Here is a 70,372-nt window from a genome sequence, read left to right as displayed (position 1 = left end):
AGAAGGGAAGAAGGGCAACAGGTCAGGGCTGAGCTGAACAAAAGAGCTATGGTAAAGATTACCCGCGATGCACTGGGACCATGTAAGCTCCTACTTACTGATGTTAATTTGTAATTTTCATGAGCGCCATGATCAAATAAACTTACAAAAACATAATCCAGATTGCTGAGGCAGAGAAACACTGCACACAGGGCTGCTCTAACATCCTGTGTATTATTGGCACAGAGCCACTGCCAGCTGCAACATTTTTCTGTTAGAGAGATGAAAATGCTGCTCCTGAATGCACACAAATATTTAAGCAACCAACAGAATATGAAGCAATGGATATAAGGACATAAGAAATAAAACAGCCTTTTGGCAATAAATCTTGTTGAGAGAGCAATAGCCTAGTAAATCCTATCTAACATTTAGCAGAACCTTAGACCTAACACTGACCTTTGCCAATACATTTGTGTGCAGATTCGATAGGAATCCCGACAGTTTGGGGTCTTGGTTTTCCTTTCACCCCTGTTACTAACACAGCGCATGTAGACATGACTGTTCCACTTCATCTGAGACTTGCTGAATAAATATTCTATTTTATTTACATGAGTAATAGCTACTAATAATTTGCATTTACAGCACACTGCACCTCCTCTTGAAAACTCAAAGCACTTCATAAATATGAGGAACAGAGCTTTTTAATACTTCTGAGAGGTGGTGTATTATTTTCCCTATTCAAAACTACAGAAGCTATAGCAGAGAAAGTGTCACATTCAGTGTTATGGATGAAAGAGAAAGGCAGAGCCTTGAGGAGAGTGCGAGCCCCTTGAGTGCTTTTGCCACAAAACCACCCAGCAGTAAATGAGAAAACTGCATGCACCATAAAAAGGCTAGTCACACTGAATGAAGTCAGGAGCGGTACCTATGAAATACTAAGCCATTTTAGAGTCAAAGAATTTTTATGAAACCTGTTCATTTGAAGTGTTTCCCGTGGGGCATTTTGAGTTGGAGTCAACCTGCTAAATAGAGGGAGAAAGTGCTGCCTTGCAGTAAGGGAAAGGTCAAAGCTACACTGATTAGCAAACGTGGGAAATAACCAGGCTGCCTGTGGTTCAACCCGAGGGATGCTGATAACTGGAGATCTCAGTCCTCCCACCCCGTGCACCTCAGCAAACTCCTGCTGACTTGATGTTCCTCATGGTGGCAAAGATCATCTTACACAAAGGCACTTCATGACACTGAAGTGCTCCCTCTTCTGCACCGTGAGGGTGGAGGAAGCTCAGCCAATATGAAGCTGGGTCTGTACCGTCTCAGCACCTTCTGATGGGAACTACAGCAATATGTTGCCTAGTAATGATCTTTCTAGGGACTCAAAAGACTTAATAAATTTTTAATGCTCCAAATTCATTTTCTGATAGCCTTAATACAGGGTTACGATTTCAGTCTGTGAAACAATAGCTGGTGCAAGTTCCCAGTTATTAAGGTCCTACTATATTTTTTTTTGTTTAATTTTTAGTATTATCCCAGTTTTGTTTGCGATCACTTGTTAACAACAGCCATGGCAACAGCTTTATCAATCTCAGCTCACTATTCTGGGTTGGGCACAAGATGGGGTCATGCAGGTCCTGTGCAAATCCATTCTAGAGTGGGTTTACCTCCCTGAGCGCCCTGTGGAGCTGCTCCCCCTTTACACCAGGGTAAGTGCAGGATCAGGGTCAGGCTACTGGCATTTGGAACTTGTCTTCCCAAGGATTCACGCAGCAGAGTCTGCCTCAGCGATATGGGTAGTGAATATATGCATTCTGCTCCACTTTCAGGCATTCATTTCCTATAACATAATTTTTAAGGAGTCTCTGGCAGTCCAGTGGAAAAAGATGACTTTTTTTCTTTTTAATCTCTCTTAAAGCCCTGTTACCGCTTTTAACTACAGCTGTTTAATTTTTAAAGACGAAAAATCCAGCAGACTTGTTGAGCTGCTTAAGTCTCTCACTAATCGCTCCTCGTTAGCATGGCCACTGTGTCAGCTGCAAGCCAAATGAAGGAGAGGGCAGCAGAGGCAGGGACTGTGCATCTACCCACTTGTGTCCATTCATGGAATGTTTATACCTGTGCTTCCCTGCTTTTTTGTCTTTTTAGTCCTCCAATTGCATCATGGACACATTGGCACCGTAAAGCCTGCAGGACCAAGACAGTCCTTGCCTCTGCTAGTGGCACGCTGATGCTGAGACCCCCAGCCCCCACCATGGCCATCTGTGGTGCCCCTTGCTACTTGTGATCCTTACACCGCCACAGTCACCAGCACAGCTCAGAGCCACACTTGCTGCCCTCCTGGGTGGTCAAGGACCCAGCATGTCTCCTCTCCCACCTCCAAGAGGTGCTGGTGCTGCTGGGGATGCCCAGCCTGGGCACTAGGGCTGACCCAGTCCAGGCTACAGATATCCCAGCCATCTCATGTCTCCAGTGGATGGTGACATCAAGTGAGCAAAGTTAAACATGGTGCAAGAGGAGACAGAAGGGAAAAGAGGTCTTGTTTTCACACCGCCCAGCTGCAGCAAGCTGTGAAGCAGGTAAGAACATTGGGAGATCATGTGCTCAGTGCTGCATGTCTGCAATACAGCAGGTTTGCTCCTGCCTCCTACACAAATCATATGTGATGACAGTTCACCTGCTGTCACCAACAGACAGCCTATGGTCACCATGGATATAAATAACCTCCTTTCATTCCCCAAGATAGGGCAGGATGAATATCCTGACACGGGCAGCAAAGTGCTCGTGGAGACAGTTGGTGCATGGTGAATTCTGCTCTCTGAAGGGCACGGCTTGGGGTCCTCTGTCTGCAGCTTTCCTCATCGTTTACGCTTCTTCCTCTCTCCTCTTAAGAAAACTTCATGGAGGGAAATTTCTGTTTCAGGCAATAGCTTACTTCTATCAGTGCTTCTTGAAGAGCTCATGATTCCTGGTTATTTATCAGATGTGCATAAATAAGAATTTGTCAATTGGGTTGTGTTCAAATGGAGAGAACAAAATAAGTAATGGCACAATAAGTTAGGCAGCTTTTCCCCTTGAAGACATAATGAGGCTGTTTACTGCTGGATCATTGACTTCTGCAAAATCTCTTGTAAAATCTCCTACTGCCACCATCAGGACATCAAAATCTAAAATACTTTTTTATACAGAACCCAGCATCAAAGCCAAATAAGTCAGTACATCCAATAAAAACGTGGCTAGGATAAAAATCTTTTGGATGTACACAACGATGTGTAGTGAATTGGAAATTATAATAGTATGTTGCTCCAGAGAGACCTCCATAAGGATGAGTACGGGGTGGAGGGGGTGCAGTTCTGTAACTTGTGCAATAGTCATGCAGTAAATAAAAAAGCTAAATAAAATAACTTGCATTGCCCGTATTCCTGAACATGAATTAAATGGGCATCTATGAAGAGATTAAGAATATTTTTGCTTCAGTAAAAGATGTATGGCTTCAGTAAAAGATGTATGGCTTATTGAAGACTGTCTTCTTCCCACACAGATGCTGACTGTATTTCTGAATTCTCAGTCAGCTTTTGCGTGTAACCTGGAAACCTAAATTCTTAAAAAGTTCTTTCTGATACTTTACAAATGCAGTCACAATTTTCTATGAAACATTTGACTATCTAACACCAAAAATAGCCAGAAAGCACCACATCTACCTGGTATCACTCAGCTGTCATCAGCAAGTCTTGGTTGAGGTTGGACTGGACAGGGTGTCAGCAGATGGAAAAGATCTTCTTCTAACATGATTTATATTAACAGAGAATTTGGTCTTCTCTGTATAGTTTTGTGTAGTAGCTTTGTGTAGTCCAAATAAAGGATCACTGATAAACAATAAATAATAAAGACATTTCTGAGTACATTGTGATGCAATACACCAGATTGCTTTTACGACCAAGCATGCCAGGAAAGCATGTGCTCTACTGCCTCAGCTGCATTGTTATTGTTTACTTTTATTCACTAATAAATAATGTCCTATTCCAGGTGAATGTTTTGTATATTTTAGATTAAAATTATAACAGCCTTAAATCGAATTCTTTTCCTTGAAGAAGGTAAGCTACCCTCCTTTAGTATTAGTAACTCTCTACCTACTGTGCAGTTGCTCCAACCCACTGCTTTGTTGTCGCTGCCGTGGCTAAGCACCCCAGGACCCCTGGTGGGTGTGTGGGCAAACCAAATAAGTACATCTTTTTAAGGCACGCTAACAGTAAGCAGATATTTACTGTCAGCAATTATGTGCATATCTGGGTCCTCATTGTCTGATGACATCATATATGATCTAAGGAAAGCACCTGTGACTTTACCGTTTGAACCCAAGTTTCCGTGTAACCAAGCACTGAAAAATTTCTAGGAAGAACCATCGCTGCCCCAAATAAAGAGGGCCTGGTCTTTGACAGCAAGTTGTTTTGGGACATGTTTGTCCTTTGCTGGTTGTATGAAAAAGAACTTTCCATAATTCCCAGTAATTAATTGAAAAGGAGAGCTTCATTACAGTGGAAAGCAACGGGAGTGTTTGTGCCAGGGGACAGGGTAGCCATTACTTATGGTCATTTATGGGAACAGTTTTCAGAATAGGTGGGGGTTTCTCCACAGCTCAGTAAAGGGAAGCATTTGGCCCCACTGGGGTTACAGAAAAAAATCACAGGGAAGTCTGTGGAGGAAGAGGCCATGGGAAACGAAAAGAGGTGCGGAGTGACAGCAAGCAGCCTGCAGTTCTGCGCCGCACAGACGGCAGTCTGTTGTAGGAAGGATGGGGATTTCTTCTGGACTACCTTTCTTGAAGTGCTGGGGAAATACCCGGGTTCAGCAAGGAAGGTTCTCAGGAGGGGAACTCCCTGTAATCAAATTTCAACTTTGGAAGAGCTTTAGACCAAAGGATGAAAAAGCACAGCAGCAGCTTCCCAGCCTGCTTAGGGCAGCTGATTCAGATGGGGAATCAAGGCATGGTATCAGCTATGTAAGTATTACCGCAGACCAGTAAGGCCCAGCAGGCTGCTGGGAGGAGGGTGCTGCACAGCTGAGGTCCTTCTGCTGAAAATATCTCATGTCCTGGGCACACATTTACAGGCTTTCAGGAAAAATGCTGCCAATTATCTAAGTGTCCATGGAGGTCCACGGAGGGAGATGTGGTCCTTCAGGACCAGCCTCTAAACCATTTACCATCCAGTTTTACATAGCACTAACAGCTCAGATTACATCCAGATGGGAAAATGTTGTGGCTGTGTCATTCCTTCAGCCAGCTCTCCCCACTGTGGAAACAGCCTGCCCATGCTCTGCTAGCTGGAACAGACGACTGGCTTAATTGCATTGCCGTATTGCCGTTTGCACTTGCAATAGCCACGGTCGGTTAAGTAACTATAAGCAGGAGGAGTAGTTTTGTGTGAGGTGGAACTAGGAAGGCCTGGTAGTGTCTCATGTTTGAACTATCTGGCATCTAAGGAGGTGTGAACTCTAGCAGATTATTTTCCTTTTGTTGAGAAGAAATATTTCATAATGGCTCTCCTCCATGATGCTTGAAGAGGGTGAAATGTCACATCCTTCCCCTCAACACAGGCACTAGTAGGATTTTTCTTCCCTTCCCTGTTACTTATTTTCATTTGATTTTCAGGAGCATGAATGGCTCCCTCTGCTCTCTTTCCACATTTCAGCTACGTTTGCATATTGTATTACAATTATCTACAAACAGGTTTCATAGGGACAGATTCCAATCCTGAACATTTAAATAGTCAGACTGGATTGCTGTATCTCACTGTATGGAGACAAGATTCTCTTAATTTCCATACAAAGGCGTGGGAGGGCGGTGGGGGGAGGCAAAGGGGCATGTGGGGAAGGTGTGGAAAGATGAGGAAAAGCCACCTGGAAAGGGCAAAGGGAAATGGCGAGCGCTCCACGCACAAGCCTACTTTGGCTCATGAATTTAACATGTGTGTAATGTTTCTTACGAGAAGTCATGTGAGCAATTTAAACTAGCCCCTAGGCAAGTCTAATCTGAACAAGCTGCTCTGGGACAAGCTACAAATTGCAGGGTTTAATAAAAATGGTTGGCCAGAGTCAACAGAGCAGAGGATAATAACACAGGAGTGAGAAAGGGCTAGTATAATATCAGAACTTGAAATGAAGTCTCCATGAGCAGAACTTAATAACACATTACATTGAGATAGCGAAGTCTGAAAAGGAGACATTGCATTAAAATTCTGCACAGTTGGGGGGATAAGTCCTATAAGATATCCTGACAGTTACTTTGTATCCATGAAGAATTACATAGTTCTATTAGCTCATTTGCACCCTCCTGTATCCCTGTCTTGCATTGTGTCCCTACCGTTAGGTGTCACCACTCCACAGCAGCAGATATCTGAGGAGATAAGTCTAGGAAGTTTGGTCGAATGTTGCAAATGCAGTCTTTCTTTCCTAAGGGTTCCCAGGCTACTCCTGCAAAAGGATTTTCCTGGGTAACAAGCTAAGCTACTGCAGCAGACAGCAACAGTGCCACTGGATGAGACTGAGCAGATCCCAAAATCCCTTGGCATTATTGGTACAGTTTGGTTTCAGGCTCTTAATATTGAAGTTCAACTTGTGGGTATGTTCAGCCTCAACACTGCAAAGCAAGGCTTCAGCCTGGCCTTCAGAGTGCCTCACTTGCCTTGCTCCTTGGCTTATCCTCCACTCGTGGCTGGGTCTGAGCCTTTGCCACCGCCCCCGATGGGCGATCAGCCTGCATGTGGTGCAACTTGGCTTTGCATCATCTGCGCTTGTCCAACAGACCACTAGTCTAACTGTGGATTCATGGGGCCCAAAGTGACAGTGGGGTTAGCAGGGCTAGTTTTGTTCTGTGAGGAAGACGCAGCTCGAAATGCATTCTCTCTTCTCTGTCTCATGTACCATAATGCTCTACAGCTTCCCCATGAGAAGAGACTGTACTACAGGGAGTTAAACACTGCCGGTACAAAACTACTCTTGGGAAGAGCAAGTGTCATCTGCTTGGCAAAACAAATTTTGGAAATCGCAGCAATATTTATTAACCGGTCACCATTACAAGGATGGCCAGCAATCCTCACTGCAATTTTCATGGAGTTAAATAACTCTTTGCACATAAGTTTTCATCATACACTGGAAACAATGGCCGAAACATTTAGATCAACCCTATTAGGTCTGCGCAAGCTTGGCTTCCTAACAAAACCTCAAGCAAACCCACTAAATTGTTGGCTCCTCGTGCCGCTGACTGACCCCACTCCCTGAAGACTGGGAAAGCTCCAGCCCCCTGCGCGCAGTGGCCAGGGCAGAGGCATGAATTGCCAGACTGCAATCAGCAACGTCTTTCCAATTAACCCAATGCCTTAAAAAAACAAGAATTCTTTGGAAATTCAAGGTAAAAATTTCCTCTTGTAACCGGTATTCACTTAGCAACGTAAACAAGTGACTGAAGGACAGAACGTGAGTCACAATGTGGAATTAAAAATATTTGTAAACTTTGCTGATGGGTGAGTCTGTCACACTAACTGTTGCCAACGAGCTCATTTTGGCCTGAAACTGAGAAGACTCGTTTCTCTGATGTGGCAATATCTTCTGTACTGTTGGAAAAGAAACGACATAACCAAGTGTTAGGACCCGGTGGTAACACTCTTCCCACCTTCCACTATCCTCCCAACAGGGGAGGAAGCTAGAGTGATTTCTTTCCTTTCAGTGTTCTCTTCCTTCTTAAATTAGTTGTATCCAAAGAGGCTGCAGAGGCCCCACAATGCAAGGTTCTGCATATAGTTCATACACCTTCCCCACAAAGCTCTGCGGTCAAAATCACAAGACAGACAAAGGGGAAATTACTCTCATTTAGCAAAAATTTTGAAATGAGCCACACAAGGAGTTTGTGGGAGAGCCTGGACGTGCACAATATTCTCCAGAATCCCAGTCAATGTCTGACAAGGCCCACACTGAGCAGCCCTGCATCCTTCTAGCTAGACACTACACTTCTGAGTCTGAGAGAGCACTTCGTAGGATGAGTGGCCTGAAGGGACGAAACTAGTATACCTAATTAAGAACTTAATTGATTAAGAGCCTCCAGAAGCAGACCAAACCAAGGCCCCACCTCCCTCAGTATCTTTGCCCTGTTTAAGGAGAACAGCATAAGAAAGATGAAGTATGGAGTGATTTTTTTCCCCTGGTAAAATCTCCCAGGTTATAGAAATCTGCTCTTTATAGATTTCACAAGTTGGAAGCTGCATCCACTCAGAAGTGTTTTAAAGGCACTGTTAGGTCTAGGCTTCACAACTCTTTAACTCTTTTGAACCTGTTTTATCTCCCAGTGTCCTCGACACCCTGTTGCAATGAGTTCCATAGTTTACATGGCTGCATTTAACTCATTTAACTGCATGAAAAAGTGCTGTCTTTTGCTTGCCTGCTGTCATGGTTTTAGCTGGGATAGAGTTAATTTTCCTTCACTGTAGCTGGTACAGTGCTGTGTTTTGGACTTAGTATGAAAACAATGTTGAGATAACACGCTGATGTTTTAGTTGTTGCTGGGTAGTGCTTGTGCTAGTCAAGGACTTTTCCAGCCTCCCATGCTCTGCCAGCTGCACAAGAAGCCGGGAGGGGAGGGGGCACAGCCCAGAGAGCAGATCCAAACTGGCCAAAGGGATATTCCATATCATATGATGCCATGCTCAGTATATCAATTGGGGGCAGCTGGCTGCGGGAAGCAGCGATTGCAGCTCAGGGATGGGCAACATCGGTTGGCGGGTGGTGAGTGGTTGCATCGCTTGTGGTTTTTTTCTTTTTTTCCCAAGCTTCATTTCTTTTTCTTGTTATTTTCCTTTTTATTATATTATCATTATCAATATAATAATCATTATTATTATCATTACCATTATTACTATTTCTATTTTATTTTAATTATTAAACTGTTCTTATCTCAATCCACAAGTTTTCTTGCTTTTGCTCTTCTGATTCTCTCCCCTATCCCACAGGGGTGGGGGGAGTGAGCGAGCGGCTGTGTGGAGTTGTTCTCTTTTCATGAGGAACAATAAATAACCATTCCCAGATCATCTTCTCCAGACCACTTGTGATTTTATAGACATCTATTTTTAAAAATATTTTAAAATACATTCCCTGAGCTTTTATCAATGTCTTCACATAAACATGCAACCTGTTTCATATTACTTGGGTTGAAGCCTGCCATGGCTATTGTCCAGCTACATATTTTAGCAAAAAAAAAAAAAGTAAATATGTCCAGCTGAGCCTCTTGCATTGTTTTATTTGTCTGGCAATATTTGTTCCTACTTTTTAGGGTTTGGTAGGAAGTATTTATTTAAAAGAAAATCTGGATGAATACTTCCCTCACTGAACTGTCTTAGACACTCAGTGTGCCCCAGAGCTTAACTGGAGGAAAATTTGGGGGGGCAGGATCCTGATGAATATTAACAGCATAAGATGGGCAAGCACTGCATGCCCCATGAGGTGGACTGATGGCTGGAAAACCTCACCTGCTGGTGGGCACAAGTCCCAGAAAGACAATTTAACTTCCAGCACCTCTGTGTGTGCATGGGGATTTGTCTCATGATTTGAGGTTTGTTGCCAGCTGGGAGTAGGCGTGGGGTGCAATTGTACATTAAATGCAAGCTGAAGTCAAAACTGGGTGTAGCTGCTTGCTTCTAAGAAATTTTGGGAGTGACCTGAACAGTGTGAAAGGTCATACACAGGATTTCCTTTTGATAAGACATATCTTTTTGCCCCAGAGGAAGCGAATTGCCCAGCATGTCTGTGCCTGCTTGTTTGGTAGGCTATTAGCCTCCCTCTGGCAGCCTATACATTGGTGTAAAATCTATCCTGCCAGGAGGTGCTGGTAAGCTAATGAGGGGAATCAGCCAGAAAAAAAAAAAAAAAAAAAAAGGAAAAGAAAATAAAAACCACTGAAAAGAGAAATCAAAGAGAAATCTATTGACTCTCAGTAGAAATATTCATTTTTATATGTAATGACATTGAGAAGGCTTTGTGCTGTGCTTTGTAAAAAGCAGGTGGGGAGGGATGCTGGGGAGGCTTTAAGGGTTATACCTGGTTTTGGTACAAGACCACCCATGGTCTGCCTGCACTGCTCTTGAGACCCACCTCAGTGGGGATGGCCAATGCTCAGCAGGGCTGTGGCCTCTTTGGAGGGTGGCTGGGGTAACCCCTGCCAGCCCTGCATGGTGGTCCCTGCAGTCCAGCCCTGGCTAACAGGGGGCAGGTGGGTAAAAAGTGCTGGTCTGGGGGGCTAGGGCACACGTACCATATTCCTCACAAAAGCCCAAATCCTTCATTGCTGACTGTTTGCTTTCCTGGCTCACAGAGGGCATGGGTGAAGGAAGGTCTCGCCACTTGTCCTGACACATCCCAAGTCCCATGGCCCTCCCAAAGCTACTGAAAGGATGCAGCCCCCGCAGCCACCCTGGAGTGCCTGAAACCAGATCCCACACAGTCAGACAGGCTGCCCAGGACTTCGGCCAGAGACCTGTAAGTGCCAGTCAGGCACTTACAAAATAAATGTATTTGAGTATGTCTTCTGAAGAAGTCTCTCAAACTTATTATTTCCCCTTAGTGAGATCATATGATCCAAAATGACACCACCCTCTGCTAAAGAGAGCCATTTATGCTATTTCTTCAGTCCAGGCTGTGCGGTGTCTGCCCAGGCATCTTGGTGAGTGCCCAGGATGAGAGGATCCCACTATGCAGAGAAGGCCCACCAGTTACAAGCAGTATTTCTTAACACACCTGAGGGCCTGCCTGTACCTCAATGCTATGCTCTGGTCTCTTGGGCTTTCTTGAACCTTTTTCTCTGCTGAAGGTATTACCAGACAACTCAGCAAAGACCTTCCTTCAGGTCGTATGCTGAGTACAATATAGAAACAGCTCAGTTAACCCTCGGTCATCTGAACTCAACCAGTGTCAGGCAATAAGGATGTAGCCCCAAGGTTTTCCCTTGGCCTGGGGATGTGTCTAACTATTTCAGCAGGGGAGCTGAGGGAGAGAGGAGGAAAGGCCTGCAGATTATGGCCAGAATGGCACTGCACAAACCTGAAGATGACCCCTTCCTCTGCATGCATGACCTTGCCCCAAGAATGTCCTGCTTCACAGTTTTGGAGCTATCCCTGCACAGAAAGGGCAGGGCTTCAGGCATCCTGATATAGCGACATCTCTTGGCTGAGGTTATGCATGGGGGGCAAGAGAAGATCAATCCCTCTGCTGAGAGCACCAGAGGTGTGGAGACTTGGATGGATGGGGTGGTCCATAGGTTTTTTAGTGAAGAGGGTGCCACCTGAATAGCAGACTTAATGAGTTTGCATGTTATGTTGCATGTTATGCAAGAAGCGGGGCGGGTGGGGGAGAGGCAGGAAGGCACTTCTGCCTTATGAAATAGCCATGATGGAAAACAACTTTGACAGAAACATGAAAGTTACTGCCTGTGTTGTGAAAAGCTGACTATGCCTGTGGTAATCATCCCCAGTTGTTCTCAGATTTGGGACAAAGGGAGTTCCCTAGTACATCCATTTAGGAAGTCTTCCCTTTATGGCAATCACACTGTGTAGGCTTTGTGGTTATTCCTGCAAAGCAGCTGAGATCTCTGGGGCAAAGGAATAGCAAACAAAGATGACTAATGAAGAGGACTTCTGGGAGCAGCTCATCACTGCAGAGTAAATGGTCAGACTTGTTAACCAGTAGCCTAAATGATGGTAACTGAAGATACACCTGCGTTTAAGAAATAAAGAGGACAACAAAATGTGAACAAGCAGTTGCTCTTCACACCCTCACAGCCCTTCACTAAGAAGTGATGAAGACTCACATTATCATCCAGTGACTTTGGAGAAAGCATTTGTCTTTGGCTCTTTAGATAATACTTTTGCTTCCTTCCTCTTTTCTTGCTCCTTGATAACCAAATATTATTTGATTAAACTTCTTTCATCGCTTATTGTGAAAAAGCAGAGTTTGTTAAGTACTGGCATGGAATAACTCCATTTTCCCAGCTCGACCTCTACAAGTTGAAGCCAATGCTGCTGCCAGGCAAAGTCTAGCAGAAGGGTCACAGAGGAAAATTCCAATTTAAAAATATGAGATTCTTCTGTGCCAGACACAAAGCCTTTGAAATTTGGAGGGACTGGCAACACCACGTAAGCATGTGCAGTCATATAAACATTGCTCTAATGCCAAGTCTTCGGATCACACTCCAAGTCTACACATAAGAGGGGGCAGAAGTATAAAGTCAAATGGTGTGTGAAAATTTCCATTTGTTGGTGCTGCATTAACAGCAGAATGCTACAGATGATGTGAATGCAGATGTAGCAAACCAGGCAGAAGAAATAAGCAAGCCCTCTTCAACCTCAAAAATGGTAGAGAGATACTATCGAAGTGACTGAAAAGAGGAAAGCACGTGGCTATTTTTTTCTTCCAAAAGTGTCATAGAAGCTTTTGCTGTTTAGTAAATATTTCTTCACTGCTCCCATTCTTGAGTAAAGACATCTGTAGATGAGATGTATGAGATTTCTGGTTTTTGCTGAAGCCTTTGGGTAGTATGGCATTTTCCTGCACAATTGGTTTCTACTTTTGTTCTTGCCTTGGTTTGCATTCCTGCTCTGCACTTGGATATGAGGGACAAATATCCAGATAATTACATGCAAAAGTTCTGCACCATCTCCCTGAAGAATCAAAAAAAGGCTCAAAGAAGCAAATCTAACTAAAAAAAAAATATCAAGCCTAGCTAAGGGAAATCCAACCTACTGATCTACAGATGTAGACTCTTGGCCCAACAATGAGCTCAAAAGCAGCCTAATTACTGCATGTTACACTGACCGGAAGCCATTGCCTTGTGTGGAAGCGGAAGGAGATGGGTGTATTTTCTGTGCATCTGTTGGTGAAAGACAGCATCAGATCTAGGTGCAATTCGAGAGCACCCCTACCCCTAAAAAAATAACCCAAGTTCATCCAGTCTGTACCGATCTCTGGGAAAAAGGTCACTTAAAGATGAACCCTATGAAAACAAACATGAAACCTGATCTTGGAAATCTTTAGATATTAAACAACAAAGACAAAAATCCCTTTTGTGATCATAGAGCTTGTTCTGCAAGAAAATGAGCACCCGTGTCCTATTCAAGAAAAGTGCTTATGAACATGCTTTGTGTGAAACATATATACCATCCCTTTTGTTTCAATGCTGATTCTTGGATGCTTAAAATTTAGTATGAGCTTGTTTGGTACCTCATGGGACAGAAAGGACCCAATCATCCAGAAGCAGATGTTTTTAAAATCGGTAACTGAGAAGATCATGAAGGTAAAAATAGCTACAGATACATAGAAAACATAGGTGATTTCTTCATATACTGCAGTTCTGCCTGTATAATAAAGTTTTGTGTGCTAAGGTTCTCCGATGAAGAAGGATGCTGCAATCCACTGTTGGTAAATGTTAATAACATGAACAGAAAGAGGAAGTGTTGCCATCAAGGAGATTTCAAAAGCTTTAACAAAGAAAATATCTAAGAAAACCCAAAATGCTGAGCAGGCTAAGTGGTGTAATAGATGTTTAACATAAAATTAAAAGAAGCGTTAACTGTGCATCATCTGGATTTTTGTTTTTGAGTCAGGAATTGTCCTTACCTGAGCCTGTTGTGGTGACACCCTGAGGCTGCCAGATCTCGGTGTACAGTTAAATAACATTCTCTGGAGAAGAAAACACACTGCACACCTTGAAGTGGCAAAAAGGAATCGTGTCATAACTGTGCAGAAATGCAAATATGGGCAGTTCAAGTGGCAATTTTAAAGTTAGTTACTTAATAGTGTATCCCAAAGTTGTAGGTTAACATTTTCAAATGTATAATGTGATCTTTGGGTTCTTTACTTTTGAAATCATGTGAGTGACTCTGAATGTCAGGTCTCTATGGTACCTTCAACACAGCTCCTAAAAGCTGAGGCTAACCATTCTGGTGGTGTAAGCTGCATGTATGTCTAGCAACATGGAAGTTAAAAAAAAAAACTAAAGAAGGCTGCTCATGCAAAAGTATTTTAAAAATCAGAAGAAAGGAGGAACTGAAAAAATTACAAAACAGACACCATCCAAATGAAAAGGATGATTATGGAAACTGTATTTAACAGATCATCTGACATGTAGAAATACAGCTGTATGAAATAGTTGTTGGCTTCTGCAGGGCAAACAGGACTGAGAAACTGTCTTTCTCAGAAAAATGGAAATAGAATAGGTGCTCTAAAGCTGCTCAAAAATAAATGCAGAGTAAACTACTAATACTATATTGCTTTAAAATATTTTCCACCCTATCTGTCCCAGGAAACTGGATCCGTTACTGGTCATTCATGTACAAAACCAAACAGTTCCCAGTAAATCATTATGCTCAAGTATTAGGTGCTCAATATGTTAAGAGTTACTGGAAAAAAATTGGACATCTAATTTACCCTTATTATAAGCTAGTGTGGAAATATGATGGGCAAGTCTGGAGTCATAAAACCACAGCATGCATTGGGATCGAATGCCTGATGATGGCCTGGGTGTTTTTTAATTGGTGGGTAGGTCAGTGTCCCATCTGGCTCAGATTAGTGTTGCTCCACTGATCCAAGTGGGGCTGCAGCAACGTGCAGCACCTGAAGACCCAGACCTGTGTAAAGACATGGGAAATTTTCAATAAAAGGACTCATTTGCTGTGCCAGGGAGCCAGGGGAGCAGGCTGCTCCTCAGGGGCTGGCAGGGCCATGCTGCCATGGACAAGGGCACAGCCCCGCAGCACCCACACAAGGCGAGCAGGACAAGGACAGTGGCAGTGACAGGGTCAGTCTGGCTGTCGTCCTCACATGCAGCCCTTTTCCCAGGAGCTGGTACCATCACAGGGCTGGTCGGGGGCACCAGCAGCCAGACTCCTCAGTGCAGTGAGAAGACTGCAGAGCTTGCTGGGGTCCTTGGGGCCACCAGTTAGCGGACACTAATGATGACCAGCTAAAACCTCTCGAATTAAGACTAAATTCTTCCAGGATGCTTTTTGTAATTTATATGATCAGCTGGTTCACCATGTGTGGGGATCAGAAGCCTATAGCAGCTATTGATGCAAATTGTTTCGGCACCTTCTGAGGGGCAACCATGCTCCCTTCTCCTCTAACCAGTCAAAAGGTTTAGTGCCAGGAGTCTCTGTGGGAGATCAAGGTGGAGTAGAGGGCTTGTATCCTCCTAAACGGTCAGTTCATCATGCTTACATTGGATGTCCTGACCTGCAAGAAGGTTTGTGAACAATTTGCCATCGTCTGTTCCTGCTGTTAGACCTTGCTGAGCACTTACAGCGACATTTTTTACTGTGCTCTACCTGATCGCCCTATTTATTGATTAGTTTCCTTCTAAGTGAGAACACCATTAGCATATTTGCAGTAGCTGGTTCTGTTTAAGTTTCCCCACTGGAACTGCCTAGAACAACTGCTGAGAATTTATTTTTAACTAGGCATAAAACATTACTTTATTGCTATAGCTGTTAAGTTTAAGGGGATCCTCTCTTCTTTTCCTTGCCCTTAGAGTAACCAGCAACATAAAAGCTCCAAGATTCACAGTGCTCATAACTTTGTGTTTCATCATTACTAATGACATAAAGCAGTTTCCAACGTTTGCAAGCAATCTTTTTGCCTTCCAAAAATCTTCTTGACAAAGGTTAATTAAAACATTTGGCAGAGTTCAGCATACGTAAAACACACTTAGTTAAATACACATATGGATATGACACAGAGACCAGAATACATAGTTACACAGTATGCAGGGCTTGAACGTGCTTAAACAAGGTGCTTTAACAAGATGCTGTTAACACGCTCAGGCTGAACCTCCAGCCTGGATCTCCACTAGGTGCTGCTTTGCTACCACGCTGTGTGACCAGCAAGGCTGCTAGTGGTAGTTTATTTTCCAGCCCACTCCTGTCTTGCTGGTTTGGCCACAGCCTTCTCTCCCAGCCATCAGGCTGATGCCAGCTCTCCCTGAGATTTTGATAAGGTGAGGATAATAAGACGCACACCTGGTGGCAAGCCGAGTGGAGTGACTAGAAACATCAAAAAAGATGTGGACATACAGGACAACCAGAGGACCAGGCTGAGTCAGCATGGGTTTATGAGAGGCAGGTCCTGCTTGACTAACTTGATCTCCTTCTATGACCAGGTGACCTGCTTAGTGGATGAGGAAAAGGCTGTGGATGTTGCTTACCAGGACTTCAGTAAAGCCTTTGACACTGTTACCCACAGTATCCTCATAAAGAGACTGGCTGCTCATGGCTTGGACAGGTGTACTCTTCACTAGGTAAAAAACTGGCTGAATGGCCAGACCCATAGGGTTGTGGTGAATGGAATTAAATCCAGGTGGCAGCTGGTCATAAGTATGGTTCCTCAGGGCTCAGTACTGGAGCCAGTTCTTACCATACCTTTATCAGTGACCTGGATGAGGGGATTGAGTGCACCCTCAGTAAGTTTGCAGACAACACCAAGTTGGGCGGGAGTGTTGATCCGCTTGAGATTAGGAAGGCTGTGCAGAGGGACCTGGACAGGCTGGATCGATGGGCCGAGGCCAACTGTAAAAGGTTTAACAAGGCTAAGTGCCGGGTCCTGCACTTTGGTCACAACAACCCCATGCAATGGTACAGGCTTGGAGAAGAGTGGCTGGAAAGCTGCCTGGCAAAGAAAGACCTGGGTGTGTTGGTTGACAGCCGGCTGAACATGAGCCAGCAGCATGCCCAGATGGCCAAGAAGGCCAATAGCATTCTGGCCTGTATCAAGAATAGCGTGACCAGCAGGAGTAGGGAAGTGATTGTGTCCCTGTACTCAGCACTGGTGAGGCCACACCTTGAATGCTGTGTTCAGTTGTGGGCCCCTCACTGCAAGAAAGACATTCAGGTTCTGGAGTGCATCCAAAGGAGAACAATGAAGCTGGTGAAGGGTCTGGAGAGCAAGTCTTATGAGGAGCAGCTGAAGGAACCGGGGTTGTGTTAGCCTGGAGAAAGGAGGCTGAGGGTAGACCTTATTGTTCCCTACACCTACCTGAAAGGAGGTTGTGGTGAGGGGGGTGTTGATCTCTTCTCCCAAGTAACAAGTAGTAGGATGAGAGGAAACATCTTCAGCTGGCACCAGGGGAGGTTTAGATAGAATATTGGGAAAATATTCTTCACCAAAAGCATTGGAACAGGCTGCCCAGGGAAGTGGTTGAGTCACCATCTCTGGAGGTATTTAAAATATGTGTAGATGTGGCACTTATGGACAGTTGTGGACTTGGCAGTGTTAGGTTAATGGTTGGATTCCGTGATCTTAAGGGTCTTTTCCAAAATTATTCTATGATTCTATGAAAGCTGTATGTGGATAATGTGACAGACATTTGAAAAACAGATCAGGGCAAGATTTCTGCTAGCAAAAATGGCAGTATTTGCTCCTCCAGATTTCATTAGTAAGGGCCCTTATTCAAACTGTCCTTCTGCAAACACTGCAGAAGGCTTCCTGCCAGGGCTCCCTCTCCTTGTGGACTTTGCCCACAGGGAAGCCAGCCTGGCTGCACCAGAATTCTTGCAGTGGTCCGAGGCGGTGCAGGCAGCCTGGGCTTGCCAGCATTGCCGCTGGCGTTCCAGCAGTGCTGGCTCCACGCTGCCAGGTGGGGTGCCACACCACTGTGGGGGTGCGTGGGAAAGATTTGGTACTGCAGGCGAGGGGAAAAGAGGCGAGAACAAAGCACCCTGCAGGGGCAGAAGGGTTAGCCCTCTAAAACCCTGCTCAACACCCTGAGCTCCTTGCTCCTCTTCCTTTTACCTTTGCCCACACACAAATGAGAATGACTTCCTGGGATTCTAGAAGCTGCACGTGTATAGCAAAACTTTGCCTCTAGGGTAGTTTGCTTGTGCAATGTGAAAGCTTAATCTGAAAACAGAAACCACGACTAAGCAGGTATGGAGTTGCTTGCAAGACTCTTTTTTTATACCTGCAAAGCACTGTCAGCCTATTTCTGCTTTGAATTAATTGCTTTTCTAATCTTTTATTCTTTTATGACAGCTGAAATTGCCTGACTGGATGCCAACACAAATGAACTACTAAATGGTTCTTACATCTTATTTTATGGTCCATCTTCTGTTTTGAGATAAACTGGCTACTAAACAAAATCAGTTTCCATGTGTTTCTGATGACATATGTGGATTTTGAGAAAGGGAAGTGGGCATGGGAGGAAATTCTGAAATTGCAAAAGGAAAAATGTTGGGGCTGTTTTTTCTTCTTTCTGTAACACACACAGCAATAGACCAACTGATATTCCCTTCCTCTCCTCTCTGGGTTTATCTGGGCTTGTCTGAATGTGGCTCTAGTCCAGCTAGCTGGCTTATACAAAGCTCCAGGGTGTCACTGTGAACAATGCTCCATGTCCCATTCCCTCTTCTTCCTGTGCTTCTCACATTCCCATCTCAGGGTCACATCCAGATGGGACATCTGGGGCAGTGAGATGCTCCCAGGAGGCCCATGGGCTTTGCCACCAGCTGGTGAGCCAATGGAAAACACCTGTACCTCAAGCCTTGCACCCCTTCTGTGCCTGCAGCTCCCCGCAGCTCCTGGTGCACTGCTCCTGTGGCTATGTGCACACAGGCTGAAGACATGTTGTTTTGGGAACTGATTTCTAAGGTGAAAAGGTTAGGTTCTGCATTCAGCATTACATGTGCACGGCTTCCAGGAATGTTTTGTCAAGAGCAATCGCCCTTTGTTGCCAAATTTTGCTGTCAAATTGGATCTTGGCTCTTTTTTTTTGTGTATGTCTCATTTGAGTGCATGCTGCTGTGCTTGTCTGGTTGACATGTACCATGAAGTCACTCATGGTACAGAATAATTTGCTTTCAATGCTCAGGTGAGGGCATCAAATTAATCTTATCCGAACTGCCCGAGTGCACAAAGCCAGGGCCAGAGCAAGGCCCTCCAGGCCTCCCACACCAAACACCAGGCACACTCAGCCCGCACCCCTCGTAGCTGGGTGCCTTGGCCTCTTGTCTCGGGGTCCTAATACCTTACCCCTTCTACGTGTGATCGGCCATGGTGTGCTTTCCTGACTTGGAGAAAGAGAAATTTGGGTGATCGCTTTTATTGCTCGGTATCTGCTGACCTCCCACAGAAGGGAGGAGATCTCTTTCAGTATCCTTGTGCTGACATACTAATAAATAAACATATAAATAAATACAGCCTTTTGGCAGGAGGGGTAACAAAAAAGGGGTGAGTGCCTAAAAAAGCGTTTTGGACTATACTAAGTGCAGGCAGGGATGCTGGAGATTGACAGTTGTTTTGCAGTGTCCTGTTAGCTAGTGCAGCAGGCGGCAGTGACCTGCTGGCTGGAAGCACAGGCTCAGGCGGGATTGGGCACAGCCTTAAGGCTTCCCACTCTCCAAAGATCTTGCTTTGAGGATTAAAACGAGGGGCTGTATTACTGCACTCCAGAAGATGGCCTTCGGCTTTCCACCTTCCCTCTTCGGCCATGACCTCTCTCTCTTCCCATCCCTTCTACCTCACAGGTCTTGGTGAGGTTGGGGTTTTTTTCCCCTCTTGGTTTAAGAAAAGAAGTCAATTTTTTTGGAAGGCTTACTTAACTGCTCTGTTCAGCTGCTTGAGCCATTTAAACATGAAAATACTTTCCACACACATTCTTTCAGTTAAGCAGCTGAGCTGGTACCACCCTGCCACTTCCCGACGCCCCAAGCAGGTAGGTGGATGGGCCCTGCCGTGTTCTTATTCTCCGCTTTCTGTTTTAAAGCCGCGGTACTCTTCCAGCGCCTGTCTGGCAGCAGCTTTGATTTCACAAAGAATAACTTCGTCTGTCGGAAAAAAGGGTACATCGTGGATTGAGGAGGAAAAAGTATTTGTACCTCCCCGTCGGGGAATCGAACCCCGGTCTCCCGCGTGACAGGCGGGGATACTTACCACTATACTAACGAGGAACTGTACAAATACCGTTCCCCCGACAGCCGGCAGATGCTTCCGGCACGCTCGCGCCCCAACGCCGCCCCGCCCCTCGCCCCCGGCGGCCAATCAGGTTTCCCGGCGCGCCCCGCGCGGTGGGCGGGGCGCGGGCGATACCTTGGCCGCGGGCGCGCGGTGGAGGGCAGAAGCCGCGTGAGTCATGGCGGACGTGAGCTCCTTCGCCTCCCCAGCGTGCTGCCTCACGCGGCACCTCTACCTGCGCTGCCGCGCCGACTTCGGCGCGCAGGCGCTGCGGGGCACGGCGGCCCTCACCGCGCGCGCCGAGCGCGAGGCGCTGCGTTGCCTGGTAACGGCAGGGCGCGCGGGCGGGAGGGGTCGAGAGGGGTCTGTGTTTGTGTGTGCAGGCGCGATCCCCCGCGGCTGTGAGGGGCGGCCCACGCCGCCCACCCGGTTCTCCCTTCCCTTCTGCCGCCCGCGGTGCTCGAGCGCCTCGCCGCCCCTGGGCCGCCCAGCTGTCCCGCCTGCTGCGGTTTGGGCGAGGGAAGGGGAGAAACATGTCTTTTTCCCGTTAAAATGGCGAAGAGCGTGTTGCTGAAGAGATGGGAATAAACTACGGGTAGACTATTCTTGTGGCTTTTCAGCGTGTGTGTGCTTTGTTACGCCAGCTCCTTTCTCGGTTAGCTATGCGAATAAACGTATAAACCTCGTTAGCTTTGCTTTACATGCAAATTGGGGTTTGTGGGCTTTTTTTTCATTCTGGCTCCATAAAATCCTTTTGTGATTGGTGCTCACTTTTTTTAGAAAATCCATAGTGTTGAAAAGTAAAACTTCACTCGTGTAGCATTGCTTAACTCATCTTCTGTTGTATGAAAGTCTTGATTTATAGCAGCTATTTCCACCGTGGAAACCTTGGCAGGGTCTTTTCTATCGTTCTCATGTCATAGCAGCACTGTGAAGTTTTTTAGAGTTTACTTGGTAAACTCCTGTTTCAACTTCCATGGACAGAAGATGGCTTTCTTCCTCTCGTGCTTAAAATTTGTTGAGTGCTATGTCACTTATTTGTTATCTAATAAGTATGTGATATTTGCTTCATTACAGGTGTTGGATACAAAAGACCTACAGGTATTTAAAGTGACTGTAAATGGCCAGGATGCAAAATTTGCTTTTGGAGAAAAGCACAGTTTCAAGGGGACCCCCTTGGAAATCACGCTTCCCTTTGAACTGAGAAGGTACACACTCTTGCTTGTTCCTTTAGGTTGTTTCCAGAATGCACTGTATAAGCTGCTTGTCCGCCTGTAGGGTGGTTGGGTAAAGCTTGCAAAGGGACCTATACATTAGGGTGTTGCATTTATTTGGCGTTATCTTAAGATTTAAATTAATAGTTGGTCTTCATTAGGCTGCCAAAACTTTGGCAGCCTTTATACCCATCCCCAGGTCTTATATCGCGTACAAAATGACTTTCTAATGTAACTAGTGAAGTGATGGGTAATGTATCATGATTTTTCCAGTGATTCTCATCAATAATATTCATTCTGCTTCAACTACCTGAATTTTGTCATGTTGAGAATTGCCACGGTATGGCACATATGGAGTTACAGACCCTGTTTGCCTTTTTTTTTTATACAAGGGCTCATCCTGCATTTCTGTAAGAACTGCAGGTTGTCACTACAGTTAGACAAAACTTTTATTACTTGAAAGCATAGTTCTAGTGTATTGAGTACACTATGCCCAAGTTCCTAAAAACTGGCACCTGAGTTTTGGCAGCATGACAGAGAATGAACCTAACTATAATCTACCTCTTAAGTTGAATTAAATGAATTCAACTTAATGAACGAATTGAAAAGTTGCTGATAAATTACAATACTACTTTGACTGTTTGCTTTGTATGTTGTAACTCCATGGTGTCTCACGTGCCAAAGCTGAAAGTTATGATTGTATAAGGAGGCTCCCTTGTTTGAATAAAACTCTATACTATGTTGCTTCATATTGTTTTGTTTTCAAAACTAATTACTACCTTTACAAACCCAAATTTTTATTTGTTTGGTTTTTGTTTGTTCTCTGAATTAGTGAAACTTAGAAACACATAATGTGGAAGAGAAAGGAATGTTATACAATAGCTGTCCCTTCTGGGGAAACACCTATGACCTGAAATAAAACGGAACAAAGTACTTGAACATGCCACAGCAGAAACATAGGCCTGTTTGTTTTGTTTGCCTTTTAGCTCTTTTTTAATTGCAGTCTCCTATGTAAATATCAGTAAAACAGTGATAGGAAAGGATAGGAGTTAGACCTGAAAGTCTGACTGTTCAGTAAGCAATGTACTTATGGTGATACAAATTATTTTCTCTTTTCTCATCAAATATGTACTTTGGAATACTGGTTATAAACCAGATATGTATCCCCAGTCAGCTTATCTAGTGTCCAACTCCTCTGATTAGCTGAAGTTTTTTCTGATTTATGGTTGGAGTGTTAATTCCAGAGAGTTGCACGTATAACGTGGGACTTTCTGATAACAGCAGCAAGTACTTCTGTGTGTTTTTGGTGTCAGTGATGGTTATGATGTGTTTTTAAAGAATAAGAGTATAAATGTGTCAGGTTTGCGTGTGTTCTCTTGTTAGCAAGCTAGTACCTGTCTTGCACAGGTTAGTTTTTACTTTACATCAGTTCTGAAACCCTGAATAGAACTTGAACATCTTTTATTTTTCTTGCTAAGCCCACTGTTAATAGGGTTTTCCAGTAATTACTGCTTTCGGGGAGGGGTAATGGGGTGGGTGTGGTAGTGGTTCTACTTAAGGATGATACTTATAGAACATAACATCAGCTGTAAAATCTACTTCTTTTATTACAAAATAAACAAATCCTATGTTATTAATGTACGTATGTTCTCATCTAGGCTTTATACCCTTTTTGTTTGCTTACTGCAGTGGGGTTTTTACACTTACATGTACAATGTTAAATAGTTGTGACAAAACTGTATGTAGCTGGTCCAAATGGTTTAAAGAAGTTTGTCTTCTCCTTGAAGAGGGGAGAGGAAAAGTTTCTGGTCAGTAAAAACAGTAATAAAAGTGCCTTGGGGCATTAAAATTGAAATAAACCAGCTAATTTTTACTATCATAATTGAAAGGGAGAAGTTGTTTGATATGCTACTTGTTCTTATTTCTAATGCTTTTGAGACAGTGCCGCAGACCTATTTGCTAGAAGGCTTTGTAGAGGAAGTTAAGTAGTGATTGGGAGTTGTGTCAAAACAGTCTGACTATATTCTTTATTGCACAGGGGACAAGAAGCAATTGTCGAAATTGCTTTTGAAAGTTCTCCAAAGTCTTCAGCTCTCCAGTGGTTTACTCCGGAGCAAACTTCTGGGAAGAAATACCCATTTCTCTTCAGCCAGTGTCAGGTTGAGTGGATTAGTGGTTTTGGTTTTGTTTGGTTTTTGCTTGTTTTATTTTTTTAAAACTTGTTGTTTACATAGAACATGTAATTCCCCCTGGTTTCTTAAGAGTCAGAAAGGAAGGCTAGTAGTACAGTAGCCCATAATTTCTAATTGTGTTTATCAAAGGTCCCAAATAACACTTAGCAATGTCCTGACTTACTGAGATTTTGTTGTATGTTTACAATTGAATAAATCCAGAACTGCTTTACCCTCTCCAGTGTTCTCGTTGAAGAATGTGCAGTCCTTTGCAGTCAATATATGTGGCTATTGATCTGTCTTACCTACCATTATTTCATTTAGAAAACCCTTACTATGAAAACTACTATAAGCCATAAGTGATAGGAAGTATTGGTTTGTAGATAACAAATTGTCTGGAGGAGCTCTATAGATTTCCAATAAAATATATTAGTTTTATTTATATATAGTCCTCTGCATTAGAAAGATTGTTATGTTTTAGCTTGGTTTTTTTTCCCCTCACCCCACCCCTCTCCAGGCTACCCACTGCAGAGCCATCTTTCCATGCCAAGACACGCCTGCTGTGAAACTAACCTACTATGCGGAGGTACATAAATATAAGTCATGAGTGTCCAACTAAAGACAACTACTACAATGGGGACTTTTTTTTTTGTAGCTGCCAGCATATGGTCTAAAATAAAAACAGAGATAAGAGCCAAAAACTACTTATCTTCCCTGTGGCACTTCTCTAGCTTTACCTTTTCTTTATATTTATCTCTTATCCCTTTTCATTCATGTATCTTTAATTCCAGAAGAAAAAAAAGTGCTGTAGTAGGAAAGAAATATGTTCTTAAATCAGGAAAAGCTGACAGTAAGACAATGAAGAGTGCTGTAAAGTAAAAATACTTGAAATGACTCTCATATATGCCCTGAGTAATATATTCTGGTACATAGGGGATCTTTGCAATCCTAACATAAATAGTCCGGTTGTTTTAGGGAAGCAAAAAGCAAGACGTACAATGTGACATTACAATTCAGTAGTGTGAAGAACATGAACCTTTTAACTTCTGTCAGAGGTAATCCATCTGGTTAATTAAATATTGCCAGCTTTTAAGACAATTTTCTATGTGCCTTATATTCTACCTCATAGAGAGGACTTAAAACCAGAACAAATCTGGGCTAGTCTTTTTGCTGTTGCTTCTTCTAGTATGTTGTATAATCCTGTATGCCAATTGAGTTCCTCACAGTCGGGTAACCTTTCAGATATCCGTTCCGAAAGAGTTGGTGGCTCTTATGAGTGCTAATCGTGATGGGGAGATGCCTGACCCAGAGGACAGCAGTCGGAAGATATACCGTTTCAGTCAGAATGTAAGTGCTCCAGGCTAGTAAACAGATGCCTAAGGCCTTATTCCTAACTCTTGCAGTTCAGTCACTTCAGATGTGGTTTTGATGTTGTCAGCAAACTTATGTAACTTACAATGGGTCTTTGCCACTATAGAAATAGGAGGTATTATGAATCTCCAACTCTGAAAAGTCAACCAGTAGGTGCTGGTGATGTTTACCGGTCATTTTGGCATTCCCAGAAAAGCTAAATTTGAGTTTTGAAAAAGTTTAGTGTACTCAAAGCTAGCACTGTCAAAACCCTTTCTGTCTGCACTGATTCTGGGGAAATAATGCTTGGAATTGAATAACATGGGAATGACTTTTGGAAAACAGATCCTGCAAATTTTAAGCGTACCAAGATGTTAGCAGTGAAGCTGAGTGTTGGAACCAATTTTTAACTTAAGTTATGCAAATTCTGACAACACAGGTTTTTTGGTTTTTTAAAGATGAAAACTTTTATGGAAGGTATCTCCAGCTAATTAAAGATTCCATTCTTAGGGTGAAGTTTTATGAAGTGGTGCAGCTAGTTTAATGATTCCCCTGCTTCTAAAGTGGCAGTCTCAATTTACTCTTCTGGCTTTTTTTGTTCTCATAGCTTATTGGGTCACAGTTCTGATGTTTATGGGATCTCTTGGTGAGCCTAGTTAATTTTGCTGAACAAGCAGATAAAGTTAACACAAGTTTAAAAAAGAAATTGTTTTAGTAAGCTGACCTGGGCTGCTGAGGGACTGAGTCACTGCAAGGAGGGGTGGAATTGTGTGACTGGAGGAGAGGAGGGGAACCTACTCTGAAGTGCAGCAGCTGTTGGGCTGATTTGGCTGCTATGTGAAATCTGAGAGAGGCAAGAGGGGAGCAAGAGAAAGAAAATTGTTACTTTATCTGTAAGCTCTTCAATATAGTGTTCTGCCACCTCTGTGGAGCCAAAAACATTCGCCATTCTTGGTCTGGTGCGCAAGGCTTTGATGTTTTATGTTATTCAGAGCTGTACATTATCTAGAAATACCCTGTAAAGTTTGGTGGACCTGTACAAGGAATAACATTTAGTCCAATTGAAATAAACTACACTTTCTAATATAGAAAACCATTAGATTAATTTGTTAGAAAAGGCATGCCTTTTGTTAAACAAAAAAGCCAAACACAATCACAAAATATATACATTAAAAAGGCAAATGCATTAAGGAAGACATTCGCATCATCTAACATACAAAACCATGAGACCGATTTGTTAGGAAAGGCATGTGTTTCCTTAGACGGAAAGGGGAGACGCATCAAACTCTTTGATATGTACGCGTACTGAGCTTACCTAAAACTACTTCTTTTGCTCCTGCATGGCCAGGCTGGTAAGAAGCGTGGTAGAGAGCAGCCTCTGTAAAAAGGAATTTATAGCCTAACAGCCATTGAGATCTGAAGTAATTTCAGAGCTTCAGATTAGCAAATTGGGCATCAAAATGCAGGGTTATATTGGCAGTCTTTTAATAACTTGTCCATAAAACAAGTCAATGGACTTAAATCTTCTCAAGAATATATTCTGTGGGTTAATACGTAAAATTAAAGCACGCATGATGTAGGCATTTTAGTAAATTATATTGAAATGGTTTGGGGATAATGGTAGAATAAAATTTTCTGAAATGTTGTCTCCAGGTAATTACGATTTCAAGTCTGTCTTATTTAATATTGTTTAGTCAAATAAAATCAAACTTCTACAGGGATGTCTGTATTGACCCCTTTTGTTTCAAAAGCACCAGGAGAAAGCTTTTCTCTATAAAGATACTGTAGCTTTGGAATGTCTTTCATTAAAATAACAAATATTGAGAATTTATTTTAATTCAAAACATAGAAATCAGATACATATATTTTGATTTTGCTGAATCTTTTGGTCCATAAATATTCTGTTTACTTGAATTCTTCAAAGCTCTTCCTGCATCTTCCTGTATGACACAACTGCCCTTTCTCTGAGCAGTATCTCTTAACTTCTCCTTCCATAAAACTTGATGGAACTGGGATTAATATGGAAAACTGACTTTCTTTTGAACAGTAACCAAACCAGTGGCATTTTTGTATGCTCTTATATATGCAAATTTTTTTCAAGCAGAGATGATACTTATAATTTTGTGGCCTTTGCATGAAACATCTGTGAAACAAGTACTTCGTGTAGATAAAGAAATACCATTTGGGGAGAAAGAAAACAATGGCTTTATTATAACATAAGGCAGGAAACTATGGAGGAAATGGGCAGACTTCTTTATTTACATACCTTTGTTTTTCTTTGCATCAGTGGTGTTGATAGCTCATGTTACAAATAAGATTTTTTTCTCATGTTCTCTGCTAGGTTCCCATACCTTGCTACTTGATTGCTTTAGTGGTTGGAGCTTTAGAAAGCAGGTGAGTGAATCTACACAAAGTATAAATATTAATAGTAAATCTTCAGAGTTATATTTTTGTTTCTTTGTCTTGTTTCTAGTTTTAAAAGGTCTTAGAGGTTCGATGAACCTGTTAATTTGTATCAAACTGCATGTATCTTGATTCACTCTTGCATAATTTTTTCTATAGAATAAGCTTTGCTATAAGTTAAAGAAATACCATGAAGAGTTTGGAATTGATTGGAACCACTAAGGGCTTTTTCTAGCTCAGGAAATAGTATATTTTTCCACAGGTAACCAATAAGCCTTGTCATGTACCAAAGGCAGAAAATTATAGCTTCAGCCTCATTGCTCATCTGCACAAGGATGTGTTAATCCAGCCCATAAGAGTGCTTTTATATTAGGGCTTTACATTTTAAAATCTGTAAATGTGCTTCCTATATATTTATCCCAAACGGTGGATGTATGTGGTTTGTCTTGTTTTCTAAAGCTTTACTTTAGCAGTGAAGGGGAAAAAGAGACAAAGACTCTCTAATGAGTTTCTTCAGTGACATGGGTTACTCATGAGCACAGTGAAACATATGCTCTCTGTATTAGTTTCCCACAGAATTATTTCTAGTTTACAGTGTTATTGTGGCATTTTTACTTTCAACAGAAAGATTGGCCCAAGGACACTGGTGTGGGCTGAAAAGGAGCTGGTGGATAAATCAGCCTTTGAATTTGCTGAGGTGGGTAATTAACAAAAAAATGTTTTGTAAGCAACTGCTTCACATGGTGTTGGGAAAGGAACAGACTGTAGTTCAGTGTTTTGTTCATCTGTAGCTCTCCTTTCTCTGCTTCCCACCCCCAAAAATGCTGCTGTTGTATCGCAACACAAAAGAACTACTAAAAATAAATATTGATAGTCTTGTACTCATTTTGCATGTGGGGCATGCCAAGGTGAAAGAAAGAAGTATGGGATAAATGGTTTATTTCTTGTTCAGTGTTTGCCGTCAGGAGTCACATCAGAAACTAATGTGAATTCTTATTTCAGACTGAAGCTATGCTGAAAATAGCGGAAGATTTAGCGGGACCCTATGTATGGGGACAGTATGATCTGTTAGTCTTACCACCTTCTTTTCCTTATGGTGGCATGGAGAATCCTTGTCTTACTTTTGTAACGCCAACACTATTGGTAAGTGTAACACTGATAAAAGTCAGCTTTCCCTTAGGGCTTGCTTATCCATCATGTGGTGGATATTAATCCATAAATGGGATTAATCTTCCCCCTAGAAACAACTGTAAATGTTCCTGCCTCCTTTGGAGTTAGGGAGCATACATAAAGCTGCATTGAGTGGTATATTTTGAGTCTTACTTGAACTGACAACTGCCTTGTCTTTTTTTCTTTTTTTTTAGGCAGGTGATCGATCTCTATCAAGTGTAAGTACAAAAGAGAACACAACTTGAAGTTGTATCTTAACTTCCGCTGTAGTAGATACCTGAAAACTTGGTCTTTTTTTATTATTGGGGGAATTAAAAGTTAAGGCAGTAACTCAAGAAGTCTTACCAAGTGAGTTTTAGTGCTACGTAAACTCCAGAAAACTGGAGACATATCTATTTTATATAAGGAACAGATGAAAATAACATGGGTGCCTGTATGCGTAGGGGGCTGACTGAAGTTAGCTGCTCAGTAGCTCTTTTCCTGTCCTGTGTAAAGATATGTTTAAAAACCACAACTGAATTGATCTCATTGAAATTGTTTGTAGGGAACTTCTTCCTCTACATGTCTGCATATGCCCTAGAACTCACTTTGTGTGCAGTTTTATCACGTTGTGTGCTGTTTTATCTCATATGTCTCTCTACTAGACTGATATACTGCTAAAAAAAAATTGTCATATCCCAAGAATACTGAAATATTTGACATGGATACTTTTTAATGTATCATATGTCATTATCCTTCTAGGGGTGACTGTTTTCTTCCTGTTTGGTACTCTAGAACATCCCAGCACTGCAGAAGTTGCTTAGGTGGGAAAGTAGTACTAGTCTGTCACTTGGCATGGATCCAGTATTCTGGAATGTGATTTCATAAACCAGTACTTGCACTGTGCTTCCAGAGGAATTATTTTTGTTGATCAGTGTGGCTCTGACTTGCAGGCTGGACATTCAAAATTATTTCTGGAGAAGGTTCGGTAGGGTAGTGTTAGTCCTCTAAATAAAATTTATATGGCTAAGTTTACAGAACTGTGAATGCTAATGGCTTTGGGAATGTAGTACAGTAAATGAAATCCCATCAGGATTTTTTCCTTTCTGGGATTTGATGTTTGTTTTCCAGAGGAGTCTATGATATGGAGATATGTCATTGTTTTCTGTGTTTCAGGTGATTGCTCATGAAATATCTCACAGCTGGACAGGAAACTTAGTAACAAACAAAACATGGGAGCATTTTTGGTAGGTGTGACGTTTAATGCCACGCAAATCATATTTTAGAATTAATCTGTAAAGAGACCACCTTAATTCATTTTGCCCTCCTACCAGTGCTGACTTTATCAATGTATTTCCAGGCTGAATGAGGGACATACTGTATACCTGGAACGCAGGATTATTGGTCGGCTGTTTGGTGAGCAGTTCAGGCAGTTCAAAGCCCTAGGAGGTTGGAGGGAACTGCAGAATACGGTAAATATTTTTAAAGTTATGATAACTTTGTGTTTAAGCATATATCTAAATAAAATAAAGCTGATTTAATGTTTCCCACAAATAAGACTTATCTAGTCAGCTTTCCTAACACTTTCTTAATAGAGGGTGAACAACTTCAATTCCAAGGTACACGATCTCTTCAAAAGGTAATAGCTTAATATACTCAGGTTAGATGAAGCTTTTTGAACTGGTTTAATCTGTTTTGTAAGGATGAGCATTTTTAGACACTCTTGTTCTGGGTAAATTGCAGTATTATCTGTTAGCATATTCATGAGCAGCTGAAAGCTTGTCAAAATTATGTGCAAGCACAGCCATCACAATTTTCAGTGCCTAATGCAAGTAGCCAATTTCTTTTTTTCCTGTGTACTGTGTTACAATTGAGACTATTCCTAATCTGTTACTGTCTAGGAGGGTGTAGAGTAGGCTTATCAACATAAACTAATCACATAGTATACTTCAGTGAAATTTGTTTCAAGTAAGGTCAATTCAGTGCTCCAATGAACATTAATTAATCACAGGTTCAGGATGCCAGGCGGGAACTGTCACTGCACAGCCAACTTAAGAATTCTTAGGGTTTTTAGAATGAGGATCCAAAATGCGCACTCACCTAAGAAGATGAGGGCTCTCAACCTCGAGGAGTTACCTTGAGCAGCATCCTGACCCAAGGCGGGAGTCCCCGACTGCAGACCCGCTTCCCCTAGCAGGACCAGCTCTACGGCCCCCCCCCCTCCTCCCGGCAGGGCTCCATTTATACCCTGGCTGAATCTGATCTGTGGTCATAGCTGGTCGCAGCTGGTTCCTATTGGAGCCCGAGGGCTCCATCTGCCGGTGCAGCAAGGGCATGAAAAGCAGCAGTGGCTGCTCTGCTTAAGCAGTCGGAAAGCCCCAGTTGCTATGAGGGCAGGTTGCACCTGCCACAGAGGGTTGCTTAGTTTTGTGTTTAGGTAGCATAGTTAAACTTTATTTCTTATATTTCCAGCCTGTGATTACTTCTAGCCCTCTTGTTCAGTTTGGTGATGCAGTTTATTTGGTTTACTACGAATATTTCATGTTGCATTTTATTCTTTATATCACCCTTTTAAATGAAGTAGTTTAAATAGTTTGTTAATAAAGGGATAAATATAGATAGTTCATTAGGTGCTCGTGATTATGACAGACATGACAGTAATTAACTGCTTTGAGACAGCTGGAGCACAGTGTGGTTGATCCCCACATTTTTTTGTTTGATCCACAATCAGACACTGATAAAACAAATTTTAAAAAGTTCAGTAAACTGTTTTGTACATATGATTCAGAACTTCATGAAAAAGAACACTTTGAAATGAGGCCACCTTAGTTTTGGGTGGGTTATACCTTTATAAATAGGAATAGTAGTGCTTGACTTCCTAGATGAATAGACTTTCTTGCATATCTGTCACAGATAAATACTCTTGGAGATAACAATCCTGTAACTAACCTTATCCCTAATCTGCATGAAGTGGATCCTGATGTTGCCTACTCATCTGTTCCATATGAGAAAGGCTTTGCTTTGCTTTTTTACCTCGAACAACTTCTTGGAGGACCAGGTAAGTGCTAGTCAGACTTTACATATTATTGTTTCCCATTTAATTTCAGATACTAAACCTGTTCGTTGTTTTAACTGTTAGATGTCTTCATTGGCTTCTTGAAGGCTTACATTCAGCAGTTTGCTTATAAGAGCATAATAACGGAGGACTGGAAGAACTTCTTGTACTCCTACTTCAAGGATAAGGTTGGGTAGTATTTAAAACTAATTGCTTGGAACCTTTAAATTGTGTGAAACTACGGTTTAGCTCAGGACCAGTTCTTTAAGGATCAGTTTTTTGTCTTTTTCTTTGTATCAAGATTTTAATATGATGTAGTCTGGCATCTTACAAAGATGGGTTTGCATTATGATGCTTTTTTTCTTCTAGAAGGGGAATATTTTGGTTTTAAGTAATCTGTGTAGGATTCTCCAGGGTAGTTGGAGGGATCTTAAAGAAACAAAACAACCCCGATTGAAACTAGTTTTCGTATTGTATTCTTTTCTCTAAAAACAACATCTAAAATTGAATACAAATTTGCATTGCTTTGTAGGTAGATGTTCTTGATAAAGTGGATTGGAACTCATGGTTTAATGCTCCAGGAATGCCACCAGTGAAGCCTACGTAAGCTGCATTCTTTTGTAGTTCATCTTTTCCTTCTCCAGAAAGCACCTGGTTTTTCCAAACAGTCATAAACAAGTTTGTAAACAGGGTGAAAGTCTTCCCACAAATGTCCTAGTACTATGTGGAAGTTGATATATGTGTATATAAGAGGAAAAATGTTGCTAATAGAACTTTCAAGATTTTATTCTAGTGGAAACTCATTTTGCTCTGAAAGTTGCCAGGAGAGATTCTTTTTTCTGACAGTTTGTTACAACAATATTTTCTTTCCAACTGTAAGCTATAACACATGCATGAGCATATATATGCTCAGAAGTATTGATCATTTTCAGAGTGTATGGGATCAAGGGATAGTGCCATCTATGCACAAAGTGCTTCTAACAAAAACCAAAATGTATTCCATTATAATAGACCTCTTGTAAATTGTGTTGCAGTATTGCATTGGAGCCTACAATGAACAAATTTGGAGCCATTTGAAAATAATTTCTAAGCATTCTCATGAAAATATTACAAGAGCTTTTTGTGTTTCCAAAGTGTGATCCTTTGTTTTTAATATTTGACAGGTATGATATGACACTAACAAATGCTTGTGTTGCCTTGAGCCAAAGATGGATCAAAGTGAGTGGTTAAAGAGCACTGATGTGTCTGTGTATTGAAAAGCTAGTTGTCTGAGAGTGAGCTGTCCTCTTCTAAAACCTATTGTTTGCTGAGAGAAAACATATTTATGGTGATGGTATGGCTGCCAGGAATTTTGCATTTCGTAGACTAGCCTTTCATCATAGAGTCTGTGGATTTGCTGTGACTTCTGTACATGAAGTGCTGAGCATACTTTAACGAGGCGCACAGCCAGCTTTTTGCTGTATGTATGTAGTAACCAAACTGAGAATATTCTTTTTGAAACCCTGACATTATGGCTTGATTTAAAAACAAATGGCAAGGTATCTCTACTGATTATATTGTATTAGCAATAATTCCCCTACATTATACTGGAGCTAGTATGTGTTTCTCATCAAAAACTGAAATACATAAATCATAATCAGTAACTAATAACATAAAATTTTCTTAAAATTTTAACCATGACTCATACAACTCACAGAATTCAGCATACCTTCTGTTTGTTAGCTCTGTGGCTTTTCACAATATGTATACTATCTTTAACTTTCTTAAGAGAGAAGATATCTTCCTTATATCCAGTCTAAATCTATTACAGTGAGGGTGGTGAAGCCCTGGAACAGGTTGCCCAGAGAGGTGGTAGATGCCCCACCCCTAGAAACATTCAAGGTCAGGTTGGACAGGGCTCTGAGCAACCTGATCTAGTGGAAGATGTCCCTGCTCACTGCAGGGGGATTGGACTAGCTGATCTCTAAATGTCCCTTCGAACCAAACTATTCTATGATTCTTCTTCCCAATATTACTTTTTCTAGAAGAAGTGAAAAATCAAATACTTATCTGCACTGTTTTTCTGTTAAAGTTAAAAAGATCAGTGGAGAGAAAACAATTGAAAATTGAAGTGAAGAATACCAAACATGAGACAGTTGCTTAAGTCCCTCCCTTTTCCCTCATGTAACATCCTGCACAAATACAAATTAGTATCTCTCATATGTGGAATGGCTCAATAGTAAATGTAGGTGTCCAAACATCGTACTTTGAAATACCTATTTAAAACTTCAGTAACCATTCTCTTTTAGGCAAAAGAGACCGATTTGAACTCATTCAGCTCAGCAGACCTGAAGGAAATGTCATCTCATCAGTTGATTGAGTTCTTAGCACTGTTGCTTGCGGAGGTAAATGCGTGCCTGGGGTAACTTGACTCTAGTATCACAAAAGCAGACACAGAAGCCCAAGTGTGCTTTGGAATTCAGTTGCCCATTTTCTTTTAAGTTTTGCTAAAATAACCCACTCTTACCATACATAGTTACTAAAACCTTCAGCTGTGACTCCTTGATTGTGTCTGGCTCTTCAGCTAATGAGCAACATACGGAGTATTTTAGATTGAAAGGTGAAAACGAAACTATAAGGCACTTGAGTTTGTCTGTACTTGATGCTAGAGCGAATAAGCTGTAAATAAAACAGAATGGAAGTACTTCAAGTTTTGAATGTTTCGGTAGTACTGGATGTGGGAATTTTGCTAACACTTATTCCTTGTCCCTTCCCTAATACTATGAGAAGGTGAAAGAAACAAATACAAATATTAGTCATGGTAAGCTTTTTAATTCCTTTGTAGCATCAATCTTCTTATAATGAACGTGTTTATTTTTGGAGTATGTGGCTTGAAGGGTGCCTCTGCCTTACTCTGACTATGCAGTTTCCTTTTTCAGGCTCCTCTGCCATTGTCACATGTCAAACGAATGCAGCAAGTGTATGACTTCAATGCTATAAATAATTCTGAAATAAGATTCAGGTTGGTTCTAGTATGGATGTTTTTCTAACCTTAAATGCTTTTATAAAACTGTCGTGCTGCTTAAGCATGTAGGTTGTCTTCAACTGTTGCAGGGTTGGGGGATGTTGGTGGTGGTGTGCATTTTTTCTGTAAGCACACGTGCAGGTGTGCTTAGCCAGAGTGGTGTTCTGTTCCTTATGAGTCTGGGAAGTACAGTCTAGTATTAAAACTGGAAGTGATTGGTTTATTAGCTGTGCTTTATTTTCATCTGTCATGCTAGCAAAGGAACCTGCTGACCTGGTAACTTTTATTTTGGGGGTGGTGTCAGATAATACAATAGTGAGCCTCTCTGTGACTCAAACATGCCTGAAAAACCTTTCAGGTAATTTAGGCAGGAGCAGGTCTTCTGGACTTACTTAATCAGTTCTTCTGCTGATGTGCCAGTGGTTTGGTGTTTGTTTTTTTTTAATAAACACAACTTGGAAATGTTTTTGTCACATTTCAATGCTATCACAAAGGTTTGTGCATCCTAATTTCTTCTATTTTGTACTTACACATTGTGTTTACACACATGACTTGTTAAAGGTATTGTTGAGGATGTAAGTAATCTTCACAAGTAGCTTTAAGTATTGCATATGTTGCTACTGTTTGTATTTGGATGCTCTTGCAATAGTGGCGGTTATTCCATCTTAGAAACTATACTGTATGTTACTTCTTGTAACAATCAATTTCTTCTAATTTTTAAAACAAAACAAGCACATGCCAGTTGCTGGTGATGTTTTGGGGGGTTTTTTGGGTTTGGTTATTTTTTTTTTTAATCACTTGGTCAAATGTGACAAGTGCTATATAATTCAGCTCTAATTCTAAGTGATGCAACTGGACACTACAGTAATATAAAAGAAATATGTAGCTGCAGAAAATAATCAGACCATTTTGGAGAAACTCTGAAAAAATGGCTTCCTATTTTATAGAGAAGTCCACTTGCATAATGTGCTAGTCAGACAGTAAATATTTTGTGTTGACCTTAGCTAGAATCTCATTCCCCTGATAGCATAGCACTGCTCAGAGTGTTTATGGGAACAGAATCATAAACTAACTAACCACTTCAAATTAAAATAAAAGTGTAAATTTTCTTTCCCTCCCAGATGGCTGCGCCTCTGCATCCAGTCCAAGTGGGAAGAAGCTATTCCTCTGGCTCTAAAAATGGCAGCAGACCAGGGCAGGATGAAGTTTACTCGACCCTTGTTCAGGTAAAAGTAATCTCCAAATTGTAGGAGCTCATGCTGTTGGCATTTTTAGTATAATGGAATGTATAATAGTTGACATTGTGCGTGTATTTATGTTGTGCTTTGAAGTGATATAATACAGAATTATCTTCAGGGTAGCTTTCTACTTGCTGACTATTTTTAATAGAAGAAATCTTACTCTCCCAGTATGCACCTTAATATGAGGCTTTCAGGGGAAAAGTAAAACATCAAGAAAATCCCCATTGTACTATTTTCATAGATTTTTGTAATGGAGCTTCCCCTCCCTCCCCCGCTTTTTCTTTTGCAGGGATCTTTACAGTTTTGACAAGTCTCGAGATCTGGCTGTCAAGACATTTCTGGAGCATAGAGCCTCGATGCACCCAGTCACTTCAATGCTTGTGGGCAAAGACTTGAAACTGGATCAGTGACAAATCTACTGATTTCTTTGAAATTTTCTTCTTGCTGAAAGAAGAGACTGATTCCACAAACCGCTGATACGCGTGCTTGACTGCCATAAAATGCTCTGCTGCTTTGGTACTAATTTAGCTTAAAATTAATTTTCCAAAGCAAGTTCAGTACATTCTGTTTTGCACCTTCAAGTAAACCAGCAAAACTGCTAAATCGCTGGAATCGGGGGAATGGTTTTGTTACAAGCAATTTTTAGAACATGCAGAAAAGCTGTTCTGAGGTGTAGTCATCGGTCAGTCATGGAATGTAAAAACATGGAAAATTAATTGCTGGATGGTATGGCTCTTTGTGCACAGCTTTCTTTTTCATAGCAATCTGGTTGAAACTTTATCTGAAGACTAAAAAATAAATCTTTTCATTGTCTACTTGTCTGTGTATTGATCTGTATGAAAAGTTTTGAACTAAGTTTCATTTACTCTTCTTTGTTGTGGGAGAAATTTTTATTATGGGTCCAAGAGGACTATGAAGACCTGACCGGATCACAGCATTCTCCTGTTAGAGCAGAATTTCCACCTAGCCCTATTTGTCATGGTTTTGTTACGTTAGTCAACTCTTGAAGTTAATCGCAATGTGGTGGTTTTACTTAGTTAATTCCTTTTGGGTCCTATGCTGTGCACTCATAGTTGTCTGAAATACTTCCTTCTTGTCTTTTTTTTTTAAGCAAACCTGAGGTTTTGATGAAATTTCAGACTTAATATCTTGCTATGCTTTCAGTAACTTACTAATTTCAACCCCCTGTATTTTCAAAACTTCTGATTACTGCAAGGGGGACTAAAGCCCAAGTCTTCCTTTCCCCCTTTTTAATTTTGTAGTATTTCCCTTTTTTAACCAGTTCTGGGCACTACCACTTTATGCTAGTAAAACAGCTTCGAAATAAGGTAAAAAAACAATCGGAGGGCCGTGTTTCCTTTAATTGCTACAGCACTTCGGTTCAAGTTGGTGTTTCAGGTGAAACTGCTGTGAGCACTGCCATCTACGGGTGGCTTTTTGAAGTGAGTTCGAGGAGAACGGGAAATGAGCAGTTAGCACGAATTAAATCTTGTCACAGAGGTATCCCCGTATGGCAGAGTAACGAGGGGGGGGAAGTGCAGTTTCAGAGGAGGAAGGTACCCAATATAGGTAATGGCAAAAGGTTTGGATTTTTAAAATAGCACATAGAGTGGGAGTGGAGAGCCTGTCAGTCAATTTATTTCTGATCTGAGTTTTGATCAGCATAAGCTTTCATGTGGGCTCAGTTATTTACTTCACCAGGAGGTTCATCTTTTCATGCTTGCAGCTCTAATGTGAATTGAGGCACGAACATATCCTGGTGTATTTTATTGATTCAAGGCATCCCAAGCTTTTCCATTCAACTTTAACCTACCTCTGTCTAAGTAGTTGAAATAAAAGTTATAGAAAAACTAACTCTGAGGTGACTGAGGCTCAGTTTACGTTCTTTCTATGCATGTTGTGTCATTCAGCTTTTACTAAACACAATACTGGCTTTTTTGGAACCAAAATCAGTGTAATTTCCCTGTGTGTAAGGAACTTGGAGGCTTTCTTGTATTAAGGACCGAATGAGCCATTCATTCTCTTCTTGCTACTCCTCTAAAGGAGTGATAACTTCTGCTGGAAGCAAAAGCCTTCACCAAAGGCTTCCGCTACAGCATCACATAAATGAAGAGGGATTCTCTCAGCAAGGCGCTGGTGGGAGGAGGGGGTATCTGGTGGTAACAGGTTCTGGTTCGAGCTCTCAGATTGCAATGAAAACTCCTTTGTTTTAGAAATGTTTTATGCCACTAGTTTTGGGGTAATATTTTGTCATAAAAGCCTACATATCATATACTGTGATTTGGCAGCTGGAGTTCATGCTGCCAACTAATCCTGATTTCTTGTTGTCAGAGCTAGGGAAAAATAGTGGCAGGCATGGCTTCTGCTAGCGTTGCCCTGCTCCCCAGGGGCAAGGTCTCCCACACGACGGGTCTTCCACCAACGGGTCTTAAGTTAAAATTCCCTGCGATAATTCACCCCAGGTAAGTGCACTTTATAGCAGTGCCTTTGTCTGAGAACAGTATTGTGAGCAGCATGGACTACAAGTGGTGTTATTCGTTTGTCTTCAAAAGCAAAGGTATTTTCAGCCTCTGTGTCGACGTGGTCATTGCTAAACTTTATTTTAGCACCATCTTACCAGGTATTTCTCTGCATCTTCTCAGCTTTGCATCTGCCTGCAATAGAGGTGTGGTACAGCAGCACCAGTCTCTGTAGCGGCAGGTGTGGCCTAACATTTGTGCTACCTGTTCTAGCAACATCTTACAGAGCATAGGTGAAAGGGTAATGGAGGGAAACTCATTAATCTTCTCCTCTTCTATGATACAAAAGTCATGTTTTCTCACTTTGGCTTGGGCTGAGCAAAGAAGGCTTACTTCCTACGCTGCCTGCTCTCATCATAGAGGTGTATGGGTCCAGTCATCTTTCAATCCTAGCAGCCACAACCAACCCATAGCGGGGTGGCTGTCCTCCAGCCCTGTCCCTCGTGGAGGTTTTCATCAGTGCAATCTAGTGCCAGGTGACAACTCCATTAACTTTTGTTAAACCCTTACATTTTTAGAACAGTTGCATTCTAGCTTATTCAGATTTATTTATCCATTCTTGCTACATAAACCCAGCTCCTAGATTTCCATTTCTATATTCCTGGTGTGATCTTCGGGGAAAAAAATTCCTGTGGTAATAGGGGGGGGACGGGAGGTTTGCCTTTCCATGAAAAGGGTGTGTTCCCCAGGTTTGGTTTGATTGGATGAAGTCAGCCGGATACATCGATCTCGCTTATTTACAAAGGTGGGGATTTCGGGGGCGTATTTTTGCCTCTCTCAGATTGTGACACGGGACTCCAGCTAAACGCTGCTCTTCAGGCTGTTGCGTGGCTGCTGCACATTGCAGCCCTTCTCAGTCAAGGGACAAGTTTGGTGAGAAAGCATGCCGAGATACACGGTGCATGTCCGGGGAGAATGGCTGGCAGTGCCGTGCCTCAACTGCAGAAGCACAGTTGGATGGCTGGGAAAGGAAGCGGTGAGACGGTACATGAAAAACAAACCTGACAATGGGGGATTTGCCTCAGTGGAAGAAGTAAAGTTTTACATTCGAAGGTGCAAGGGACTTGGCTTGCTGGATCTTGATGATACAGTGGAGGATGCTCTAGAGGACAACGAATTTGTTGAAGTTGGTAAGCAAAACCTTAAGCAATGCATTGCAGAGCGACCACGTTGGCTTCCGAGTCACCAAACTGCTGTTTAGTTTATCTAAACTATCTAAACAGTGTCCATGATTTTTATGGAAAAATACCAAAATGTGCCCTTAGTTTTGAAGTATAGGACTATATAAGGTATAGAAGCCACAGGATTCTATATATATAAAATTTGTATATGATACCATATACGCTATATATTTGGATGGGATATGGAGCATGTGTCCAAGGGTTGGGCAGCTCTTTTGCCTTCAGAGTACACTAAATTAACTACATAATCCCTTGTTATTTTCCTAGAAGCATACAAATATATTTGGGGCTGATAGCTGCAAACTAGAATTCTTACTGGTGTGTATCTCAATGAATAACAAGTTTATTTATATGTAGAATACAATTTAATCCTATTCATGTTTATTTGCATATTTCTTCTAGTTATAGAAGGAGATGTAGTATCTCCAGATTTCATACCATCTCAGCCAGAAGGAGTTCATTTGTATCCTTTTTCGAACATTTTGTGAATTTTTTATGATTCCAGATTTATCATTTCCTAGATTTTGCTGTTCTTTTAGTGTTCCTTCATTCTTAAAACACTTTTCCAGCTGTAATTGAATGGTCACTACCTGTGAAATCCTGTCTGCCCTTTATTTTCCTTTACAGAACTTTCAGATACAGCAAATACCGAGAACCAGAACAGGTAGGAACCGCCAATGATTTTACAACTGGGTAATGAATGCTGCTATTCACCAGAACGTGCTGAGAGTTCAGCCACTGCAGCATTCATGAAAGCAGGGGCTGTTAGATTGGCTGGGCCTAGGAATCTAAATTATAATGTGCGTATTACATTTTTGTTAGCGAGTTTCTGTCTTATGAATGAGCGTGAGTGAGCTTCCTTGTTGAATTTTGACTGTTTGGTTTTTTTTTTTCTCTGATTATTAAGCAACCTTATAACCATACATATCCCAAACTAAAAGGTGGTTCTTTGGTGTAGTATATTTCTTTAGATGGCAACAGCTTAACAACGGAGGACTTGGTCAATTTAGGAAAGGGGCTCTACAAGATAAAGGTAAAGATCCTGAACAAACACAGCTAAAAATTACATGTTTATCTTTCTACAATTAAACTTAAATAATGAAAGATAAACTCATATTTAAACTGTGTTGTAGCTCACACCTGAAGCTGAAGCTAAAGTCAAACAATCACGAGAAGTGATAGAAAGGATTGTAAAGGAACAAACGGGTAAATACTTTTACCTCTATTAATTGTTTAGAAACCTTTATTGGGTTCCCTCCTTAACCAGCAGTACACGTTTTTTGCAGTTGTTTATGGAATCACCACAGGGTTTGGGAAGTTCGCCAGGACTGTCATCCCAAACAGTAAGCTGAGGTAAGTTGTATGTGCGGCGCTCTCCATCCTTTCTTTTCAGAAAAGGAAGAGGAGGGAGCAGTTCGACCCTGTACATTTAAACTCCGTGGTTAGATGAGAGAGCTGCTTCAGTATTTCCCTTTGCTTTGTGCAAAATAAAACCTGACAAGACTTATTTGGCTTTTTACATTTTTTTTTCCCATAGTGAGCTTCAAGTGAACTTGGTTCGTTCGCATTCTGCAGGTAATAAGAAATCACTTGGTATATTCCCTTTTCTGCTAGTGGGTTAGTAACTGAGGGTGTTACTGTTTTTTTCAGGTGTGGGGAAACCTTTGAGCCCAGAGAGATCTCGCATGCTGTTGGCGCTGAGGATCAATGTCCTAGCAAAAGGACACAGTGGAATATCCCTAGAAACGCTCCAGCAAGTTATTGAAGCATTTAATGGTAAAAAGATGTTTAAAGAAAATCCCCCTTTCCCTTTCTTTTTTATTTTTTTAACTGTTTTGATAAAGGGTGTAGCTATGGATGTTGGTCTTTTGACTTGTTAGTTGTGAGAGATCAGGACCGAAGCTTGGCTGTGACTGGTCCTGGAGAAGATCATGGCTAGAGACCATTCCTCTGTTGAAGAGAACAAGGAGTGTGAGCAGAAGTGACAGGAAAGGCTGAGAGAAGGGGATGAAACAGGTAGAAGTTTGGGAAATGAGCCTTTGAGAAGTCAAGTAATTATTTCAAGACTTAGCTTGACTGAGAGCATGACTCTGACTCTGGGCAAGCTCCTCTACAAAGGCTCAAGTCTCTAACTTTTGTCCTGTTGCACATGCCACCATCTTTTGGGACGCCAGGATTTTTGGGTGGGGCTATTACCACGTAGAAGACTGCACATGTTGGTGTTTGTCAAGCAGACCCGCTTGAGCAGTACCTGTTTTCATGAGTAGACCCACCTGAGACCTACACAAGGGTTCATGAGTGGGCTACAAGACAGACGTGCAGAATCACACGGCTGGTGAGCAGCTCACGTGGCCATGGCTGTCAAAGCAGTTAAAGCTGGGTGGCCTTGCTGGACGCTGTGGCAGGGAAACCAAAGGGGTGGCTGTGCTGTTCATTAGCTGATGTCCATTAAGAGTCCTACTGTTGAGGCATGCCAGTGTGGCTGTGACGAGCAAAGACCACCTTTTCTTTCTGTGCAGCACGGCCCTCTGTTGCACCCTCCTCCTCCTCCTACAGCGGGTGAAGAAGCTGCAATTCAGTGTTTAATTCCATAAAAGAAAAGAAACAGGCTGAGCCCTTCCCTGCTTTTTCTGCAGTTCCCTGGGTTCCATTTCTTCATTTCCACACATCCAGTGCTCAGAGGGCTGGGGAGGGGGGAAGAGAGCTCAAAGATGGTTTGTAGGAGTTACCATAAGGGATTGAGAAATTAAGCGGTAGCTTTGTCCACACTATGTGGTCACCCTGCGATGGAAAGCTGAGGGGAATGATGTTCTACCCGCCTGGCTATGTAGCTGTAGATGCAATCACCCTGGGCTGTGGTCCCCCCACTCCAAAACTGAATGCAGAACTAAATGCAGAAGGCAATTGATTTCTTTATACACTGCAGCTAGCCTGCAAGCAGGGGCAAATCCCAGTCTGCAACGAGAATGGTCCTGTTGGTGCCATTGACCATGATTGCAGGATGTTACTGTGGCCACATGCACGTGCTGGCTTCTCTGTTTCCCAAGGATTGTATTGAGGGGAAGCTCTAACAGGAGTAATTTTTGTTTTCTTTCTAGTGTCCTGCCTTCCTTATATCCCTGAGAAAGGGACAGTTGGAGCCAGCGGAGACTTGGCCCCCCTCTCTCATCTTGCTCTGGGATTAATTGGAGAGGGAAAGATGTGGTCCCCAAAGAGTGGCTGGGCTGATGCTAAATATGTAAGACTCATGCAGCTGATAGTTTGTTTGGGTTTTTTTCTGCTTGCTGGGTCATTTGCCAATTTGCATGTAGGGGAGAGAGGGAGGTTTTGCTCAGATTAATAACAGATTAAAAAACCTTTGGACTTTTTGTACCAGTTTGAATTGGGACTAGGTTGCCTTTAGGTTGCCTTTATCAACTCATCCTCTACCTTGAGGAAGGTGGATCCATGAGGGTGGAATAACTGACCCACATGTTACTGGAGCGGATATGAATATGCAGCATGTTATTAAGTCCAAAAGAAATATCATGCCATAGTATTGGAATTCAAGATACTGCAATGACACCGGTTAGGACCTGGAGAGAGGGACAGGGTGTGATAGGATGTGGAGTCTCCTTCCCTGGAGACATTCAAAACCCGCCTGGGTGCGGTCCTGTGCCCCCTGCTCTGGGTGTCCCTGCTCAAGCAGGGGGGGTTGGACAAGATGATCACCAGAGGTCCCTTCCAAACCCTACCATTCTGTGATTCTGTGATCAGCTTTGAAAGAACTGTTCCTATATCTTCAGCTCCATAAACACTGTTCCAACAAACCTAAGATCACCTCTCAAATTCAAAACTCCAAATGCTGAGAGTAACTGGAGATTTATCAGAGGCAAGAACTTACCAGCAAAATTTCTACTGATTTTGTAACGGCTTTAAGTGAATACACAGGTTTGGACATTTCATTTTTGATAGATTAACTAGAGTTACAGGGAACATTTATAGCATCCTCCTTTACCAGGTGGAAGCTTTACAATGGAATTAATTTTTAATTAATTGTTATTCTGTCACTAATACATCAGCAGATTGATCTAGTGTTGAGTATCTCCAAGTCTGGCCCCTCCAGAGTCTTTCATGGTAGTTTGTCGGGCTACACCCATCACTCCTATCCATAGATAGGAGTGTCCTTTTGCTAGGACATTGATCCTCAGCGCCAACAGCATGCGAGATCTCTCTGGGCTCAAAGGTTTCCCCACACCTGAAAAAAACAGTAACACTCTCAGTTACTAACCCACTAGCAGAAAAGGGAATATACCAAGTGATTTCTTATTACCTGCAGAATGCGAACGAACCAAGTTCACTTGAAGCTCACTATGGGAAAAAAAAATGTAAAAATCCACCAGATTTATTCATGGATGGATAGCTGTACCATCACTGTAGGCTGGAGAAGTACCGAGAACTACACAGGAAGAAGAGTAGGGAAGAAGCAGGCCAGTGTGTCATGGACCTTCAGGACCAGAAGTTACAGCTGTACACCTCTGAGATGTGTTACCTCTTCAGCTGGAAAGGTTGAGAGGACTATAATCAGAATCAAGGTTATGCCTTTCCTCCGTTTCTCACAAGAGCGATTGCCCTATGGAATAGACATATATAGAATAAACTGAGTAGGACTCTTCCTGTCATTGGAGATTTCCTATAGAAAGGGTTAGGGAATGATTTATGAAGGAATAGTTTATGCCAAGACAAACCTGCTATGAGACAGGACGTAGGCAGAACTACCTTCCCAAGATGTTTCCGGCCATCTCTCCTATTACTCTCTCCCATCAGGTAATACATGGTAGATGTTAATGGTCTGTGACAGTATCTCACTTCAGTGCTCCTACTACCTTCTTTTACTGGCACTGGGAAATGAAGTGCTAGTTCAGAAGCCTAAAAATGTTGTCCTTTATTTAGCCCAGCAGAAAAATATATTTTAAATGTTGGTTATATAAAGCTCTTTTTGTCCCTTCACTTAAGGAATTTGTTAATTTTTTTTTTAAATGGAAACATTTAAGATTTAAAAGTTTTAGTGGTTGAATTACCAAAAGACATTTTTCATTAATTACCCTGTCATTAAACTCCATCACAGGTCCTGGAAGCCCATGGTCTGAAACCAATTATCTTGAAGCCAAAAGAGGTAATAAAGTATAATTAATCCAGCTGATGAAATACAAGCATAGTCAATCACTAGATGCTTTATACTTAACAATTTAGGCCTGAAGTGAATTAAAGATCATTTTAAATCAAGCTCCAGAATGATATTAATGCAGCATTATCAGGGGTGGGATTCACTTCTCCTAGTGTCACCTTATTTGACTTGAAACGTCAGACCCAAACTTGATGTTCAGATTGGCTCTGTGGTCAATGGAAAGAGATGGGCATCTTCAGAAAACACTTTACATCATCCTGAAACACCTGCCTAAGAAGCCCTCCCAAGGTACCTATTTGCCCTTTGACAGCAGCTCAGATGACTGTCTTGAACCAGGTATCTGACCACTGGATCATTAAAACTAGGTGAAATGAATCTCATTCCAAGTATTCAAGTTTACAACAGATGTGGGGGCTGTGCAGCTCCCTCATAAGGGGCCTCAGTAGCTGCAAAACAGCACCAGAAGCAAGAAGCCAAATCCAGTATCTCCTGAAGGCAAGTGGAAGGCTCCCATGGGCCTCATGTTTGTTTACAACAAACATGAAGCTAGTTTTAACTGAACTCAGCAAATCTTTTAAAGCAGTTATAACTTCTAATGCTGTTTTAATTCTCCACTTCCTCATTATGATTGGTTTTTTCACCCCCCCATGATCATAACTTCTTTGGTTTAACTAATAACTTAAGAAGAAATTAATCAAAATAGCATTCCACTTCCAAAGAACAGGAAAAGAATACAGACTTTCTGTACTTTTTTTGCTTAAGCTTGAAATAGCATGAAATAAACCTCTTGCTTGGAACTACTGGTGCTCCAAGGGTGCTTATAATGACCTAGCAGGGTCATGACCGTTGATAATTTATGCAGCAAAGATGTCCAGTCAAGCTGTGCATTTTATGATTTCAGGATGACCCAGGAAGCTGAGCAAAGGTCTTTAAATCATTCATATGAGAAGAATTATCACAGAGATGGGGAATTATCACACTGCGTGGAATAGCTGCAATGAATTTGCTTAACATCTGCTCTCTCTTTGAAGGGTCTGGCTCTCATCAATGGGACACAAATGATCACCTCGCTGGGATGCGAAGCAGTTGAAAGAGCCAGTGCTGTTGCTAAACAAGCTGACATAATTGCTGCCCTTACACTTGAAGTCTTGAAGGGTACAACAAGAGCCTTTGACACTGGTGGGTACTGGGCCTTTCCTGTCTCTCTGCTTAACAGCCATTGACAAGAGAAACACAACCTAACAATCTAACTTGTTTTACTAGATATCCATTCAGTGCGCCCACATCGAGGGCAGGCTGAAGTGGCATTTCGATTCAGATCCCTTCTAGATTCAGACCATCATCCATCAGAAATAGCAGGTGAACAATCTTAATCTTCACCCTTTCAGGTTACAGAGGTCCAGCTGGGTCTTTCAGCAGTAGCCCGTATGTTTTTATGTGAGGAATATGTGTTTTTTTCCTCCCTTGTTCCTTCTAGAGAGCCATAGATTCTGTGACCGAGTTCAGGATGCATACACATTGCGCTGTTGCCCTCAGGTAAAATCTGACTTTTATTTCTTTTCATACCGCTAGATAGATGATGATGAAGTTCCTACATCAGAAATACTAGAAACTAGGCACTGTCTGACTCCATTAGAGGAAGCGGTTTTATTTTGCTTCTCCCTCACTTTAAAGTTAGTATGAATGGAGACATATCATAGAATGTCCTGAGTTGGAAGGGACCCATAACGATCAACAAGTCCAACTCCTGTCCCCGCACAGGACAACCCCAAATTCATACCATGTCTCTGAGGGCGTTGTCCAAGTGCTTCCTGAATAGCGTCAGGCTTGGCGCCATGACTGCCTCCTTGGGGAGCCTATTCCAGTGCTCCAACTCCTCTGGGTGAAGAGTCTTTTCCTAATATCCAACCTAACCCTTCCCTAGCACATCTTCCTGCCATTCCCTTGGGTCCTATCATTGGTCACCAAAGAGATCAGCGCCTGCCCCTCCTCCTCCCCTTGTGAGGAAGCTGTAGACCACAATAAGGTCTCCCCTCAGTCTCCTCTTCTCCAGGCTGAACAAACCAAGTAACTTTAGCCGCTCCTCATATAGTTTCTCCTCTAAACCCTTCATCAACTTCATGGCCCTCCTCTGGACACTCTCTAGTAGCTTTGTACCCTTAATGTCCTGTGGCACCCAAACCTGCACACAGCACTCGAGGTGAGGCTGCACCAGCGCAGAGCAGCGCGGGACAATCCCCTCCCTCGACTGCCTGCAATGCAGTGCTTGGTGTACCCCAGGACACAGTGGGCCCTCTTGGCTGCCAGGGCACACTGTTGGCTCATGTTCAACTTGCTGCCAACCAGAACCCCCAGGTCCCTCTCTGCAGAGCTGCTCTCCAGCCTCTTGTTCCCCAGCCTGTATGTACATCCAGGGTTGCAAAATACAGCACTTGCCCTTGTTAAACTTCATACAGTTGGTGACTGCCCAGCTCTCCAGTCTGTCCAGATCTCTCTGCAGGGCCTCTCTGCCTTCAAGAGTGTCAACAGCTCCTCCCAGTTTTATGTTGTCAGCAAACTTAATTAGTATTCCTAATGACTTTAATTCATTGATCCCATGCACAAACCCATCAGGCAGTGTCTAACAAAGCTGTGTTCAGATCTGAAAGAGGCTAAGTGTTGGAAGCAGGGGGAAGGTGCTGGTTTCTACTCTTGCAGGCTTTACAGGGCATTTATACTGCATTGGTGCTAAGATCAGGAACTGGGGAAAGGTCTTTCCAGAAGAAGCCAGGGTGATAGGTTGTTCTTCTACCTGTAGTGTCTCTAACATACTGGAAGAACTCAACACAGTGAGTTTTAACATAAGCAAAGCTATTAAATTAGTGGAATTAATAAAAGTTAATCAACAGAAGTTTTTGTTTTCTGTGGGGGTTTTGTAAGGTTACTTCTCTCCTAATAACTCTTCTGCCACTGAATAAGCATCTTATCTTCCATTTAGGGTAAACCAACCCAAGCAAGTAAAGAATGACATATTTGGATTGCCCTTTTAGCAATACTGTCACAATAATAGTAAATATGGTCTTCCAGGTGTCTAGGATGGGCATTGTCCCATAGTGATGCTCCTGATTTTAAGAGCAAATACAAGACCATCTTCATGTGTGGATGCAGAGACTGGGGTGATGGGAAAGAGGGTGCCTGCAGCTCTGTCAGCATCCTGAACATGAACTAAGTGTAGATACTAAGCTCAGGTGCTAATGTCTTTTGTTCTAGGTCCACGGAGTTGTAAATGATACAATTGCTTTTGTGAAGGACATCATAACTACTGAAATCAATAGTGCCACGGACAACCCTGTATCTTTTTAATGGCTTTATTTCCATTTAAAATTTTACTTGTCCTTTTTTATCCTTTTCTTCTCTATAATTATTTGCACAGGAGGCAAAAAAGTCGTAACTGGCTTCAGTCAATAACTATCATTGCTTGCAACAGCAACCTCGCTTCCTTCCTCCGTGTCTGCACTGGTGCATGCAAGTGTGTGTCTGGGCAAGGAAACCACGTGCGCATGCAGTTTAGCACATGTTAAATGTTTCCTAGATGAGATTCCATACGCTTATACTGAATACGTAGACAGATGGGACTTGGCAACCAAATCAATGTAGGCAGATGGTGCCTCGTCATATGAAACATCTGTTGGTGCAGCATGAGTGAAACCTGCACTATAGAGCAAGAATTGCACTCAGTCAGGGAAGGAGACAAAGCGCCTGTGGCTGGTAAGCCTCACCGTGTCTCAGCCTGGTAAACTCTGCGCACAGTACTTGAATTAGCGCTGAGCAAGGCTGGATTTCCCTCAGCAGTATAATGATGCTATACGTACCATCACATCCATAGCCGATAAGCATTACTACTTGTATTCTGTCTAAAATTGTATCTGCCATGGAAAGAATCTACCAAGGAAATGAGAAACTATGCTAGGATCCAAACACATGTGTTTCTTTGCATCCTTCCCCACCCCCAATCAAAGACCTCATTTTTTGCAGTCTATTTGAAAAACTAGAACAGAGGTTGGGTCTTCATTTTCTGAAAAGTGAAGATGCAGGTATAATATAATGTGCTTGCAAATAGAAGCCTATTAGCACAAACATTCCTTCAGTTAAGATATTCTGATCACTGACAGATATCTGTCATGTAAACTGTATTTCACTCAGGTTTGTGCCTTAACTTCTCCTTAAAGATGGTGTTTGCTGAAAGAGCAGAGACCATTTCTGGAGGAAATTTTCATGGTGAATATCCTGCAAAGGTAATCAAGCATTTGGAGAAAGAAAAAAAACACAATTTTTGTTTCTGTTTCGGGCTTTTTGTTTGTTTCTGTCATCAGGTTTAAGGAGATCTTCTTTTATAGGCTCTAGACTATTTGGCAATTGGTGTGCACGAACTCGCAGCAATCAGTGAAAGAAGAATTGAGAGGCTCTGCAACCCCTCGCTCAGCGAACTGCCTGCATTTTTAGTCACTGAAGGAGGTCTGAACTCTGGCTTCATGATTGCACACTGCACAGCAGCTGCCCTGGGTGAGTGCTTGAGCAACATCATCAAGAGAGCAAGCTAGAAAGACTAATTTACATCAAGGCAGTTGTAATTTGTTAGTAGATACAAAGGGATCTCACTCCTGTTTTCCATCTATTCTCTGTGTGCTTTGTGCTGTCTGTGTGCAAAGTTTGAGCATTGAGTGCAGCTGCAATTATTTCAGCTTGGGATTCTTTATTCTGCACTGATCCATGGGCATGTTTAGCACTCTCAAGCATGCAAAATCTTAGGTGGACTTTAGTGGGAATGCTTGCCTGCTTGCATCTATGGCATTGGGAGGGAGCGATCTGATTTGCAGAGTCACCAACAAAAGAACTCCAGCTGAAATCAGTAACAGCTCTGTACCCAGAAGCCTGCTAATCAACTCAGATAGGGCTGTAATTAACAGCAAACAGTTGCAGGCAATAAGCATGCATCCATCTGAGCCACTTTGCTGAACCTAGAGCCTCTGCTTGAATGGTTATGGTCTGTAAGCAGGCGATACCTCTGTTCACTTCTCACTAGCACAGGGACACCACTTGTCTCAAAGCTGGACCTGATACCCTTAGTATTTGGTGTCTCCATTTGACAACCAGGTCTGTACATCAATATCAGACTCCACAGTCCTCAGGAGACTAGAGTTCCCAGGGCTGGTTATTGGAAGAGCACACTAAAAATAAGCATTAGTACATTTTTCCTCTAGCACTCATCACTGAGACAACAAGAAGCCTGCTGGCCGCTGGGATATTACAGTTCATAGGTTCAGGAAAGCACGAGCCAACATAAAGATAAACATGCTATGAGTAGAGGGTAAATCATAAGAGATGCAAACAGAAAAAGGAACAGAGGATGTCAGATAAACGTGCAGATAAACATCCTGCAGAAAAAAAAACAGTCAATGAACTAAATCAATGTAATAAAGGAATCCAGCCCGGGGGCCGTTTTGGGAAGTGGGGCTGCAAAAGGAGCTGAAGTGCTTGTCCCCCTGTTCGAAGGCTGGAAACTTTTCATTTTGGTTGGGCAGAGTTCAGGATGGCTCCACGCTTTAGCTGTTGCTTGGCTTCAGGTTTCACAGCTCTCTTGTGGAGCAATCAGGAGTGAGAGATTCTGGGGTGTTCATGGTCTCTGCTGCGGGGAATGAAAATTACAGCCCTGCCGCTAACTCATTGCTGTGCTGACACCACGAGTCCATGGGTTAAAACCATCTTTCCCTAGTCAAAATAGCCAGGAATTTATCTAAAAGTGAAGTTTGAGCTGGTTTTCTTCTTTTTTTTTTTTTTTTTAATAAAATATTACTAATATTTTTAGGGTCACTCTGCCAGTTTCTAAGGTGTTTGTGTACCAGCTAATGTTGTTCACTCCTAGGGTTAAGAGATAAAGCTGCAAAAACTTTGCAGATGTTTTGCAATGCCATTGGATACATCTCTCCCTTCCTCTCTGGTAGCGCTGTGCCTGCCAGAGCAAACTGTTTGCGGTAGCCACATGCAGCCTCTCTGGGACCTGCTGTTGCCTGCCTGAATCTGCCAGCTGGGCTCCAGCCATGGACTGTGTCACTCCAGCCTATTTGCAATTGGTGTCACCACCGCTCTGTTGCTCTTGTTTTTCTGAAGCCCCTAATTTGGCAGGGGCATTACGCAGCATCCTGCTGCGCTTCAGAAAGAAAAGGTCTGCGTACAGCCAAAGCACTGCGAATGCAGCCTTCATTTCTTCCCTTCTAAGAGCAATTCTCAACCTCAGATTGTTGTCAGATGGTGCCTGCAGCCCTTCCTGCAGCCAAATTCCTCTAGCTTTTAGGTGCAGCTTGAGAGACTTACTCCAGGTCTTGCACCCAGCTTTCAAAGCCAGAGCTCTCCCACCCTCAGGGGTGTGCGTGCCTGGAGGAGGGACATGGGCAGCCTTGGTGCAAGGCGAGGAGGATGGAGGAGGATTTGTATCACACTTCAGCATCTTCCTGGAACAAGTTCTGCAAGCGCCTCAGCTCTGATGAGAAAAGACCAGGTGCTGATCTTTAGCCTTCCTCTTGAAACCGGGGAGGGGAGGAAGCATCTGTGACCAAAACCAGAGGGAACCAATGCTCTTTACAAAGAGTCAACTTGGAGTTACAGGCAAGACCAGGCTTGTATTTCAGATATGCTGTCCACTCTTTTTCTTCAGTTTCCATCAGTCCTTTGAGCCAGAGCAACCCAACCCCAGAGAATGGGGGGAAGTGAGCAGTCTTTCTATAATTGGTTAATATTTGCACCTAAAGACTGATATTGGTTACTGTTTTCGGAGGCAATGGTTGTTTTCAAGATGTTTATTACGAATTAGTCAGTCCAGGTGAAACGTCGATGCGTTCTCGAAAGAGGAGCAATAGCTGGAGCTGAGGTGGTGGACAGGCTCTTTCCTCCAGGTTGGCCATTGTTTCTGCTGTCTCATGCCCATTCTGTCCTACATTCATTGCACTGGATTTTTGCAGTTTCTGAGAACAAAGCCTTGTGCCACCCCTCTTCTGTGGATTCTCTCTCAACCAGTGCTGCTACAGAGGATCACGTGTCCATGGGAGGATGGGCTGCAAGAAAAGCTTTGAGAGTTATTGAACATGTGGAACAAGGTAAAATTAAAATGCTGATTTCCAGACAGACCTTATGTATGCAACCAGATTAAGATATTAGTGCCATTTTTTTAGATATATTTTAAGAAAAAAGAGTTAATGCATCTGAAAGGATTATCTAAAAATATTATATTAAGCACATATTTTACAAGCATTTGGATCTTTCTAACAGAAATTAGGTAAATCCAGCACCAAGTGTTTCCTGTGGAACAAAACTGCTTACTGCAGGACACTCAGCAAAACTTTCCTCTCTTGCTTACAATGACAGATTGCTCTCTTGCTTTTTATTTATTTATTTGGCAGATGGTGTGCTTAGATACAGATATCAGCTGTTAGTGGAAGAGCAGAGCAATACACAGCGCACAAATACTGAACTCACTTGCCCAATTAAGTTTTATACATTTGAGTGCTCCGAAGATTTATTTTCATAGAAATACATTTTCCCTGTGCAGAGAGATGAGTTTGAGCAACTGTGTGTTCCATCAGCATGTTGAGAAACAGTGGGTCCAGTGGGTTCTCCCAATTCCTTGGGTGAATTGGCTTGTGAAAATGAAGAACTAGTGCCAATAATGATTAGGTGTGAGGTGAGAAATTGTGGTGCAAACTTCTCCAGACAGAAGACTCTCTTCCAAAACTCTGTAATTTTAGTGGTGCTTTCATGTGGGCTCTTGCAAGCTTCACAGGCAGAACTTTCTTTTAGAGCTCGGGCCCCTTTCTTTTTCTCAGTCCTAAAGAAGTTTTCTGATTTATGATACGGATTACTTTGGGTATTCAAGATGCCTTGGAATAGATTTTTATGGATTTAAGACTGTGATAACTAGGAGTTCCTTGCACACTGAAAAGTCTGTATGGCAAACTACCTAAAAGCTGCTTGCTAAAATGCTAGGTGCTACCCCCAGCTGCCACTCTGGGGTGTGTGGATCCACTGGTCTTTTTACATTACCTGAAACCATACTATGTTAGTCAGAACAAACACCAAGGATAGACTTATTGGTTGGATGGTCACATCCAGAGGGTAGTGGTCAATGGCTCGATGTCCAGATGGAGACCGGTGATGAGTGGTGTCCCTCATGGGTCCGTACTGGGACCAGTAATATTTAATATCTTCATCAGTAACATAGACAGTGGGATCAAGCGCACCCTCAGCAAGTTTGCAGATGACACCAAGCTGAGCGGTGCAGTTGACACACCAGAAGGATGGGATGTCACCCAGAGACCTAGACAAGCTGGAGAGGTGGGCCTGTGAGAACCTCATGAGGTTCAGCAAAGCCAAGTGCAAGGTCCTCAGGCTGGGGGATGAGGAGATTGAGAGCAACCCTGTGGAGAAGGATTTGGGGCTACTGATGGATGAAAAGCTGGACATGAGCCAACAACGTGCACTTGCAGCCCAGGTGGCCAGCTGTATCCCGGGCTGCATCAAAAGAAGGGTGGCCAGGAGGTCAAGGGAGGTGATTCTTCCCCTCTACTCCACTCTGGTGAGACTCCACCTGGAGTACTGCATCCAGCTCTGGGGTCACCAGCACAGGAAGGACATGGACCTGTTGGGGCGGGTCCAGAGGAGGGCCACAAAAATGATCTGAGAGCTAGAGCACCTCTCCTACAAGGACAGGCTGAGAGAGTTGGGGTTGTTCAGCCTGGGGGATGAGAAGGCTGTGGGGAGACCTTATTGTGGCCTTTCCATACTTAAAGGGGGACTATAGAAAAGATGGGGACAATCTCTTTAGCAAGGCCTGTTGTGACAGGACAAGGGGCAATGGTTTAAATCTAAAGGAGGGTAGATTTAGACTAGATATAAGGAAAACTTTTTTTACAGTGAGGGTGGTGAAACACTGGAACAGGTTGCTGAGAGGTGGTAGATGTCCCATCCCTGGAAACATTCAAGGTCAGGTTGGAGTGGGCTCTGAGCAACCTGATCTAGTTGGAGATGTCCCGGCTCACTGCAGGGGGGTTGGACTAGATGACCTCTAAAGGTGCCTTCCAACCCAAACCATTCTAAGATTCTATGATTTATAAGGGAAATGGCCCCTTGAGCTGCTGAATATCCCTTTCACTGTTTTGATTTCCTAGTTCTGGCTATTGAGCTGCTCGCAGCCTGCCAGGGTATTGAATTCCTACGCCCTCTGAGAACAACCACCCCATTGGAGAAGGTCTATGACCTTGTGCGCTCTGTTGTGAGGTAAGATCAGATAACTGTCCCCCTCAGAGGTTACCTGTTTGGAGACTGGCTGCCCACAGTGGTGGTTAATGTTTGGCCAATGTTCGCAATGTGTCTTGTTACAGGCCTTGGATGAAGGATCGCTTCATGGCCCCAGACATTGAAGCAGCTCACAGGCTACTCATGGAGCAGAAGGCAAGTGTTGACTTTCAGTATGTGCCATAGGACTGTCCCAAAGGAACACACTGCAGCTCTGCTCTGGAAATACGCACCATGCATTCATGGGCTGGCCTCGCTAAAAGTGCTTCTCTGCCTGGGGCGGACCCAACAGATTTTCTGAGATATGGTTTTAGTGGGGTAGATTTAGAAATCAATTCCTAAAGTTGCCTTGTGTAATAAATAGCTTATATTATTAATTCTGGCAGGGGGTTCACAGACATACATGCAGCTTTGAATCATTTGAGGGCAGGGTCCTATACCCCCGCAGATCTCCAGAGAAACCAGTGGTGTCTCCAGACAGTGTTCCTCATTCCCGGGGCAGTGAGTGCTTCCCAGCCTTGAAGCCCTTGGGCCTGGTGGACCACAGGAAGAAATGAGGGGATGTGGATGAGGGAATAGCAGCGGCAAAATATGTCAACCTGGGCCAAGTGATCCATCTAATTTATTTGTTTACAAAATATAAGTATCAGAAGAATTGTGGAGAGTAAGCAACTGGGAGAAGAAAATCCCAGTCCATCTTCTGCAAGGCTGTTTGCCCTGCAGCCCTTACAGGAGGAGAGACAAAGATAACTGTAGAACATTTTCCTTTTCTGCTTCAAATCCCAGCCACCACCCCTTCCCTTTTTCTTTGTCCATGCCAGCTGCCATTTTCTCCCCCAGCCCCTTTGTGACCAAGTGATTTTGTAGCAAGTGGCAGCGATCCTCTCCCAAATGTTGTATACAGAGCATTAACCTGGTAACAAGACAAAACGCAACGTTTTCACCTTGAACTCTTTCACTTTGTCCCCCTGCATCTGTATCTCTCTCATCCCCTGTCAACTCCGTCTACATGCTCTTCCCTAAACATCACTCTGGCTACCTCTCTGGTTCTGCTGGTCACATACAGCTTATCTATGTAGGTCTGTCACTCTCACCTCCATCCCAGTAACTCTTCCATGGAGTTTCCTGAACTTGTGCATTGATGTCGGACTTCACCTTTTGTTTTGCTTCTGACTCTGCTGTTCCACCTTCTCATTTTGCAGGTGTGGGAAGTGGCTAAACCTTACATTGAAAAGTACAGGAGGGAACACATCCCTGAATCGAGACCCATTTCACCAACAGCCTTCTCCCTGGGATTGCTGGAAATGGATGCAGGTGTTGGTCACGACCATCGGCATCAGGATGAAGTTTAGAGTGTGGTCCTCTGATACAGAGCAGATCCTTTCCAGGACCTTGCCTAAGGGTGGCTGTTCTACTAGAAATCAACACGGTTTCTCCAAGTGACCCAAAGGACCTGACTGTGTATCTCAGGAGCACGTACAGATAGCAGAGAAATGGCTCGCTATTTTCCTCACATGTGAAAGACAGCTTTGCCACAATAGTCTGGTTTTATCTGAATTTCCTGAGCTTCCCAACACAAAACATTCAGACTCCTGCTGAAACCAGTGGATGTTTTATACATGGCCTCCTGTATTTGTATTATTAGCTCTTCCTTGGTTTCTCTTTATCTCTGCTGGTGATACTGAACAGCTTAGGTTTGTTATTCTCACTTTTTTTTTCCTTTGGGTAACTGCTGTGGTCCCCTTCATTCTGCCACAAGCAAAATTATCTTTACACTTAATTGTCCTCCATTTTGTGGATCATATGTGAGGCACAGGTTCTTGTATAACAAGAGCATTTTCAGAGCAGGCCCTTCACAAATCTGAAAATCTGTGTGCATAAAAATGTGCTATGGAGATCATTGCTAAAGAACAAATATATTCTGGTGATAGACTACACTTAATGCAGCTTTGTAAGAGCTCTGGGCTTACACAGGCAATAAATAAACTGGGGCTTCACGTACAGCTGTAGCAATCTCTTTTCCTGTCATGTGTGATGATGAAAATGTAAAGCAAAAGCTTGGTTTGGAAATAAGGAGGACAGGTGAAACAGGAGCCAGGAAAGGGGGAGGAGGAGAAGATGTAAGGGTGGTAGATATGAAGCAGTGCAAGATCTGCACTCCCATGGCTTACCAGGCACCTGCCTGGCTACCAAGTGCCCCGTCCCCACCGAGCGACTCATGCTGTAGTGCACTCTGTGTTACAACATTGACCTCTGGCACAGGCTTTATTCTGCAAGGAAAAGTCAGGACTTAGACTTCGCATCACGGTGCAGTGCTGAGATCTAAAGACTGGTTAACAACCACGAGCCTTGGCACTACTGCCCCGATACCTACAGCTGCAGGGGGTTCAGCATGGGCTGGAAATCTTCCCAGGCTATGGGCTGTGCTGCAAGGGGCAGCCGAAGTGCTAGTGTGGACCTATCCTCGTGTGTCTGAGACCTGCTGTGTTAAATGTGCCCCAAGGGGAGGACTCATGCCTGTTGGCAAGCTGGCAAGTCAACACCTAACCTGGCCAGAAGACCTGGGAACTAGGATACCCACCCATGGCATGTGAGCTCCCGCTTCAGCTCCTTGCTTCTGCACCTGATTTGCAGCATCTCCAGCCTCCATCTCTCCCTCGCATTCCCTTTCAGCTTGAGGCTGCCTGTAGCAGGCGTATTTCAATCTCCCCCTGAAGGTATTCCCTTTTGTATAAAATCAGGTATTAATTCAAGTGTGAGAATGAACAGCCAGGCTTATATCTTGTAGGGTCAACCATTGTCCTTCAGCCTCATGTTACGGCTAAACAATACTGTTCCTTCAGTAGCAAAGCTGGCACAAGTTCCTATCCACGGCACTGTTACCCATGTCCTGCTCCCAGCCTCTGTGGGAGCGAGCACGGTGAACGACATCGCTGAAGTGAGCCACGTTAAAAACAAGCAAACAAAATCTTCCTACATTTCAGTGGGGCGTGCCTTCCCTGGCAAGGACCATGTAGCTGACCATCAGGAACCACTTAAGCCAGCTGTGCCACTGAATTATAACCACATCCTCTAACTGCAAACCTGCCACTAATTATAGCCTTGGGGCATACTCCCAAATGGCTACTGGATTCAGCTGAGCTGACTGGGCAAGCACATGGTTTGATGTTCCCGTCAGAGCTTGTTCGTGAAAGCAGAATCCCCTCACGTCAGTAGTTTCAGGCCATGAATGCCTATTCCTGTCCAGCAAGAGAACACTTGAGGTTTTTCCTTACACAATCCTGGGTTCTCAAATGCCTTAGGCACTTCAGAGAGGAGGTGTCAGGCGCTGCTTCCCACTCACCTCCACTTTTGGCTGCCTGCGACCAAGGGACCAGGAGCACACACTGCAGCACAGTCGCCTCAGCTTCGCACCACACCTACACTAAGCCAAGAGACACCACACTGGCCACACACTGCATTTCAGAAATGCCTGCCTTCATACCCTGACAGCTTTCCCCAATGGCCTGCATAAACATTATTTATGAGTGCTGCCTTGGGCAGAATGGACCACGTGATCACATATTTCAGCTATTCTTCCAAGCTCTATAAAAACAAAGGTCCACACCCACATCTGGTGGAACATCTGCTTGCAGAAAAATGTGTCTAGTGGCAGGAATGCCATTAAATTGTTTTAAAAACTGATTTAGTTGGCTAGCCTGGATCAAATAAAGCATGAACAAAGATACTCCATGGCGTGGCTTACATATTTTGGACGTTAACAGATATGCCCAAGGCTCAGGGAGATCAGAAGGTCATAATAAAGCTCATAAATATTTGTGATGGTTTTCAAGTATCTGTTAATCAGAATGAGACTGTTGTCCTTCCTCAGGGATCTGATTCATTAAAGCACTGAGTTTCAAGCCTGCAGAAATCAGGAGACTTGGTATTTCAGAGAGGTAAGATACTGTGCCTCCTACCACGGCTGTGGTTCCTGCTATCTGCCAAGTTTGAGACTCAGCAGACCAGGAACTATGAATGTTTCCTTGGGATGCTGTGGCCTCCCAGCACCACCAAGCACCATTCCAAATGTGCATGCCTGAGCCCCTGGCCCTCCACCACAGGTTACCTAGCATCACTCTTCCCAGTAAATCTTACCTGGATTCAAACTTCTTCATTTGTTGGTGGTTTTTTTGTTTGTTTGGTTTTTTTTTTCCCCCAAGTATAATAATTTTACACATTAAAATTGTATAGGAAAACATTTTTTGAAACTGTCTTATCTGAAATAGACACAATTCAAAATTATTTTTCATGCAGTGGACAGAAGGACAACAGACATCAAGATGCACCAGATAGGTAATGCTTGCTAAAGTTTATTTGAATAAGAGGGCTGGTAAGGTGAGCAGGCAAGCAATTTACCAGTAAATGCAAATCTGATTTGTCTCTTGCTTTGAAATATTCCATGCTCATTTGATTATGGTAGCTTCCTAAATTACTGTCTTCTCTCAGTAACTGCTCATTGTCCCACACCTGTCGTTTTGATAGACAACTTTTCCTTTAACGATAACATAGTCGATCAACGCTTCATGTCCCCCAAACTGGTAAATCAAGTGCTCCCACCTAAAAAGACAATGAGATGTTTAAGAATATCCGGACTTCCATAAAAGCAGGTCACATACCTACTAGGTATGTGGTACCTGGCAATTACAAAAGATTTGCTTGAACCATCAGAAAACACTGTTCCATGTTTACATGTTGATCTCATGTTGCATGAACACAGTGAGTTAATGTACAAATGTACAAATCAGTGGAAATCCTTCCACAAATTAAACAGGTATTATCTTGAGATAATTAGTAATTAGCATTATTTGTAATATTAGCCCCAAAAGTTTTAGGCTTTATTCTCCACTGGAGTGATTAAGGTGAATGAAAGTAGGTCTAGAATGCTAGCAGTGTCCATTTTTTCAGATGAAAATAACTTCTAAAGCACAAAGAATTCACTAACCTCTCCACAATCCACAATATGGTGAAAACCAAAGTCCCTTATGTTAAACTGCACTTCAAATGACAACGGAAGAACAAACCTTGATGAATTTATGATAACGAGATCCCCCTGCTTGCCAGTCTCTATGGAGCCATGCGTGTCTGATTTTCCCAGAGCATAAGCTGCATTAATGGTGGCAGCTGCTAGTGCTTCATTCATTGACATCTTCATGTTCACACAGGCCAGATGCATCACCATAGGCTAGTAGGCAAGTTAAGTGGACAATGAGAGTTACCAGTAACACGAATAAAGCTGTTCATGCCTCAAATCCCTAAGCACTCTTCTCCCTCCTTGTGCAATAGAAGGAGTTGTCCAGCATGATGCAAATCTTGCCAACTCCAAAATGAGAACTCTCAAAATCAGGAACTTTGAGAGGCTTTTTTATAAGCCTTTCAGTATATATGAAGAATAGAAGCCCTTCTGGTTTCAAGAATTTCTGGCAAAAACTAAGAACCCAAGTAAATAAGCATGAGCAATGCTCTAAGCTGGGCATACAGCTCCCTCTGCAAATACGAACACTGTTTTAAGTACGTGCACAAGATCTATACACAAGTTGTACTGGTAGGAGATTTCATAACTTTGTGGCGTCATAAGTATTAGGAGTAGCTTACCATCGAAAAACAGTACGCGTTAGGATTAAAGTCACTGCCAAGAGCAACTATAACTCCTTCTTCTAACATTTTTCTAGCTTGAGGTTGCTTCAGTCTAGTAGGAAAAAGACACTTGTCAGTACAATTCACTTAGCTATTACATGATGAATTACAAGAGCAGAAGTCATCACTCAGTTTGGCTACATTCATGCCTTCACTTACACTAATCCTTTTGGAGACAAAAGGCTAAATTCTCCTCTTGGCTCCCTATCTATCACCCTGTATACAGCATAAATGGGAAGTATGAGCCACTGCTTTTGCAGTAACAGCATGTGGCAGCGGCCAGTACCAAGCATCAGGCTCCAGGCCACTGGAATTCTGGTATTTACCCAGACCTCAGCCACTTAAGGATTTACAAGGTGAAAATCTTCATTGCTCAAAAAAGTAATTTTCTAGTCCTTATGGCTTCAAAGGCAGGCTCCCAAATATGAGCAGTGGCATAAGCAATGCAATAGTCCCTTCCCAATTCTGTTGGCAATTCAAAATACTAAGTTGAGGCTGTGAATTTAATCTGTGCACATTATAGGATTTTCTCACTTAGCAACGTTAATGCAAAAGATGTCTTCAATAGCTTCAATATCTGGAATAGCCATTTCAAAATTGTTCAGCCACTGGGTTAATCTGGGTAGGTGTTTGCAAGGGTGGGCACTGGGAAATACACTCTCTAAGAAGTTTTAGCCATAGCTGCTGTAAAGCAAATAGCACCAAACATCGTGTCCAAACCAGCATAACAATAAAAATGAAACATTAGAGCGTCTGCTACTGAAAAAGTAGTTTTAAAAGCACTGCAGTTAACAGAAAAGAACAATAAATGACATCTCAATGAAGTGCATACATTTGGTATAAGAAAACCCTCTCCCTATAGAAGCTTCTTAGCAGATTTATGAGGTAACACCACCTGCTCCTGCACAACATGATGCTCTGGGAGTTAACCATGTTTAAAAAGATTTGTCTGAAAAGCCTTTCCCCATCATCACATGCCCTTCTGGCCTTTGCCTCCCCTGCTGTGCTCTGCTCCCAGATGCCTTAGGAGTACTGCACACAACGGTTAGCAAAGTCTAACAGTCAAGCAATTCTCCAGCTGCTCTCTTTGGCCCACTTCTGGCCATCAGGGGAAGCCCTGGCCGCAGCTGCTTTTCTTAAAACCAGGGGACAGTATAGGGGCAGGACCTCCCAAGGCCTGAGCTCTCATAAGTGGTATGGAAGATGCTGAGGGAGGCCAGCAAAGGATGTACTACATCACCTCACAGGAACTCCTCATACATTGCAGAGCTTTCGGTCCTCTAATACTCTTTTAACTAGTTATCTGTTATACCTCTTCTTCATTTTTAGTGTTTTACACTGGGAGGCCTATGTTCAGTAAATAGTGCACCAGACACTGGAACAAATGAGGCCTCGTTTCCTATGGCTCATTATTATCCCCATCTTAGACTTATCTTGAGGTTATAAACTTCCCACCACATGGAATCTCTGGAGTAACACACGAGTTACAGCACAGCCTTTTCCAGAGGTGGCTGATTCTCTGTTATCTCCTTTACCTCCCCACTCAGGGTCAGTCTGCAGAACCACATGTCCTCCCTGAGATCTGTATTGTGGCAGGGCATGTAGTTGCAATCAGCCAGTGGTTCAAAAGCACTTGTGCAGGATATGGACAGCTAACTACAAATAGAAACACAAGAATGAACATAGATGTGAACACAGGTGGCAATGGCACAAGCCTTGATGCCTCAGAAAGTGGGCTGCTGAAAATAAACCAAAATCAGCTCAAGGATCTTCTCTTCATAGGAGGGAAGGTATTACTGGGTCATGGTCCTCATCATCTAGTTGGCTTATTTTTGGCATTAGGGATAAGCAGGTGAGCCATCTATGCTTATCTGGAATATCTGCATATGGAAAATAGTGTTCTTAAGGTGATTCTCCTCAGTGTTGCCTGGATAATATCAGATGAGATTTTAAAAATGCTACCCACAACCTTCCAGCACTTTAGATAAACAAAGGATTCATCTCCCTGCAAAACCTTCTGCAAGGGAGTAAACACATATATTGCAGATACAATTTGCCTGAAAAGAAGCCAATTCAGTTTTCAAAGGCTAAGTGGATTAAAGAAAACCTGTCTAGTTTTCTTCTTAAATGAATGCCTGATTATCACCTTAGCCTGTCATAAGGGTTAAATTCCAGTGTTGACTGAACCACTCAAAATCCACTGTGAGACTTCTCAGAAGTAGGGTATTGCTTCATATTTGAGGATCTCCACCAAAACCAAGATGAATAGGCTCATTCAGCTCTTTGTGTTTGTGACTGTCTTCACTCATCCATCCTGATCCTTAAGGCACAGATAAAAGCTTACATTTTTATATTAAAAGAACCTAAAGCCACAAATCTGGCTTTCCTGTTACACAAGTTTTCCTCCAGTCTAGTGGCCTCACCTTAGTATGTAGGCAGTTGTTGGCAAAAGGACAGCGGCACACTTAGCTCTTGCCATCGCCGTGATACCTTCATCACTAACTTCTTCCAGGTGGCTGATAGCCAGGGCTCCTAGTTCAGCTCCAAGCTATGCAAATTTTCAAGAAAATTACTCACCATTCTCAATTAATTCAGTAAAGCAGTGTTGTTATCAAATGACTGGAGGAAACAATTCACTATTAATATAAAATTAACGAAAAGGAAAAAATAACAAATGCTTGGAAGAACAAGCAATACGCTGAGGCAAAATATTTGCTAACTTACTGCAGGAAAAGTTGATCACAAAAAGGTATTAACCATCCACTGAGTGGAAGCGCGCCTTCAGTGGTGTTTTTAACAGCGTAACATGCAAACTATGGGACAGATATGGATAAAACCGTTATCCATTCCTGTTCACAAAGTATCCTGCAGAAAGGGTTGACAAAACCGACACTGGTTGCAAAACCAGCAGTGCAGCTGCTGCCTTCAATGGTAAAGCACCAAAAGGGCTTCTGTGATCAATCAAGTTTTTGGTTTTGGTTTGTTTGGGTTTTTTTTTAAACACAGCAGAGAATAACTTGAGCAGACTCCACAGGAAGGAAGCAATGTTTAAATGACGGTGAAACATGACCTCAGAATGACTTTTTTATAGAGGTATTTGGGAGCCTATTCTTGACTAAACCATCCCTCTGAGTGTGTTCACTGCACATCTGACTTGTTGCTGCTAACAGGACATTTAAGGAAAAATGATTTTTCAAGCTGCAAAGAAACCATGTTTTTGTCATTCTTGGGTTCATGGATATCCACCTTCTCCATCTGCATCCCATGTGGAAGATAAGCAAAGTCAATGTTTGATTAGGCAGTGCATGTTAGTCCCAGAGGTCAAGGCTTCCTCCCATGTCCTTAACTACAAAGCTGCACAAGGGCTGTGCTTTCCATCATCTGATAGAAACAGATGTCGATGAATGGTCTATTTTACAAAGTCTGAGAAAATAAAACCTTGGTTTTGAAAACTGCAATTCTTCCAAAGATTCAGCTCTCACAAAAGCAAAGCAAAAAGCAAAAATGGCTTAACAGAATGTTAAGAAAGACGTACCTCAGCAGATTTCATCGGATGGAGTTCGTCACCATGGAAGTTAATCTGTAACCCTATGTCTTTTCCAGCTTGAAGAATTCTCCTAGTAGAATCCAGATCAAAGACTCCCTTCTCACAGAACACATCGATATTGTTAACATGTATTTCACCACTTAGTTTGAGTTCTTTCAGTTTAGGGAGATGGTTATTGATAATGTCATCTGTTGCTTCAGTAGCTGTTTTCCCTCTAATGAAAGAAAATGTTACAGACCTATAAGAATAATATCCTTGAAGTCTGGCAAACATTTATATTGTGTGTGCAGTTAGTGGATTACTTAGAAAATGATGCAAATTGAAATGACTCAGAAAACCTTCAGATTAAAAAATTTAAAGCTACTGTAATTCATGTACTCTCAAACACTAATTACTTTCCATTCAAAGAACAGTAGATTGTATTACTGGATGTTTTTATCAGGTTACCTTCTTGGATGCTAACAAGACATGGGAATTTTAAAACGAATTCTTCTGCTTTCCTATTCATATATTCTGACCTACTTATACTGTATTCTAAAATACAACTATTTAAAATATGTAAATGATTATTTAAATATTTTAAATTATATTCATGCAGTATTTTTATGCAAGTATCAAAGCTCAAAGGGGACATGCAGCACAAGTCATTGTTTTGAATTCACCTCTCCTCCTTTTATATCATTCAGAGTGATACCTAGATAACTCTTTCTAAATCAGAGGGGCCTCCCAAGGTTCAATTTGCCAAAGTCAAAAGCATTTATGAACCCCCTATTACACAAAGATAACCCAGGAGAGATCAGTAAATGCCTCTGAAAGAGCAAACAATCCCAAAACCTGCAGTTCAGTTAATATTTTGCAATTTTAAGATCTAAAGATAAGTGACTAAATGCCTGTGACATTTCAATCCTCATTTCAGGCACTGGAAAGCATGCACAGACCAACATTATAGAAGTGCCACAGGCAGGCAAGTTGGGAGTTTTACAGTGGCAGTAAATTCAAGAAGCCAAATTCCACTGGGATTTATAAACAAGGTTCTGCAGTTATAAGGCAGAGCAGAACCCGGCTTATGGGCCTTCTTTTGTTCACCTCTCACTCAGTTGTTGGGTTTGCTCAAGCTTTTACCATGCCAAGCTTCTCCCTTTTCTTTTACTCTGCAGCCTTTGGAGGGATTTAGATTGAAAGATTAGGACCAGAGCCAAGAAAAAACAGAGGGCAACATAACTTTTGATTTCATTTGGGGGGACACATACATAATGCCCAAGAATTCAAAACTGCTGTTTTCTAATGCAAGAGACTTCTGCTCAGGAAATAACTTTGAAAATTTCTTCCTAAAGATGAAAAGGGCCCAGTGAAGCTTTGCCAATAAAAAAACAAACAAACAAAAAAAAGAAATTAGAATCAGACATCCTCAAAATCATTAATTTGAGTCAAAATGATGACTGGAGAGATGACAGAGCAGCTATTTCTTTGCCCCTCTGCTGTGAGCTTTTTAGGTTCATTTCCTAAAGAACTGGAACTTCTGAGGCTGGAAACATTTTTAAAAGTGATGGACAGGAACAAGGATCACTATAAACAGAGCAGGCTTATTTTTCTCTAGGATAGCTCAGACTAAAGTAGCCTGCACTGTTTGGCACATACTTCCGTAAGTACTGCCTACTACCAATGCGGTGTATCATTGTCCCACAGAATAACTGTTTCTAAGGACCTCTGGAGCTCATCTGATCCAACCCCTGGTGCAGAGCAAGGTCAATTTGAATCATGTGTCAATGGTGCCTTCTAGAAGCTGAAAATCAGCTTGAATTACCGTATACCTAGAAATCATGAACAGAAATACACAGCAAGTTCTAATTTCCATGTGGGAAAAAAGAATAACCAGTGTTGGCAAGTCTGGAGGTAGGCTCCTCTTAAGACTCCAAATATTGAAGCTTTACCAGATGAGCCATGTATTGCAAGACTTGGCGAAATGGAAGAGTTGGCATCTTTATCAATTAAATGAACTTTCTGCTGATGCTTCTGCTGTAAGAGGCCAGACTTGCAACAGTAAATTAAGCCAAGTGTAAGAAGCAAGCAAGCAAATGGCTTAGCAAGAACTTAACAAAGGTCCTCAGCAGCAGCCCCGCAGGGGTCTAAGCAGCATTTTTCATAAGCAAGTATAATATTGCTCTCGTTTCACATTTAATAGAATTATTTTAAAATTGATTCAATGTTAGCAGATTGGCAGTAACAAATTTGCACAACTATGATCATTCCAAAATCATCAGAAAATTATTAGACTTTTAATGGCTATCTAGTCAGGAATTGCCATTAAGTACATAGCACAAAAAAGGGTATTACATTTTAAGACATACATAAATCAAGAAGATTTAAATAAAAACAGTTAAATCAATCTTACTCTTTGGTTTGATGATTTACGCATAACTGAACTACAGGGCAGTTTTATGGAATATAATGATGAAAGAAAATTGGCATGAGCTTAAGTGACTTGGAAGATGTCTGTTTAACAGCTTCTAGAATCCACAAGATCATAATCTCATTTGCAAAAATAATACCAAGGAGCAATTCCCAGCCCCAAGCCTGCGGGCAACATGCTTGCCTTCCGATTCTCCACTGTTACGGAAGCTGCAGGGAACTCAGAGTTTAAAACTGGAGCTCAACAAAGTGGGATGCTTCCTTCAGCATGTTATTGGCCTAGATGTTCAGGAGGCAGCCAAAGGCTGAGCACCATGGCTCTGAACACTGGGCCTTGGATGAGAGAAGAGCTACAGAATTCCTCCTGGTCAAAATAAAAACCTGAGGCAGAGACTAAGTTTGAAGGGCAGCAGAAAACTCAAGCAAAATACTCTAGACATGAACATATGAATGAAAAGCAAAGAGGATTTAAGAAGACCCAAACTGGAAAATACAAAAAATTCAGTATTTCCTTCAGGAGATTTCCTCAAGTCCCCAGCTACCTTTTCTCCTTACTTACAATATCCTCACTAACTGTATTTTGTTATGCTTGATGTGCATCAATGGGGACAGAACTGTGCAGAGAGTGAGATGTTACACCTGTCATTCTAACACATAAGGTTTGATATATTTGTAAAAACACTGGAATTTATTTCCTTAGTTTATAGAAATGCTTGAAATATTTTGGTGGAAAAGACTTTATCAGGATATTGGCTGAAATCCTCCTAAGGCTTTTTAGGGGAGGAGGAAAGGAAGGGCTAAGGAATATATATAGCTTGGGGTAAAACCTCAATTATATTTTACCATTAAGTCCTCCAAATTTCAGTAGAACTTCTTGAAAGAAATATTTGGTGGTTTTGGCAGATTTTAATTACTTTATTCTTAACCATCTTCTAGTTACTGAAGATGTTACAGGACTCCTTTTGAATAGTTACATTAGCAAAAGATAATTTGCCATCCTGCCCCAGATACACAATAATTAGATTGCAAATAATTTTTTAGGTCATGTTTTCCTGAATGTCAAAAGAGGTATACTTTTTCTTGGAGTATGCTTGTTCTTTTAAATGAACATCTAGATATTGGCACACTATGCCTGTGATGCTAGGCCTGCCTCCATCTTCATGCCTTGCTCTGCAGCAACTTACCTCTTAGCCTGTTAAAATATACGTTTGAATATGTGTCACCTACACCTACCTAGATAAAACTCATTAATTCTTTCATACAATGAAATCTGGTAACCTGAAGATGTTATTTCCAACATGGAGAAAAAAATTACAAAGTGAGAAAGGCCTGTTATGGTGTATCTACTTGAGCCATCAAAACAGTTGTGATTAAGCACATTTACTTTAATCTTCTACTCATCTCATACCTATAAGATGCATGCAGTTCTTCATTGCATGGAAGCATAATAAAGCTTTGTTTACTGAGGTGTATAAGGATTCAACACAGTATTTTTTTTTTGCTAGCTGGTCAAAATAAAAGCTCATGGAAGAGACTAAGCTTGATGGGTAGCAGCAAACCCAAGCAGAAGAACTTTCTGTACAGGAAACCCTGTAATCCACATTATGTTCAGTGTGAGCATCAGCTGGAGGCAGGAATTCTGTGCTAAGCTTATGTTGGCATTTAGTAGCCATTAAATAATGCTTCCCTGTCTTCCTTCAAATTAAAATTTAGGAGAGCCTTCTGTAAATACTGGGTATTGTTTCAAATATGTTGTATTTTAGGAGGCTGGGAAGAAGAAACCTTTCTGAAAATTACAGCCAATTTTCAATGCAAAGTAGTAATACTTAACAAGAGCAAGAAAAATCAAGTCATATTACTTTGGCACAGAATGAGCTCCACAGTACGTTGAAGAAATACCAATATCCATGGATTGCTTAGCGCGTTCGATCACCCTGAGCATTTTAAGCTCTGTTTCCAAGTTTAAACCATATCCACTCTTGCATTCAACCAACGTAGATCCTGCTCTGCGCATGCGTTCGAGTCGGTGTTTGAAAGTATCAAACAGCTCTTCTTCTGTGGCCTTCCGAGTGTGTTCCACAGTAAAATGTATTCCTCCCCCAGCCTGGTGGATCTCCATATAGGACGCACCTGCCAGCTTGGGGAAAAAAAGAGAAAACAAAACCCAAGGCCCCCATACAATTAGCTATTAAACGTGCATTTTCTATCCAAGGGATTCTGGAAAGCGCCTTGAGGTCTCTCTGCAGTGAGAGAGAAGAACAGGAGGGGAAAAAGGCCCTATTAATTCTTCCTCCCTCCCCCCTCCTCTTCTCTCTCCACTTCCCTTAAGTGAAGAAACGATGTAAGAAGCATCCTAAAGAGAATTACTCTGAAGATTTCCTTCCCTGAGCCCAAGGGGAAAACCCCTCTCTAGCTCAAAAATTCATTTATGTGGGAAAAATGAAAAACAAACAAACAAAGATTTAGATGGTAATAGAAGGCAGCACTCCTGTATTGCTTCACTTAATGCAAAAGCATATCAAGGCTGGCTGCAAAGGCTGCAGCTACACTCCTCTCTCAGCCTACCAGTATTCAAAAATCATCTTTCCTCCCTCAGTGAGATTATCTCACAAAAATTATATATTTCTCTACAAATTAAAGACAGGAGTCAGTAGATAGAAATAGTTATACATTAAAAAAGAGGAAGAAAAATCCAGCTGTGTAATTTTATGTCATTACCTTCATTGCAAACTCATGAACCCTATCACCAGCCCACACTGGGTGTGTATGTGCATCTACCAGGCCTAAAGAAAACAAAGTAAATATACACTCAGGTTATTTCACTGGGTAAGAAAAAAGCTTATGAACATGCAAGCAAATGAAAAGGATAGCAGAAGCTCTCCTGAAAAGCCTCTATTGGTTAGAGAAAAAGAAAAATCCAACCAGCCAAAAATCTAGGATTTTCTTCATAGGCTATTAATTTTCTTTCAAATTTTTTAGGCGTACTGGCTGACACCTTATGCAAAATGTCTCTAAGTAAATGCATAAGTTGCTCAGTTTCTCATGTTTTGATGACATTTTCAAACTGTGGAAGAAGTGATAAATTACAGACTTTGAAATAGTTCATTAGACTTTAAGCCTGTGCTCTTTAAAAACAGCAAAGTGCTCAGGCTGGGCTTAGTACACTAGCACTTATTCTAGCAACAGTCCACTTACTCCAGCAGGAGCTTTTTCTACGAGCTGTGAAATCAACACTACTGAATGCCCAAGCCCACTGAAAATGAAACATAGGTCTAACAGCTTGTGTGTTAATACCACTTGCAAAGTGCAACATGCAATAGATTTGCCCAGGTTTATTTTTTTATCAAGTGAAATTGCAAAGTATGTGACTTAAAATCCCATGCTGCCCTTTTGCCTCCAACCAGCTCCAGGCAGGATGGAGAGACTGAGCTCCATGGCTGAATGGCTTACGGACAGAAAGTGTAGAGAAAATAGACGTGAATCTGAAAAGTCATTCAGTGGGCCAGCTATGTTCCCGTTGTGGTCTATGATACGGAGGAACAGACATACGATGAACCAAGAGGAGACAGAGCTCCACCACAAAGCCCAAAAACCATCCCGAGTAATGCAATTTTCTCCTTGCCGCACTCCTGATGGGGAAGCTTTGATACTCTGCCCCTCAATACAAGATATTATCAAACCAGTGCTGAATATAGAGGAAAAAGGATGGAGGGATGTTTAATACACATTTACTCTGTCTCTAAGCAAGTGCTGCCTTTCAGCATTGTATCATTATGAAAAAATACACCTACCTGGTAACACACACTTCCCGGAGCAGTCAATTATTCTTTCAAATGTTGCTCCTGAAAACTGATTGCGAATTTCGTCTGCCTGGCCCACAGCCTTGATACAACCATCTCTGCAAACAACAGACAACGAACACAGAAAGCATGAGTCTGTTGAAGTCAAGTGCTCACTGACAGCTCCTGGAGCAACAACTCTCTGAAAGCAGGGGCAGGGATCTTCAGCAGGACTGAAGAAGCATGCAGAAGGTGGTTTGCTAATCTTACAGATGCACAGAAAACGATGGGGTGATGCCATGCATTTAAGTTGTTTGCCATAACACTTGTCATATCCTCTCCTTAGATCCCTCAGGATGATACCGTGGTACTCTTCTGTTGTAATTTCTGCTAGACAACCATTATTTTTCTCTTGTGGATTGGCAAATATACAGCATTCCTCCAGCAAGTATCTGCAGGGCACTCTTCCTCTCACTGAAATTGAGCTGTCGTTGCCAGCCTCCACCGCCTGAATCAGACCCTTGGTGCCCTCGGAAGCCATAGGGATAAATCTCTTGGGACCTTATCTTCAGTTCAACAGCAATTTTCTCACGGTGGAGCTCAAGGATGGTACTGGGAACCCCTACACTGCACTTGATGGATCCTCTCAGCCACGCATGGAGCTCCACATCACCTGCACGACAGCAGCTTCCCGGGGCACACGCAGCACCTCTGTCCTTTAAGCCTTGTCTTTCTCCAGCTGTTTTCAAGCCACTGGAATAGTAACTGGGAGTCCTCACGGGTTCCTCACTGAAGGTACCCTCTACACTACACGGTTGAAGTGTTAAGAGGCAAATAGCAGTTAGAGCATTTAGAAATGGGAGAAATGTAATGATATACATTAATTATTAACTATAATTTCATCAGTTACACAAATCATTTCTAGGATTGCTATTAGATCCTGTCGGTTCACCTAGAAACAAAGCAGAAGCAGAAGAGGGTAACGGTTATGATCAACACCAGGCTAGAAGTTATTTTTACGAGGCTGGAAGAGCAAACATTATAAAGGAAGTTCTCAGGATACGGATTGAAATAATCAAAATTATGATGGCACATTCCAATACAGGCAGGTCACTGCAGTTCAACCGCCACTGGGCAGAGGCAACCACCGCACAGAGGCAACCACCATGCGGAGAGGTGGCCACCGGGCAGAGGTGGCCTGGCAGCCGGCGGCCAGGCTGTCGGGTGAGGGGCTGCTGG

The 70,372-nt window shown here is 42.4% G+C and overlaps 3 protein-coding genes and 1 non-coding gene across 7 annotated transcripts in view; 2 read left to right on the top strand and 2 right to left on the bottom strand.

Annotated features, from left to right (window-relative positions):
* Positions 1-19,868: 19,868 nt before the first annotated feature.
* TRNAD-GUC (transfer RNA aspartic acid (anticodon GUC)) lies at positions 19,869-19,940 on the bottom strand. Its single transcript has one exon. It is a non-coding gene; the product is annotated as a tRNA-Asp (tRNA).
* Positions 19,941-20,068: 128 nt separating this feature from the next.
* Positions 20,069-36,346, top strand: LTA4H (leukotriene A4 hydrolase). Its single transcript, XM_064451258.1, has 19 exons — positions 20,069-20,269; positions 21,022-21,152; positions 23,197-23,317; positions 23,847-23,915; positions 24,572-24,676; positions 27,021-27,073; positions 27,707-27,779; positions 28,085-28,225; positions 28,447-28,470; positions 29,408-29,478; positions 29,592-29,703; positions 31,145-31,289; positions 31,371-31,474; positions 31,819-31,889; positions 32,450-32,504; positions 33,575-33,670; positions 34,205-34,287; positions 35,412-35,516; positions 35,821-36,346. Exons 1-19 carry the CDS (start codon positions 20,123-20,125, stop codon positions 35,939-35,941), a joined length of 1,827 nt encoding a protein of 608 aa, XP_064307328.1. The 5' UTR covers positions 20,069-20,122; the 3' UTR covers positions 35,942-36,346.
* Positions 36,347-38,815: 2,469 nt separating this feature from the next.
* HAL (histidine ammonia-lyase) lies at positions 38,816-55,723 on the top strand. Of its 3 annotated transcripts, XM_064451203.1 has the most exons (20): positions 38,816-39,180; positions 39,634-39,694; positions 39,868-39,895; positions 40,190-40,264; positions 40,365-40,437; positions 40,518-40,584; positions 40,769-40,806; positions 40,882-41,007; positions 42,330-42,469; positions 44,339-44,386; positions 45,430-45,577; positions 45,662-45,757; positions 45,876-45,934; positions 47,648-47,728; positions 48,607-48,672; positions 48,775-48,940; positions 51,394-51,528; positions 53,596-53,704; positions 53,809-53,878; positions 54,925-55,723. In XM_064451203.1, the coding sequence occupies exons 1-20, from the start codon at positions 38,934-38,936 to the stop codon at positions 55,072-55,074; spliced, it is 1,983 nt and encodes a 660-aa protein (XP_064307273.1). In that variant the 5' UTR covers positions 38,816-38,933; the 3' UTR covers positions 55,075-55,723. The 3 variants fall into 3 exon arrangements, with proteins under 3 accessions (XP_064307273.1, XP_064307283.1, XP_064307293.1); XM_064451213.1 differs by lacking the exons at positions 38,816-39,180; positions 40,190-40,264; positions 40,365-40,437 and having other exon boundaries at positions 39,644-39,694; XM_064451223.1 differs by lacking the exons at positions 38,816-39,180; positions 40,190-40,264; positions 40,365-40,437; positions 40,769-40,806 and having other exon boundaries at positions 39,644-39,694.
* Positions 55,724-58,058: 2,335 nt separating this feature from the next.
* The window catches only part of AMDHD1 (amidohydrolase domain containing 1), a 12,653-nt gene continuing 339 nt past the window's right edge, over positions 58,059-70,372 (bottom strand). The window contains exons 2-9 of one of the 2 annotated variants that reach the window (XM_064451235.1): positions 69,146-69,252; positions 68,073-68,137; positions 67,214-67,491; positions 62,934-63,159; positions 61,822-61,946; positions 59,357-59,450; positions 58,786-58,946; positions 58,059-58,321 (exon numbers count right to left, since the gene is read on the bottom strand). In XM_064451235.1, coding sequence (XP_064307305.1) covers positions 58,207-58,321; positions 58,786-58,946; positions 59,357-59,450; positions 61,822-61,946; positions 62,934-63,159; positions 67,214-67,491; positions 68,073-68,137; positions 69,146-69,252 — 1,171 coding nt within the window. In that variant the 3' untranslated portion in view covers positions 58,059-58,206. The remainder of the gene's footprint in view (positions 58,322-58,785; positions 58,947-59,356; positions 59,451-61,821; positions 61,947-62,933; positions 63,160-67,213; positions 67,492-68,072; positions 68,138-69,145; positions 69,253-70,372) is intronic. The other variant, XM_064451243.1, reaches the window with a different exon arrangement.

Source organism: Phalacrocorax carbo, chromosome 1 (assembly GCF_963921805.1).
Source record: "Phalacrocorax carbo chromosome 1, bPhaCar2.1, whole genome shotgun sequence".
Classification (NCBI taxonomy): domain Eukaryota; kingdom Metazoa; phylum Chordata; class Aves; order Suliformes; family Phalacrocoracidae; genus Phalacrocorax; species Phalacrocorax carbo.
Note: the sequence above shows the minus strand (reverse complement) of the source record. Positions and strands in the feature narration are given on the sequence as shown.

Coding starts and splice junctions, on each gene's coding strand:
- LTA4H (XM_064451258.1), top strand. CDS start 20,123: ATGGCGGACGTGAGCTCCTTCGCCTCCCCAGCGTGCTGCCTCACGCGG. Junction 24,677..27,020: donor TATACCGTTTCAGTCAGAAT/GTAAGTGCTCCA, acceptor GTTCTCTGCTAG/GTTCCCATACCTTGCTACTT. Junction 27,780..28,084: donor CAGCCTTTGAATTTGCTGAG/GTGGGTAATTAA, acceptor TTCTTATTTCAG/ACTGAAGCTATGCTGAAAAT.
- HAL (XM_064451203.1), top strand. CDS start 38,934: ATGCCGAGATACACGGTGCATGTCCGGGGAGAATGGCTGGCAGTGCCG. Junction 39,695..39,867: donor CAGCCAGAAGGAGTTCATTT/GTATCCTTTTTC, acceptor CAGAACTTTCAG/ATACAGCAAATACCGAGAAC. Junction 42,470..44,338: donor GCTGGGCTGATGCTAAATAT/GTAAGACTCATG, acceptor ACTCCATCACAG/GTCCTGGAAGCCCATGGTCT.